This window comes from Nicotiana tomentosiformis, chromosome 6 (assembly GCF_000390325.3).
Source record: "Nicotiana tomentosiformis chromosome 6, ASM39032v3, whole genome shotgun sequence".
In the NCBI taxonomy this organism is placed as follows: Eukaryota; Viridiplantae; Streptophyta; class Magnoliopsida; order Solanales; family Solanaceae; genus Nicotiana; species Nicotiana tomentosiformis.
This window is the reverse complement of record NC_090817.1, coordinates 120,506,277-120,565,315: the sequence shown is the minus strand read 5'-3', so window position 1 is coordinate 120,565,315 and position 59,039 is coordinate 120,506,277. Positions and strand designations below refer to the sequence as shown.

The window sequence follows — 59,039 nt, the reverse complement described above, 5'->3', positions numbered from 1 at the left end:
TATCTGAGTCGGAATCTAGTTCTGAAAATTTTCATAGCTCCGTTATGTCATTTATGACTTGTGTGCAAAATTTGAGGTCAATCAGACTTGATTTGATAGGTTTCGATACCGAATGAAGAAGTTAATTAAGCTTGAATTGGAGGATGATTCATGGTTTTAAGCGTTGATTGATGTGACTTGAGGTTTCAACTAAGTTCATATGATGTTTTAGGACTTATTGGTATAATTGGTTGAGGTCCCGAGGGGCTCGGGTGAGTTTCGGACGACTAATGGATCACTTTTGGCCTTTGAAACACTGTTGATAACTGCTGGTATTTTTCTTTTGGTATCCTTATACGCGATCGCATAAGTTGGTCTGCGATAGCGTAGAGTAAGTTGGGCAGAGGTGGATTTGTTCTACACGATCGCGTGAATGGGGTTGCGATCGCGTAGGCTTATTTTGGCAGCTGAGAATTTGTTCTATGTGATCGCGTGGGCAAGTCCGCGATCGCGTAGGCAAGTCCGCGATTGCGTAGGTTGGATTCAGTTGTGCTATGCGAACGCGTGGCTAAGGTTGCGTTTGCGAAGAGTAAACGAAGATGAAGCTGACCACGCACTTAATGCTTCGCAATCGCGTGAGGAGGCTCGCGATCGCGTAGGCTTGCGAAGACTGTGTTTCGCGATCACGTGGGACTTTTCACGATCGTGTAGGCTTAATGTTTGGGCAGTAAAATTTGTGCTACGCTATCGCGTGAGGAAGTTAGCAATCGCATAGAAGAAATCACTGGGTAGAGAGTTTAAGTTCTGAAAATGGGACTTCGTCCCATTTTTCATTTTAACGATTTGGAGCTCGGATTTAGGCGAATTTTGGGAGATTTTCAGAGAAAACAATGGGGTAAGTGTTCTTAACAAAATATTGGTTAAATTATCCGAATCCATCACTATTTTTATCATTTAATTGGTGAATTGAGTTGGAAAAGTTTGAAAACCCTCTTGGATAGATTTGAGGATTTGAGGGCCGAATTGTTATCGGAATTTAGTGATTTTGGTATGGGTAAACTCGTGGTTGAGTGGGTGTTCATATTTCGTAACTTTCGATTTCAAGATGTGGGTCCCACAGACGAATTTTGAATTAATTTTGGATTTTTTATTAAAAATATAGTATTTTCTTATAGAATTGATTCCTATAATTTTTAGTGATTGTATCGAATTATTTTGGCTAGATTCGAGCCAGTCAGAGTTGGATAATCGTGAAAAAGGCCTTCTAGTGGATTAAATTAGAGTAAGATGAGGTAAGTCTCTTGTCTAATCTCATGAGGGGGAAATTACCTCATAGGTGATTAAAATTAAATAATTGTTGCTAATTGTGAGGGCTACGTACGCACGAGTTGACGAGAGTCCATGCGTAGCTACTATTAATTCTAAAGTCCAAATAGTTTAGGACTCAAAGCATGAATTACTTGTGTAAATTATATTCTTTGTTTAATTAATATTATTTGATATATATGAATATATTGTGAATTGTTAGATAAAGATATTAAAGGATGGAAATCTCATATGCTTGGTTTTCTGTTTAAATTAAATAATTGTTTAAAGAAATTGTTCTTCCTCCCGAATTTATCCTATAATAAATATACTCTCCTTCCGGAGGTACATAAGAAAATGTCCTCCTTTCTTGTGGAGCGGGCCGAACACCTCGGCAGGATAGATGCATCTATGGATCGCGCCGCACGTCCCTCGGCAGTGTACACGACACTCTGGATCGGGCCGTACGTCCTCGGTAGAAATCGTGCTTAATAATAATAATAATAATTACACGATACTTTAATAGCTTATTTCAGCTTGCGAAGCTAATTGATAAATTGAAAAAATCCTTGGAATTTAATGAATTATTATTCTTGCATTTTAAAGAATTAATTGTTATTCCTGTAAATGATATTTAATTGATAAATTGGAAATTATTTGAATTGAATTAATTTGATTATTTTCGCTGATTAAATAAATTATTTTAAATTCTGTAAATCATGCTGATTTAAATATCATAGTTGTATTTTAAATTATTATTATTGACCTATAGTGAGTGTTAAAGTCGGCCATCTCGTCTCTACCACTTCGAGATTAGGCTTGATACTTACTGGGTACACTTTGTTTTCGTACTCATACTACACTTGCTGCATATTTGTTTTGTGTAGGACCTGAGGCAAGTACTAGTGGGGGACCTATCGTCTTACACCAACATTATCCAGGGGCATAGTGGTGAGCTGCACATTCTGAGCCGTTCTGCAGCTACTACTGTCTCTCTTTGTATTTTTATTCTGTCTATTTTTATTTCAGACAGTATTTGAAGTTTTGTATAATCTACTAGATGCTCATACACTTGTGACACTAGATCTTGGCACACACATTGGTAGAATTTGGATTTTATTATTTTCTTGATTTTAAATTTTGTCAGTATATGCTTAATTTATTAAGTTGGCTTGCCTAGCTATAGTGTAGGGCGCCATCACGACCTATAGGTGAAATTGGATCGCGACAACTTTTGCGTAAACACTGTATTTATATTAAGAAATTTATTAAATATGTACAAATATTTAATTGCGAACCTAGTAACTAAGATGATCTATGGGTTCCGAGGTAAATTCAGAACCCATAAACTTTAAATCCTGACTCCGCCTCTGTACCAGAGTCTAACTTTAGGTCCAAAGGTCTGAAATTTGATTTCTATGTGAACTTTGAAACTTCATACCTCTAAGGCTGCAAAATTTTAAATACTTAGTAAATTTTGATTATATTTAAATAGCAATTCTAAAAGTGGCTATTTGTGCACTTTGCCCCTATAAGAGAGGTACTTCATAGTACATTGTATCATCCCGAATGTTTTCCTGGTAAAACATAATGCACCTTACTTGAATATACATTCACTTGAATATAAATTATACATTAGAAAAGTAAATAAATAATTTCTTCTTCTTCTTCCTCCTCTCAACTTTGTGGCATAAAAAAGTAAGAACCTCGCTTGAATATATATTCATTTGAAAATAAATTTACTAATAAATATTTTAATATTTCATTGAAGTTCAATTATTGAAACTTTAGTATTCGTACATACTTTCAATTTTTTTAGCACTCACAGATTTTTTTAATGTAAATATTAAAAACAATAGTGAAGAGTGATCCCACAGCCGCTACAACCTCTGATTTTGGGTAAACCCCTGCTGTGTAATAGCCTGCAAGTCATAAACCGTACTAGGTAAGCCCGTGCGACTGGCTCAGGCCCAGAGGGGAAAGTATTCAAAAAGTTGGGCTTGAGGTAGAAATGGCATCAGGTAGACGATTTTAAGGGCACTGTTTAAAATATGAAGAACCCCAAATAGTCGCTCACCTAACCGTTTAAACTAAAAATAGTCATCAGACGTATAATATATGTATAATTTGTATATAATATGTTTGTAATCTATGTATACTAGCTAGAAAAAGATTCCAATGTATATCTAGTTTCCTTTTAAATTATTTAAAGTTTGGTTAAATAACTCTTCCTCCGCTTTATTCTTCAGACCTTGGGGATCTGAAATTTGAACTATCAGAGTCTAACTTTAGGTCCAAAGGTCTGAAATTTGATTTCTATCTAAACTTTGAAACTTCATACCTCTAAGGCGGCAAAATTTTAAATATTTAGTAAATTTTGATTATATTTAAATAGCAATTCTAAAAGTGGCTATTTGTGCACTTTGCCCCTATAAGAGAGGTACTTCATGGTACATTATATCAGCCTGAATGTTTTCCTAGTAAAACATAATGCACCTTACTTGAATATACATTCGCTTGAATACAAATTATACATTAGAAAAGCATATAAATTTCTTCTTCTTCTTCTTCTTCTTCTTCTTCTTCTTCCTCTCAATATTGTGGTATAAAAAAAGTAAGAACCTCGTTTGAATATACATTCACTTGAAAATAAAATTACTAACAAATATTTTAATATTTCATTGAAGTTCAATTATTGAAACTTTAGTGTTCGTACATACTTCCAAATCTTTTAGCACTCACATATATTTTTAATGTAAATATTAAAAACAATAGTGAAGAGTGATCCCGCAACCGCTACAGCCTCTGATTCTGGGTAAATCCCCACTGTGTAATAGCCTGCAAATCATAAACCGCACTAGCCAAGCCCGTGCGAATGGCTCAGACCCAGAGGGGAGAGTATTTAAAAAGTTGGGCTTGAGGTAGAAATGGCATTAGGTAGCTGATTTTAAGGGCACTGTTTAAAATATGAAGAACCTCAAATAGTCGCTCACCTAACCGCTTAAACTAAAAATAGTCATCAGACGTATAATATATGTATAATTTATATATAATATGTTTATAATCTATGTATACTAGCTAGAAAAATATTCTAATGCATATCTAGTTTCCTTTTAAATTATTTAAAGTTTGGTTAGATCTCGCAAACTTCTGACCGCTTATCCTCCTCCGCTTCATTCTTCAGACCTTGGGGATCTGAAATTTGAACTGCCAGAGTCTAACTTTAGGTCCAAAGGTCTGAAATTTGATTTCTATATGAACTTTGAAACTTCATACCTCTAAGGTGGCAGGATTTTAAATACTTAGTAAATTTTGATTATATTTAAATAGCAATTGTAAAAGTGGCTATTTGTGTACTTTGCCCCTATAAGAGAGGTACTTCATGGTACATTGTATCATCCCGAATGTTTTTCTGGTAAAATATAATGCACCTTACTTGAATATACATTCACTTGAATATAAATTATACATTAGAAAAGTAAATAAATTTCTTCTTCTTCTTCTTCCTCCTCTCAACTTTGTGGCATAAAAAAGTAAGAACTTCGCTTGAATATATATTCATTTGAAAATAAATTTACTAATAAATATTTTAATATTTCATTGAAGTTCAATTATTGAAACTTTAGTGTTCGTACATACTTTCAGTTTTTTTTAGCACTAACAAATATTTTTAATGTAAATATTAAAAATAATAGTGAAGAATGAACTCGCATAGGGGCATTAAAGGTGGATTGGTCCCGCGTCACCACGTCATCCGCCAAACCCAGAGGGGTATTGAAGGTGGATTGATCCCGCGTCGCCCGTGTGACGTCCCCGCCAAACCCAACTGGGCCGTCCCTTCCGGGACCTTCTATAGGTTCTTTGTAAACATAAAAATCAAAATTTCTCTTCTTTTTTGTTTTTTCCGTCAAATCATTTCTTCTCTACTGAATTCTGCCCAATAGTCTCCTATTTTTTCACATGAGTAGCTCTATTTCTTCTGGTTTCCGTTCGAATCTTCTGGAACATAAACTCACAGCACAAGATCCCGTCCGGCCGTCTAATCATCTTCCACTAACGTCAGAACGAAGATCGAAGAAACCCTAGCTTCTTCTTTATTATCTATGGAGAAGCAGGCGTCAAGCTCCCGAGAGTTACAGTGTGTAGGAAGACTCGAAATTGCACGCCCTAAACCTGTCGGCTTTCTCTGTGGTTCCATTCCTGTCCCTACAGATAACGCATTCCATGATTTCAATGCTTCTGCCCTTGTACCCTCCGCTGAAAGGTACGCACGTATCTTCCTTCTGTTTAGCTTCAAATTGTATTTATTTGGTCCATTTCCTTTTTCTTTTGCAATTTAGCATTTAGTTTGTGCTCTTTGATTCCGTTTTATATGATGGTATCTTATTCAACACGATGTAGTCACTTATTATATTAACGATACCGTACGAAAGAATTGAAGTAATAGTTGATAAGTTAGTGGATAGAGTTACGACTACCTATGCCGGTGAGGGTGAGACGTAGCATGTACTCGAGGTACGTGCAAGCTGGCCTAGAGACTAAAGTTATTAAAAAATGAGAGTCTGATAGAGAAAGCCCCTAGGGCTTAGTTCAAGTGGTAAAGGTTGAGGGACTTGTGACTTAGGTCACAGGTTCGGGCCTTGCGTCGTGCAAACTAAGCCTTGTATTTAAGTGGAGAACAGTAGAGGGGCGGGCCCATTATCCGCGAGTTTCGGAGGCTGCCGTTGGTCCTAAGGGTTGGCCCAAGGCCAATTTCTCAGTCATAAAAAAAGTTAGCCTGATAGGGAAAATATCTGAATACTTTAGTGAGTTTGAGAGGTTGAAACTTGTGAAAGTTGTTTAGAAAAGGAAAGGTGTCAAACATTTTGAAACATTCTAAAATAGGAGAAAATGTCAATAAATTGGAACAAAGAGGGTATAGCATTTTCTACTCTTTCAAAACGAGTGTTCTTACCTCAAATTTTGGGGTTGGTATATATTTTTCCTTCTTATTAACTCTGAACTAATATCGTGATTCGTGATATATTTTTACAAAATGGAGGCACTTGTGGTCTGGTCTTACAGAATCTTGAGGAATTTCATTGAAAGTAAGCGGATTTGGTTACATATGGCCTGTTAAATTTGGGGGTTGGTCCATATTTTTTCCTTATATAACAGTAGATATATGTAGATAAGTTTACAAGATAGAGAAACTTTCGGTCCAACATATTATAACTCTAGAAAAATTTCATCAAAAGTTTATATGATGTTAAACTAAAGACTGCTTTGCGTAGACTTATACAAACTATGTAAAAAAGACAAGAAAACAAATACCATAATCAATGTTTTAAAAGAAAAACTTGGGACTTTTTGGTGACTCGTCTTGGGGCAAATGACCTCTAAAAGTCCCGAAGAGGCTACGAGACGTTAAAATCTCATTTGGCTAATGCCTAAATGGGTGGCTTATTTGCTCAATGTACGCTTTACATCCTGTATGCGCCCCAAGAATGCTCCTAGCACGATTTATGCCTTGGATTGTTGGCTATGTATGTGACTGAATATTTTTATTTTAATGTATCGAGGGTAACTTGTGTAATATGTTATTGTAGTTGAGAATTGGTGACTTAGAATATTATTTGCCTCGATAGTTAACTCAATATTTATGCATATTTGCTTTTGATAGGAAATTTTTAAAGAGTCTTCTCGAATCTCGATAAGCTTTATATTTTTGTAGGTTTCAGTTTTTTTTTCTTCAAAAATATTGAATTAAAATTTCACCGAGTACGCCCATTGTGCCTGGGGACTAACATACCTTGTCCTTTGATAGGTACACTTTGCTCCTTTGCCTTGTGAAACACTGACCAGATTAAAGCACACAAAATCTGCAATGTCGAATAATACCAGAGAAAAAGATTGAATTTTACTATGATAAGGAGTTGTTCACCATTGCTCTTGATAATCATCACTTCGAATCCAAGTACCCAGCCTTTCACTTCCTTTTGTTTCCAAGTTTTCATTTCCAGATGACCAAATGTGTCCACATTTTCTTTAATTCGTATGTGGGGAACGAACCCATGTTTAAAAATCTTAGAGGATTACTACTTTTTTGTATACTTCTTGTATGCGGGAGTTTTTTTCTCCCTTTTGATTAATACAATTTACCTTATCAAAAAAAAAATAATCTTAGAGGATTATATTTGTTCAGTGTTATATAAGAAGGATGGAAATGGACTAAACTCCTAACTTAAGGTTAGGTTTCCATTTGGCTAGAGTAACGTGCTCCCATTTTATAAACGTGAAAGACTATTTTCTTTGTGTTGTATAATAATATAAGAAAAATGTCATTGGACCAACATCCAAACTTAAGGGACCATATATGGTCAATCTCATTGACTTTTATTGAATCCGTTAGGGGTCTGTTATACTGGACCAAAAGTGCCCCCTGTTTTATTTTGACTTGAAGGATTGTTTGTTAAACATTACATAAGTAGGATGGAAATAGAGTAACCCTCTAACTTAAGGGAGCATTTGAGTTAAAAACTCTTTAAAATGTGATGTTAACTTTGAGTTGTATTATTTAAAAAGTCTTACGTGTACCCGAGTGCTCCCTGATTTAGTGTGGGCATATAGCCTACACAGCCTTGCCCTTTTATTCAATCTATCTTTCTGCAACGAGGTAGATCTCACATCTTGAACCCATGATTGACAACTTACAATAAGAGCAACTCTACTGTTGCACCAGTGTCTATTTTTTTTTTTTTTTTTTTTTTGGATAAGGCAGTGTCTATGTTATTGTATTGTACTTATTATGTAACTTCAGTTCTGTTTGAGAGATTGGCAATGTCGAAGCAGTTTTCTGATATTGAACTTTTCACGTGTTGCGAATGTTGTGAATGACATTGATGAGATATCTTAAACTTGAAGCCTTTGTGGTAGTAGCCAATTGGTTTTGTGCATGTGATGATTTAGGTGTTATTTGAATTTGGATTCCAAGTGTTCTCTGTGTCGGAGAGGGTGATTACCTTGAATTGCTTTATTCAGTTCTTTTTTTTGCTAAAAACTTTTAGGGTTAGAGCTCCAAGGTATCGGATGATTCCTATCGAGACTGATCTCAACACTTTGCCACTGCTTTCAAGTATTCCAGAGAAGGTACTCCCATTAATGGCCACCCAATCAAGGACCAGTGCAGGTAGTGACTGTTAGTTCTATTATCTCATTTAGAGGTAACTTTTTCTTTTAGTTTGTGTTGTACTGTTTTAACTGTTAATATGTTTCGTACTGTTAATAAATTACAGTCGAAGGACTGATCGGATTACTTAGATCTGAGTTCACATAACTTAGGTGGACTTCATGAACAGAAGATTATGGTATAATTTCTGCAACAAGTTGCAAGTCTAGTGTCACAGTCACTCAAACGTTCTTTTTGAACTGTTTGCTCAGAGGTGATGTTTTAGGGTTAGAAAGCCGTATACTGACATTAAGAAGATTTACATACCCCACCATCAAAAAGAAGATTTGTTTGAAAAGAAAATGAAGAACTCTGGGGAAAGATCAGGAAAATATTCACAGAACTATGGAGTATTTAACCCATCAGAAGCTATTTTCTTTCCAGACTTTGTTCACCCGTTAATCCATGTGTTAAGTTTCAGTGCCAGTCTTTCTCCATTCTTCACCTGCAGCTTGAACTCCTCAGGCTTGGATGCATTGTTGTATTCCTTGAAAATCTATAAAAAGAACTTGCATGACCTTTCCACTTCAGCGATGCTTTGGGTGGAATTAAAATTTGAGCCTCCAAGGTAGGAACGCCAGGTGGTTTAAGTGCATGTTTGCCCGCCTTTATTTTAAATGGGATCTTTTTGACTTTGAAGTACAACTCCGTTTCAGTGGATAGTTAATTGTCCAAAGAAAAGACTATAGGGGGAGCTTAGTTGTTGAACCGTAAGAAAATGGCGGAAAGACTGAAACGTGGGCCCTAGTGTTATAACTTTGGGGTTTGGCAGTAAATGTCTTACCCTAAACAACCTTTAGAAGAGAGGCATTTCACTTGCAATAGACGCTCACTCTGTGAAGAAGATGCTGAGGATGTCATTCATTTGTTCCTCCGCTGTAATATTTCTAGTCAAGTCTGATATTTCTTCTTTAATGCCTTGAGCATCAGATAGGTTTCTCCTTGCACTCTGCTGGACTTTCTGTTACCAAGGGAAAAAGCGGGCATGTCTAAAGAAGTAGAGCGTCCTACTAAATTTGGAAGACTATCCCAGCAAAGAAGAAAATGCTAAAATCTTTGATGACATAAGTGTTAATATTCTTAATCTTAAACACAGATGTGTATGTTTGCTTAATTTTTGGTGCAACATGGCTAAGGTCACCAAGTCTGCTGGCATTATAGATTTTCTTAGCTTTCTACCCTCACTCTACCGTCACTCTTTTGGATGTACTTTCTCCCAGTAATATACTTATTTTGTGGATGCCAAAAGAAAAAGACTTTGGGGTTTGGCTTGCTTTTTGAGCAGGGGAACTAATCATTTCATTGTCTGAAGACTATGAGGAGCTTAGATACAGAACCTTTACAGACTATGATTAATAAACTGAAACCCATGGAGCCCGCAGTGATCTAGTTTGAATGAGATGGCAGCTCCCTTTAAATTGGAACTAGGAAGGGCCTACTATGAGATTGGTGATCCCTTTGGAATCGGACGGTGTTCTTGTGTTCAATGTTCTATTTTTCATTTGTATGCGTAGAGCTGTTCAACAGCCGCACAAAAAAAAGGAAGATTGTTTGTGATCGTGAAAAAGTCACATTTGCTTTTGCACAAATACGAGTGCCCCTCTAACTTTTTGTTATGCTAGTTAGCATCTTTTAATTAGATCATTGGTTTCCTGGTTTTATGGGATGGTGTTCGTCCTTTTGGATAATCTAATGGATATCGAACCCACAACTGTTGTTTTTTTTGCTTTAAAATTTTTGATTATGTGTATAAAAGTTTTAACATGTAATCGTTGTTGTAGTGTGACAGAGGTATTAACTTCTGCTTTACCTTGCAGATTTACTATGGGAGAGTGGCACACACACATCAAATCTAGCGAGGAAAGGTGAAGCTCTTGCTGTATCAGGTGTGGTGGAGTATGGAGATGAGATTGATGTCATTGCCCCAACTGATATTTTGAAGCAAATCTTTAAGATTCCATACTCCAAGGCTCGATTATCAATTGCAGTACATCGTGTTGGCCAGACTCTAGTTTTAAACACGGGGTAATGTGCTCTTCTAACATGCAAAACCTTTTCTGAATTTCAATCCAGTTGTCCCTCTATTAGTTGAAGTTCTGAGTGCTAATTCTTCCTTTATGGCTCTACCCCAGTTGAATTGTACTATTTTGCTTTTTGACAGTCACTTTCTGACCTTTGGGGTGAAATTAGACAAGCATGAATCTGTCTTTTGAAAATGAAATTAGAGATGTAAAAGTTTCATAAGAAGTACTATAAGTTGGATTTTTTCCCTTTTTAAAAGTGGCAATTCTCCTTAGGACAAAGGATGTAATTTTTTATTATTAACAAAAAATTGTTGGGAATCAACCGAATTTCCAGGGCCCAATATTAACATTGTTGATGCATAATCTTTAAACTATTCTGTTGTGAAGTTAATTGTGATAGATGATGTTGTTTAGACAATAGAAATATCTAGTTTTCTCTCATCTGAAACCCTTGTATTCTTGGAACTACATGGAGAGTAAGGAGTATATATTCATACAGTGTTTGGAACTACATGGACAGTAAGTAGTATATATTCATACAGTATAGATGAATCTTAGGGCCAAGCAACTGATTGAGCTGAGGAAGAGGTAACACTGTGGACCAAGCATTCTGCTCATAAAAGCGGATACTGAAGATTAAGGGTGTGATGTTGAAAGTAATCCATTAGTTAATTATTGCATAAATAGTTTTTTCGTTAAGCTTTCAAATGATAGTTATATGTACAAAATTAATTGTTTTTAGAAGTTTGGATTCTAAATGTTGTTGGTATATATTCCTTCCATTTCAAGTTGAGTATTCATTGTTCCTTTTAGTTCTTGCCAAATAATGTGTACTTCCCTTTTTTTTTGATAAGGTAAATTGTATTAATCAAAAGGGAGAGAACTCCTGTGTACACGAAGTATACCCAAGACGTAGAGAATTTACATCAGAACATGATTCTCTACAAAAGACGCCCAATCTTCTATACAAGTAGGGGCTAAATGAGTGCACCAAAAAGCGATCAAAGATAAAAGGCTATTCTTAAGATGTGAAAAAGGAGACTCAATCTCCTCAAAAGCTCTCCTATTTCTCTCCCCCCATACTACCCACATGAGAGCTAACGGGGCGAATTTCCACGCCTTTTGCTTTCTTCTTCTACGAAAACCGCCCCAGCTATATAACATTTCCTTTACAGTGCTTGGCATTACCCATTGAACACCAAAAAGATTCAGGATTGACCTCCACAATGCAGAGGACACAGGGCAATGCAACATAAGGTGATCAACTTCTTCCCCAGAGCTTTTACACATGTAGCACCAGCTAACAAGTGTAATTCCTCTTTCGGAGATTTTCAGCAGTCAAGATCACCCCCCTTGCCGCTAGCCATGCAAAAAAGCACACCTTCGTGGGCGCCCTAGGAATCCAGATCGAGGAGTATAGAAAATTGGTCTCCTCTCTCACCAACATACTCTGGTAAAAGGTCTTTACGGTGAACAAATCATCGCTACGCAAGGCCCATCTCCAAGAGTCACAGGATGGCTGGAGCATGTCTTGCCCGTATAGCAATGCCAACAATACTTGAAGCTCCGCAATCTCCCAATCTTGCATGTTCCTCCTGAATGAGAGGTCCCATACTACCCTCCCTTCATACTCCTTGCGAATCCGTTGGACCATCAGTTCCTTCTGGTTTGAAACTCTGAAGACGTGAGGGGAGGAGACCCTCAAAGTATCCTCTCCACACCACCTATGATTCCAAAAGCTGATTCTCCTTCCATCTCCCACCCTGTAAGTGATGTTGCCACTGAATGCTTCCCAATTCTACATGATACTCCTCCACATGCCACACCCGAAAGGTGTTGTGATCGCCTTGGTCCTCCAACCCCCTCCCGTTGAATCGTACTTTTCTACTATGACCTCCCTCCATAGAGCATGCTCTTCTACTCCGAATCTCCACAGCCACTTTCCCATTAAAGCTCTGTTAAATACCCTAAGATCTTTCACTCCAAGTCCAGCCCCCTTTTTTGGGGAAGTGACTGTCTGCCAATTCACTAGATGAAACTTTCTAGTTCCATCCGACGCATCCCACAGAAAGTTCCTTTGAAGTCGCTCCAGTTTTTCTGTGATGCTCACCGGTGTTTGCAACAGGGATAAGTAATAGGTGGGCATACTCGATAAAGTGCTTTTGATAAGCACTTCCTTACCTCCTTTTGACAAATACTGTTTCTGCCACCCTGCTAATCTTTTTTCAACCCGCTCGATCACTGGATTCCAAACCGTAGTATCCTTATATGAAGCGCCCAAAGGGAGGCCCAGGTAAGTAGTGGGAAGGGAGCCCACCTTGCATCTGAGAACACCAGACAAGGCATCAATATTAGTAACCTCACCTACCGGGAAAATCTCACACTTGCCGATGTTGATTTTGAGTCCTGATACTAACTGAAACCACTGCAGGACCTGCTTCAGGTAGGTCAACTGATCCATATCGGCATCACAGAAAACCAGTGTGTCATCCGCAAAAAGCAAATGTGAGACTCTTCGGGCACTGAGCACCCCAATCGGAGCTGAGAATCCTCTCATGTAACCTCCGCCCGCCGCACGATCCATCATTTTGCTCAGAGCATCCATCACTAGAATGAATAACATGGGGATAGGGGGTCACCTTGCCTGAGACCCCTGGAACTGCCAAAGAAACCACACGGGCTACCATTAACTAGGATAGAAAATCTGACTGAGGAAATGCAGAACTTTATCCATCCCCTCCATCTTTCCCCAAACCCCATCCGCATCATAATGAAGTCCAGGAACTTCCAATTGACATGGTCGAAAGCCTTCTCAAGATCTAACTTGCAAAGTAAGCCGAGTTCTCTATTTTTCCTTCTGGAGTCTACAAGTTCATTTGCCACCAAGGCAGCATCCAGGATCTGCCTACCTTCCATAAGGCTCCTAAGCATATGGGAACAGTCGTTCCTCCTTCCTCTGGCCAGGATGCTTCACACAGTGGCACTCCTTCACCGAGCTCTAGTGACATGTGCCCCTCTACGGTGGCCGCTGCTGCAGGGGCAGAACCGGCTAAGGATGGTACTGTTAATCCACGGCACCCCGCCTTTGATGGACCCGGATCTATGAACCCCTCACCAGCTCCTGGGCTTAGCTGTGCTGAGGCCACACTTAAAGCTTCTTCTTCTTCTAGGGAGATTGTTGAGCATGCCCCAATTGATGTTAGTGTCGGACCAGTATTTTCAGTTAATATGCCGCCAAGGGTTCCGTGCTCTCTTCCGCCATGCTACCCTACTGATGGTTCTGGACATTCCTATAGCAGCGGGGTGTTAATTTCAGAGGTTGCTGACCCCCAAGGAAACGGTGAGACCCTTTCGGAGGTTAAAACTCCTAGTGCTAGCAATGATATGGTCTTGTATTCCTCTGGTAGTAGCAAGGAAAAGGCACATATAGAAGAAGCCTGCCCAATTTCGTCAAGGATCGGAGGAGGGGAAATGTCTTTTTGGATGGAGGATGTGTACTTCCCTAAAATGCTAATTTTGAATTGTGGTATGCTCTAAGAACAATTTTTCTGGAACCCGCAACTGCTCTTTCTAATACAACTATGTAGGCGGTTGGACATGAATTTCAAAAAAAAAAATTCAAATTTGGAATTTCACTAAAATTTGAATTGAAGATGAAGTTGTGCTTGGTTATAATTTTTGCAATATATTTGGATGTCTTTTTTTCAATATATTTTGCAACTAAACACTAGCAACCTTCCCATTTTCAATTGAAAAACTGGTTCTCACCAGTTTTTCAAATTTGAAAATGCATTTTCAAGTGAGATTGGAAAAATTGTAAGATTTTGATAACCAAACATTGTTTTCAAAAATAATTTTGAAAAAAGAAAAATTTTCTTATGTCCAAACGGGCTCTATATCTTTCCTCAAAAATCAAAGTCAATATATGATCTACATGCGCTCTCTACAAGACAAACAGTTCACGCTAACTCTAAAGGCAAAACCAATACACATCCAGTAAAATGGGTTGAAACAAATTGCGAAGAGATGGTGTAAGCTATGTGAAATAAACAATGGATAAAGCCAACAAATAAATATTTTGGTATTCGTAAGAAAAAAAGATATAAAATTGTTCGAGGGTCCTTAGCAAGTCTATTATAGTTTAGGATGGACTAGTAGTTCTGTTTCAAGAACAGTTTAGGTAAACTTCTTATGGAGGGTGAAACTTTTCTTGATGTTGGTGTACAATTTGACAATTATTATTATCTGTACTAGTAGAATCTATTTATGGTTTTATGAGAATATCATTTACAAGAGATTCAACTGCAATGCCAAATGCAGGCCTGACATTGAAGAGGGGGAGAAATTGATCAGAAGAAATAATAACCCACCAAAATGTGCAGATCAGTCTTTGTTTCTAAATTTCGCTATGCACTCAGTTCGCATGGAGGCATGTGATTGTCCACCGACCCATACACCATCGAAGGAGCGGCAATTTGAATCAAGAGAAAGTTCACCTGAGTCTTCTGATCACCCGATTCAGCATAGCACTTCCTATGAGCAAAGTGGAACCTCTACCCAGGAAGAACAATCTAACCCGCGGTGCACATATAACAAGCTCAAAAAGGGTGATTGTTTTTGGGGTAAAAAGAACAGGAAAACTAAGGATCAGGGCTCTGGAAACAAGGTTTCACAAGTAAAAGAAAAGTCGAGGTACTCAGTGCAAGAGTCTGAAAAGTATAGAAGAGCTAGTAATGATGGATTCCGAAGGGTTCTATTTTGGCAGTTTCACCATTTCCGTATGCTTCTAGGAAGTGATTTACTCATCTTCAGCAATGACAAATATGTTGCAGTTAGCTTGCACTTGTGGGATGTTTCACGACAGGTAAACAGTAACTAACTTTCTCCACTCTCATATCCTTGTCAACGTGTCTAACCGCAATCTGTGCATTTTGACAGGTCACTCCTTTAACATGGCTAGATGCATGGCTAGATAATGTCATGGCAAGTGTTCCTGAGTTGGCCATATGTTATCATCAAGATGGTGTTGTTCAGGGTTATGAACTCCTAAAAACAGATGATATATTTCTCCTAAAGGGCATATCTGAGGATGGTACTCCTGCTTTTCATCCAAATGTTGTTCAGCAAAACGGGCTTTCAGTATTGAGATTCTTGCAGGAGAACTGCAAGCAAGATCCTGGTGCATATTGGGTATTGTGCTGCTTATTTGTGATATACTGTATTTTAGCTCTTTATTGTTCATTGTCGCGTTAATTGGCATTACATTTTTTTCTGTAGCTATACAAAAGTGCGGGAGAAGATGCTATCCAACTCTTTGATCTATCTGTCATACCTCAAAACAGACCTGTCGATGACACTGATGATAGTTCTAGCTCTGTGCCATCTCTAATAAATAGAGGGAGAAGTGATCCCTTACTTTCACTGGGGATGATATTGTACCGGATTGCTCACAGGCTTTCACTTTCAATGGTCTGGGATCTTACTGTGTTAATTAGTATAACTGCAATACCCTCTGATTAGCTGTTGCTAATACTGCAATTTTTTAACTGCAGTCTCCTGAAAACAAGTCTAGATGTGCGAGTTTCTTCAGAAAATGTCTTGATTTTTTGGACGAGCCTGATCATCTGGTATGTTGTCTCAATAGTATTAGCAAAATGTGTCTAGTCTATTTTCATTATCTCCTTGCGTAAACAAGAAAATGTTAAAAGCCGGTGTTATTTTTGAGTCTTGAACTTTACTACTTGTCCTTAGCAAAAAGGTGCCTCTCTATAGTTTAATGGACCTTTCCATATTCCATCTTTGCCAAGTACTCTGGAGAAATGACCTGCAATTCTGACTTGATTTTTTACTTGTAATGTGGTTTTAAAGGACAAGAACAACCACCTGTTGTAAAATGTAAACCATGCAGGAAATAACTCATCTCAGTTTCTCTTCTCAAAGTTCATGAAAGTAAAACAGAAGGAAAAACTAACTGGAACCCGTGCATATTGTATCATACATATGATGGGTTTGGCAGCTTTCTTTTTTTCTGCTTTTATAAATATTCAGTGTTGAGAGGACAGTGGAGAGTAAGTTGCTTCCTTGCTTGCTTCACCATAGTACTTTAGCCTTCTAAATTTAAAGAAATTAGCTTCAAATTGCATATCTGAGCTTCCTTGCTGGCAGCAAAGGTGGTGAAAAGCTAGGTTTTTAAGAAACATATTTTGGTTACAACTCTATCTTTTACTACATTGGGTAAAAGGCACTTCACCAAAACATAAGCTCTCTGTTTCTTCTATATTGTAGAATAGACAACTGATAACATGAAATTATGGCAAATAGGTTGTACGTGCATGTGCTCATGAACAATTTGCAAGACTCCTTCTGACGTATGATGAAGAGTTAGATTTGTCATCTGAAGCACTTCATAGGGAGTCTGAAGTCACAGGTGCTGATGCTGAAGAAGAACCAGTTGAATCTTTGATTGCAGTTTCGGTATCAGGTGCCCATGATTCCCTTGTTCCTAAAGTTGAACCAGATAACAGTGTTGAAACATTGCCAGCTATTGAATCTGATGATCCTGTGGGGGTAACATCTGATGTGCTTATATCTTTGCCAAGAGCAATTACAGCGCCAATGGGAAGAAATACAGTCAGTCTTGAAGATGCACCAGATAGCAGAGAGAAAAGCTTTGCAGCAAGTGATTTATCAAAAATGTCACCTAAGGTTCAAACTGTTGCTGATCTAATCTCCACTAAATTGGCTGCTATACATCATGTTTCTCAAGCTATTAAGTCCCTTAGATGGAAACGTCAAATGCAAAGCAACAAAATGGATCTGCAGAACAGTGGCAAAAAGCAGGATGAACCGTCTTCAGCACCGAGTTTCTCTGTTTGTGCATGTGGGGATGCTGACTGTATTGAAGTTTGTGACATTCGGGAATGGCTTCCAACTTCAAAATTAGATGATAAGTTGTGGAAACTAGTTCTATTGCTTGGAGAATCGTACTTGGCTCTTGGACAAGCTTATAAAGAAGATGGACAATTGGGTCAAGCCTTGAAGGTGATAGAGTTGGCATGTCTGGTTTATGGATCAATGCCTCAACATCGGGAAGACTCAAAATTTGTTTCTTCCATGGTCTTGTGTTCATCAACCGAAGTTGAAATTGATGATAAAAGTGAAAAACCTGGGTCCTCACTATGTGATGATTGTTTCACGTATGATCAATTATCTGACGGTTACCTCTTCTGGGCTAAGGCTTGGACACTAGTTGGGGACTTGTATGTTAAATTCCATTTGACAGATGGTGATAAGATGCCAATGCAATCAGAGCAAAAATCTTTATCTAAAGGGTTAAAGATGTCATCTGAAGTTTTGAGGGAGGTTGAAAGGCTCAAGAAGAAGCTTGGACAGTCTATTCAAAACTGCAGCTCATGTTCTTTGTTAAATTGCAGCTGCCAGAGTGATAGGGCCAGCAGTGGCAGCAGTGCTAGCAGTAGTAGTGGAGATTCACGTTCAAAAAGTTATGGCAGAAAGAAGAACAAAAAATCACATACCAAAGCAAACTCCATTGCACATTCTGGATGTTCTGTGAAGATTCATCAAAAGGGCGAAAGCAGCACATCTGAGAGTAAGCTGAGGATGCAAAATACAAATATTACCGGAATGGAAATCTCTGATAAATCGACAGATATTTCACAGGCAAAAAAATCAGGAGCTACCGACTGTTATAACAATGATGGTGCTGTGGGAGTGAAAATTGAAGGTACTTCAGTGCATACATGTTCGGAAACATCAAAAGAAGAAACTGACCGGAAAATTGGGGGTATATTTAAATACATTAGAGGTACTGTAGTTGGAGATGCTGATTTCAATCTCTCTGTTGCCTTGAACTGTTATGAAGAAGCCAGAAATGCAATGGTGGGACATCTTACTAATTCAGCAGACTTACAATCTTTACTTAAAAAGAAAGGATGGGTATGTAACGAGTTAGGCCGTAAGAGGCTGGAAAGAAAAGAGCTAGATAAAGCTGAAGTTGCTTTTGCTGATGCAATCAATGCATTTAAAGAAGTAGCTGACCACACCAACATTATATTGATAAACTGCAATTTAGGTCATGGCAGGAGAGCACTAGCAGAAGAGATGGTAGCAAAGATTGAAAATCTCAAGGGACATGCTATCCTTCATGATGCATACAGGCAAGTACTCCAAGCTGCCAAGCAGGAATACAGGGAATCTTTGAAGTTCTATGGAGCAGCAAAAACGGTCGTAAATAATGTTACTGAAGAATCAGATTTGGATTCAAGCAACTTGAGAAATGAAGTATATACTCAGTTTGCTCATACATATCTAAGGCTTGGGATGCTACTGGCCAGAGAAGATACATTAGCTGAGGTTTACGAGAACTGTGTCCTTGAGGATTCTTTCAGCTCCTGTGTTAGTAAACCTAAGAGAGACCGTAGAAAGCATGAGATTTCAGCTAATGATGCCATTAGAGAGGCTTTATCTGTCTATGAGTCGCTGGGTGAGTTACGGAAACAGGAGGCTGTGTATGCATACTTTCAGCTGGCTTGCTACCAAAGGGATTGCTGCCTGAAATTTTTGGAGCAAGACCAGGAAAACAGTTCTTCCAAGGGCGGAAATAGCTTTCTTCATAGAGTAAAGCAATATGCTTCTTTGGCAGAGAGGAACTGGCAAAAATCCATGGATTTCTACGGACCAAAGACACACCCCGTGATGTACTTGGCTATTTTGATAGAGCGAGCTGCACTACTACTGAATCTGTCGAATTTTCTTCATTCTAACATGGTATGATTGTACATCCTTGTGCTTTTGTAGAATCTTTTCGAAGTTCGTCTCTTTTTTTTTTTTTTAATCTCAAGCTTGATTTTTTTCATTGATCTAGCCATTTGAGGAAAAAAGCTTGATTTTTTTTTTACTATAGATGTTCATTTTTTCCCCAACTATAAGAGTGGTTTTTCTGTGCTTTATAGAATCTTTTCAATCTTCATCTTCTTTTGTTTCCAGTGTTGGTTGATTAATTATTTTCTGAGCTTACACTTGATTTTCTTGACTATATCCGTGCATTCTTTTTCAACAGTGGCTTGTCTAGCTTTCTGTCAATGTGCTTTAAATGATCGTGTTGCATCTTACACACTATTTGCTTTAATATATCCACGAACGACTATTGGCCCGATGAGCTTTTACTATATATGCCACTGAAGTATAAATCTAGTCATACTTTTTCTTTAAAAGGTCTGAGAATGCATTTGCTGTACCCATTTGGTGATTCTGGTGCATGTAGGTTTAGTAACAAAGAATGCAATGTGTAGAAATAAATGTTGAAAATCAGTGTTAAAGTATCCACGTTGGTTGAGGGAATGGGTTGTTGTCTCTTTTATATGGTCTTGGGCAATATTCACCTCATGTGCTAGTCTTTTGGGTTGAGTTAGGTCCAATCTTTTTTTCTTTTTCATATTATTGCTACTAGATCCATTCCTATTGCTGTGTTTCCTAATGTTGGGCACCCAAGATACAATCCCAACTCCGCTTGTCCAGTCCTAATGTGAGCAGAGGAACAGTGGTGTTAACATATTCCACATTGGTTGATGGAATTAGTTGTCTCCTTGATCTTCAACAATCTTCACTTGAGCTAGCTAATATCCATTTTCTTATCAATCACAAAGACTCGTCTTATCCATTTCATACTTTTTGTTTCATTGTTTCTTAAACCTATTGAACCTGACCTAAAGTTGTAATACTTGTATACTTTTTAATAAGGGATAGAAAGGAGGATGATATCCCAATTTAAGTTTAGATAAGAACATGTGCTAGTTAGAATCACTTTTTAAGCTTTTGTTAGGATGGAAAAAAAGCTTTTGTTAGGATGTTATGCCAAAATATTTTCAAGTACATTTAAGCAGATATTTCTGCCATAATTATCTGAACTTTTAAAAACATAATTTTCAAGTTTTATTGCTTTGTTTTACGAAAAAATATATCCTTTAAACGGCAAATGACTGATTAAATACTACTGTAACAGCTTCTGGAGTCTGCTCTGATTTGTATGCTTGAAGCTCGCCATGTATCTGGAAACACATCACTGAGGAATGACAATGTTGAGATTTGTGATAAATATTGGAGCCAGCTGCAGATGCTGTTGAAGAAGATGTTGTCTGTCTCACTCTCTCCAACGACGAATAGATCTTCAGCCAACTCTCAGCACAGCGCCTCAAATAAGTCTGCTGATGCCGGTAAGCTGAGAGAGCTTTACAAGATGTCTCTGAAGTACACAGACTTCAATCAACTGCAAGCCATGCATGGTTTGTGGATATCTTAAAGTACATGTTCTCTAAAGTTTCAGATCGCTTGAGACTGGATTGAATCTTTCACTTTCTTAATATCTGAGCATTAACAAGATATTCAATTTGTGATAACAATATGTTGAAACTATTGAACGCATGTGAGGTTGTAAATGTACTGAGTGGTTTATAATTAATAGTTGAATTTACCTGGGAATGTAGGAATTTACCTCGGAGTGTCAAAAGTGTCATTTTCTTGTATCTTCTTGTTTTATTTGTGTGTTTATTCATAGGTAACTAGGGGTGTCAATGGTTCGGTTCGGACGAGTTTTTTCTAAAATTTGTATCATACTAATTTTTCGGTTATTCTATTATGCATAACTAAAATTAGACTTTTCGGAATGTCGGTTTCTCTTCGGTATCGGTACAGTTCGGTTAATTTTTAGTATTTTTTAAAATGTCATGTAAAAGTCACTAGTAGAAGTAGAATGCAATAACATACATATTTTTATAGGACTTAGCAAACTCTCTAGATATTTTTACTCTTTAAAGAGTGATGAATTAAGAAAACATTAAAGATAGTCAGAGTATATATCCATCAACTATTTTAAAACAACGTAAAAAAAACTAAACAAAGATATTAACCGAGCGAAAATATATTAATCAAGTTGGAACTCAAGAATAAAGTTTATAGAAGATTAAATATTCAAAAAGATAAATCTAAATTATATGAAAGGAAACATATTCAACACATTGTAGTTTGCTACTAATCGCTAGAATAGCTTGTGTCGTGCTAGTGAATATATTAGAAATAATTTAGTTTCAATAGGAGTAGCATTATAGGTTTGTCAATTAAGATTTTGAGTTTAATTACTTGTTTGTTTGTAACATTTTTTACAATTCCAAGGCCCAAGGAAAATTTTAATACATTATTATTCTTAAACTTAATATATAAATATATTTTTCACATGTAAATTTATTCGGTACGGTTTGGTATATTTTCAGTTTATTTTTATAAAATAAAAAATCTACCCTAATTATCGGTACGATTATAGATTTATATAAAAATCTACGATTTTATAAAAAAAAATCTAAAAATCAATTCATTACGATACGATTCGATCGATTTAGTTGATTTTTAAATATCCATTTACATTCCTATAGGTAACGAAAGAAGTACCTTAGTTTATGGATCGTTAACGCGTGACCAATAATGCATCATTTTTCCGTTTAGCCTGAAGAATGATAAATCGGTTTTACATGCCAATATAATAAGTAATAACTGTCATGTAAGACAAATGCCTACTTGCAGAAAAATCATGTACGACAAATGATGAGTATATACAATAAATAAATGCGCAAATTTACTCTAAATCAGAATTGACCTTTTTAACCGAGAGTCAAAAATTGATGTTTGCATCGAAAGTTTGAAAAGCTTGTTTTTTTTTAAAAAAAATATCAACCTTTACTGCAATAATTGTTTTTCAACCAAACAATGAGAATTGTTTTTTCATTTTTACAAGAAACTTAAACCTATTCTTCCTTGGTGTTAGTTTGAAAAATGACTTTTGCTATTAAAAAAAAAAAGGTTTCATGGTAGTACGAGTCTACTGTAGCATGTTTGACCAAGTATTTAAAATTAATTTATTTTAAAAGTACTTTTTGATAGAAGTATTTTTCAAAAAAATACTTTTGAAAATAGCAGTTTGTGTTTTGGAAAAACTATTTGTGAATGGCCAAGGTTTCAAAAGCGCTTTTAGGGAAACACTATTTTTTAGCTTCTGAAAAATAGTTTTTGCTATAGCTCAAAAGCACTTATATAATTTTTTTTTACCTAAAAGTTTCACCAAACACCTAACTCTACGAGATAAGCCCTTAAAAAAACACTTTTGACTTTTCAAAAGTTTGGTCAAACAAATTATAAGATAAAGTGATTGATAACTTAGCAACAATTATCTCTAAAAGTATTGGTCAATTATGAATATCTAATTTTGATTAAAAAAGGACAGCTCAGTGCAATAAACTCCTGCTATGTGTGGGGTCCGAAAAGGGTCGGGCCACAAGGGTCTATTGTACGTAGAGTTGTCTAAGTGGAAGGTATTACCCATATCCGTTCCGCATCGTACTGGTCCAAATTGAGGGTAGGGGCGAGGGATTTGGGTAAAGGTAAGGGTAATGGGAGGGTACCGAAAAAAATACCCTTAGTACCGATCCGATTTGTACCCTTAAGGTACTGGACCGGTACCCTTAAGATTATTTTTTTAAATGTGACCGTTTTTGCACCGTTAGTCAACGGTTTTTTTTTAAAAAAATATTGTCGTTGGCAACAGCCAAAGCCGACTTTTTTTGCCACCCTAACCCTCTAACACTCTCTATCCCCTAATTTATTTTAACCTCTAAGCTTGTTCAAATACACACTTTGGCCCTATTTTAAGACTATAAATACTCCATTTTATTCTTTCAATTTTCACACAAAACTCTCATATCTCTCTAATTCTCTCTCTCTCTCTCTCTATCTCTACTTGCAATTGACATTTTAGCACTCCTATTAATTTTTGCATTTATTTTTGTTATATTTATGTTGTTATTTTAATTATTTATTATTAAAAATAGCTCCTAAACTGGTTTAAAAAAAAGTAATAGATTGGCTAAGGGTAATACTAAAGAGGGGGTCATCATTTTGAAATAAATCCTTAGCAGTTCGGGGTTTACGCGTTACATACAAGAAACATATAATCCTACTTTTCAAGGTTTTCCTAGAACTATTAGAAATAATCTTTGCGATGATGAAGAAAATAAAGACTTGCTGAAATATTGGAAGAGAAGAAACTTTGGCCTTCCAGAAACAATTTAAGAAGGCGATGATACCTATAGTGAAATACTATCTACCGGAGACAGTAGGGACACATAAAAACAAGTGTTATCAATTTCAAGCGAAGATCCAATATAAATTATTGAAAAATTTCGTAAATTATAATTTTATTTTAATAATTATTGAAATCATAGCCTTGAATTTTTTTTTATCCATTAAGTTTGTTTGTATTTAAATATAATTTTAAAAAAAAATTTAATTTAAAATTATCCCTAAATATCGGTACCGCACCGACCGATAGAGGTATTGGTAGGGTACCTATAAAAGTACTCTTACCCCATACCCCTAACCCATACCCCTAAGTTTCTTTAGAAAAGTACCCTTAAGATCCCTTACTCTCTCCCTACTTTTAACCCTTAACTACCCAATACCCTCCCCTTAGACAACCCAAATTGTAAGCAACTTCACCCTAATTAATTCAAAATGTAAATTATCACCTACGTGTCCAAGCAAAAATTAATTTACATTTCTCCCCTCCGTTTTTAAGAAATTAGTAGCAACCCCCAGAATAAATCAACATGCCGTGTATGGACAGAGACAATCTAGTCCGTTAATCCCAAGAAAGAAAAGTATACTCCCATATAAACAAGAAAAGAAATCTAAAATCATTGTATTGTAACTTGCAAGGATTCTGAAACTTAGTCATTAAGGATAAAAAGTCTCAAATTCCCAATTTATCCAAGAATATCCCTAATGCTCTATAAATAGTACTTAGCAATTGAAAGTGATGCAGAAAGATCAAATACTTTCTTCAATTCTATTGCTTTCCTTGTTGATTGCAGCCATCGTAACAATGGCAGATTCACAGCCCTCCATTGAAGCCAAAGTTCATATAGTGTACACTGAGAAACCTGAAGATCTAGAACCTGAGGACTATCATATCAAAACCCTAGCTTCTGTTCTTGGCAGGTTTGAATTATTTTCCAATTCTGTTCATTTTCCTGTTTTGAATTTTAATTTAGAAATATGGGGTTGTGGGTTTGGTTGGATTGATCTTGTTTCTTATAAATTTAGCCATTTTGTTTGTTTTTTAAGTTAACCAATTGAATTTTTCTCACATGTAGTTTGAATTTTGTCCTTGTATTATCTTCAAGATCCAATTTTTTTCTTTGGGTGTGTTTGATGTGTCCTAGTTCCTTTTTTTTTTGGTGAATTCTTTTTCTAGTGTTTTGTTAGAAAATAAGGGACAAAGTTTTACTTATATGCTTGTTTCAACCAACACATGAATAATATTATCCACCTTTAATGCTGAAAAATACCTTAATGCTATTGTCTTACCGCATCCTTCAGCTTGTAGGACTAAGCTAAACACTGAAAGATGGTTAGAGAATTGATTTCATTAGTAAAAGGAAATATTTGCCAAGGATATATTTTCCACCTTAACAACTGCTTATAATGATTGCATACTAGGCATTTTCTTAAGGGAATGGGGACGAGGAGGCAAGTGATTGGCCTATTTCAAAAGTTATAAGAGTAGTCTGATTCTAAAGGATTTTGTTAGATTTTTAAAGTAAAAATTATTATAGCTCTAGAAATGAAAATATTTGATGTAATGTATACTCGAACTTCAAGAACATTTAGTGGTGCGTACCAATTTCGTGTTTGCAAGTTAATTTGGATAATTAGAAACAAGTCAAATTGACTTTTGTGATCTTAATTTGAATAAAGTATGAAACTTCTCGAAATAATATTTCCAATTTTCAACCAATCCCGTATTTGTTGTAATGAAAGAATGATGGGGTTGAAGATCATTTGAGTTTCCTTTGGTGGAGGAAAAAGGGCATTGAAAATGCTAACTATCAATTATCAGTTATATGTAATTATCAGTATTACTGTGTGGTATATGCATAATTTTGGAGTAAAGATCCTGATATTTTGTGTGTGCTTATGGAAATCAAAAAGTGAGGAGGCTGCAAAAGAGGCGTTGATATACAGTTACAAGCATGCAGCAAGTGGATTCTCAGCAAAGCTGACTGCTGAGCAGGTTTCTGAGCTCTCAAGTAAGCTTTTACTCTCTCTCTTTCAACATCATTGATTCCTATTTTGGTATATGGTTGATCTGTATCTCTTTCTTAGATGAGTAATTAGTATGGAGATTTATATATGACAGCCATAATGCTTGTATATTGAAGTATTGGCATTCACGTTGAGGGTTGAATATAATATTTTCGTTCTATTGAAGACTTTCACACATTTTTTAACAATAAACATTTCTATCTTTCTTGCTTAATCTCAAATTTTGAACCATCAAAAGATAGAGTAAGCATCGTTGTCTCGACTTTTGTAGAATGGTTTGGGTCTTTCTTTCTTTTTCGTGCTTAGGGAGAGGGGTAGGGGTTGTTCTAGGATAGGTTTAGTGGTTTTATATGGAGCATAATCTTTAGTTCTTGACCAAGATGGTCCACTATTAACAATGGGACTTTAAACTTTACATGAAAAAGTATGAGACGAATCGTTCACTGTTGATATAGGACTTTCAACTTTACCTGAAAAGGATGAGAGAAATGGTTCACTATTGATATGACTTTCAACTTTACCTTAAAAAGGATGTAAGTAATGAGGGCAGATGTACAATTATTGGAACTCTTTTGGAAGGAAATGCCCAGAGACATAGGATTACTTCTCAAATTTTTTATTAGTTCCATTTATCTATATAAAAAAATTCAAGCTCCTAGACATAGAGCGCCCTTACTCTCGGTGGTCCATACCATCTAGTTCATCACAGGGGCAAGTCCGAGGTTCTGGGCTATATTCTGGTGTCATTCTTTGAAGGCTAAATAAATTGCAGTTCACATGGTTCACTGATGTAGCCGGTGCTTGATATTCAGCAACCATGGCTAAAGCTGTTGAATTTATAGTTTTCTTTCTGTTAGGGCCTAAATGCCAGGTCCTACCTGATCACAGTATGCACTGTGGACGTCTTCTCCTAAGTATCTCTATATCACATCGGGAATTACATCCTTGGGGTCCACCAAAATGTCTTGCAATTGACATATAACTCTTGAGGTTTTGGAATTGTTTTCCTGGATGTCTAAAATGACCTGAGTGCCTCATTTTTATATCTTCTTTACTCTTGTTTTTGAAGTCAAGGATAGTACTAACATCAAGACAAATCGGGATCCCTACTATTTGGTAACTGTGTATATTTTGGTTTCTGTTTACTTAAATCTTAATTTTGTAACCCAACAATGCATCAGTTTTTGTATTTTCTCTCCTGAAAAATATGTTCATATGATTTTCAGCATTGTTCTTTTGGGGGCTTTTATGCTCTCAGACTAGCCTAACTAAGATGTGATCTTTTGCAGAGCAACCTGGAGTGCTACAAATTGTTCCAAGCCAAACAGTTCAGTTACACACCGGCCGTGTGTGAAATGCAACTCTTGTGACCTCTTCTCCAACAAGTTTGCATCATGTGTTTAGACTTCTTATCTATGCTTGTTTCTATGGTGTTTTGAGCTAAAAAGTAAATTACTTTGTACCATGTATGGGAAAGAGTATCCCTAATGTAAATGTGCTACTTAATGTCGTAATACTTGTTTTAATTATATGAAAATAAATGGTGCTGCCGTTTTCCTTATGTCTAAATTTTAGATAGATGGAAGTCACGTCGCATGCTTTCTCTGAGTTGAGGTCTCTCGGAAACAACCTCTCTACCTTCACAACGTGGAAGGTAAGGTCTGCGTACACACTACCTTCCCAGACTTCACTTTTGTAGGATTATACTGGGATTGTTGTTGTTGTTGAAAGTCACGTCGCAAGATTAATTAGTAGTTATGTGCCATAAACCGAGAATAAGTTATATGTTTTCCTTATAACAACAACATACTCAGTATAATCTACATAATATGTGTTTTCCTTGTAGGTAAGCGAAAAACTTTCACCTTCACGCTTCTGTATCTGAGTTAAACCTATAGATGGGGAAATCTTTTACTTTGTTTTTCCCCAATCCTTCACATGATGATAGTTCAAAAATTTCCACAGAGGAAAGTAAACAGAATTTTTACAACCATCAATGTTCCGTTGATGTATACCATTTTGATGCTCTAAACAAAATTACTTTTTATCAACTGTATAGCGCGATTCAGTTGACGTCTTCATTTCTAAATTCTAACCGGTATATAAAATGTTCGAATCAACATATATTGAGAATAAGTGGAAAACTACGAATAAAATTACGGATAAATTTTTATCACCTAAAAGATAATCATGGGTATTCTTCACAATAAGTGAGATTGGTCATCCTAAAACAAGAGTTTAAAATACACATTATATAACAATTGTTTTTCTTGTTAGTGGAAATAAGAGAAATTCAAGAAAAATAGTCTTAAAATAGAAAAGAAAAAATATATATAATTGATTGATGTTGGACGTGTCTCCCTTCCATTTTCCAAATCCCACTCAACTTTGTCATTGCTACATCACCAAGTCAACGTACACCCCATTTCCCGCCAGGAAAACCTGACCATAGATCAAGAAAACTGTTAATCCCCCCAAATAACAATCTAACATATGGAAAAGAAAAATAGAAACTGAGAATTTTCCTCAGTATCTCCAAAATCAAGAAACAACAACCATTTTTTTCAAGGTAAAAAAAAACAAAACAGAGAACAAAATTGTTCTAAGAAAACAATGGCACAAGCTGCAGCAAAGAAGAGACCTCCTATAGCTTCATCAGCAAAGCCATCTCCTAATGTCCTCCCTTACCAAACACCAAGATTAAGAGAACATTACACTCTTGGCAAGAAACTAGGCCAAGGCCAATTTGGTACAACTTATCAATGCACAGAAAAGGCAACTAGCCTTCAATATGCATGCAAATCAATCCCAAAAAGGAAACTTTTATGCAGGGAAGATTATGAAGATGTTTGGAGAGAAATTCAAATAATGCATCATTTATCTGAGCACCCTAATGTGGTGAGGATCAAAGGGACATACGAGGACAATCTTTTTGTCCATATTGTTATGGAATTATGTAAAGGAGGTGAGCTTTTTGATAGGATTGTTCAAAAAGGTCATTATAGTGAAAGAAAAGCTGCACATTTGATGAAGACAATTGTTAAGGTTGTTGAGGCTTGTCATTCTCTTGGTGTTATGCATAGAGATCTTAAGCCTGAGAATTTCCTCTTTGATAGTTCTGATGAAGATGCTACCCTTAAGGCTACCGATTTCGGGTTGTCCATTTTCTATAAGCCTGGTTTGTTTCTTTGGATCACTCTTCTTTTACCTTTATTGTCCTTTCTATTATTCATGGTTTTATTGGTAATTTTAATGGTTTTAGTAGATCCAAATGGATTTTGTGTTGTCTTGAATGAATTTGGTTTCTACTAATTGATGGAATTATTATTTGATTACTATCTTTGCGTCGGTTTTCTTAATATTTTGTGTTCGTTTTATTCTCAGATTGCTATTACTACCTATTGTTTGATTGCTTTCTTTGCCTCAATTTTCTTAATATATTGAGTTGTTACTACTTGTCGCTGCTTCTCCTTCTCTTCAGCCGAGGGTCTATCGGAAACAGCCTCTCTGCCTTTCCAGGGTAGGGGTAAGGCTGCATACATCCCACACTCCCTAAATCTCCAACACACTTGTTGGAATATACTGTCTTTTTTTTTCTTTTCTTTTTTTTGTTGTTGTTGTTGATGGAATTATTAGGAGAATTTTTCCATTTTGATTTTTCAGCTTTCATTATAGTCATATCTTTTAGCTAGAAATGGTTTTGGCATTATAGTCCATTTTGATGTTCTTCAACTTTTCTATCACCTTTCTATAGGATGTAACAGAACTCAATTTCAAGGTACTATTTCTGTTCTACATTATTACATCAAATTACCACAAGCTGCCTGTCCTTTCTCTGCAATTCAAGGATTCATATTGAATTTTATCTTTGTCGTGCTTATTTAGTTATTTATACTTTAGTTCCAATGATTTATGGCTAAGTTCAGTCATTCTGTCTTTTAACATGTTAAAATTTATTCAGTTCAACAGCTTTTCTGGAAACTAATAAGCATGTCACCTTTTGCGAGTTCGAAGAGAGAATACAATTTCCATAGACATCAAAATTAGGCATTACAAATCGACCAAAAACACATTATTTCATTTTTCGTTCTCATAACCGTTCAATCTCTACCATGTAAAGTCACATTAACTACTTGATCTTAAAAGTCACTGACTAGTCATTTGACTCTCTATACATTTACTCATTAAAAAGGGCAGCCCGCTGCCCTAAGCTCTTGCTATGCGCGGGGTGTGGGGAAGGGTCGGACCACAAGGATCTATTGTACACAGCCTTACCCTGCATTTCTGCAAGAGGTTGTTTCCACGGCTCGAACCCGTGACCTCCTGGTCACATGGCAACAACTATACATTTACTCATTAAAGAGATAATATCTAGTAATATTAATATGATATTTGACAAATACTGGAATTAACTCTTATCACTGTAGACTATTTGCCTTCTTTCCTCATCTAATCTTGTTTTGCAGGGCATTATATATCTGATGTTGTTGGAAGTCCTTATTATGTTGCTCCTGAAGTGTTGCATAAATATTATGGACCTGAGATAGATGTATGGAGTGCTGGTGTCATCTTATACATCTTATTATCTGGGGTTCCTCCTTTTTGGGCTGGTAAATTTACGACGTTGATGTTTCATATATCTTCTTTTCTTACTAGGAATGACGATCAAGATTAATTACTTAATCTATTTCTTTTCCTTCACTTTCTGGACTTGCAGAGACAGACAATGGTATCTTCAAGCAGATTTTGAAAGGAAAGATAGACTTTGAATCTGAACCTTGGCCTCATATATCTGATAGTGCAAAAGACTTGGTTAAAAAGATGCTCAACAGAGATCCTAAAGCGCGAATAACTGCACATGAGGTCCTATGTAAGTCACACTTGCTTTATTGGTAATATTAACTGAAGTAGTAGCAGATAGTTTCATTATCAATGCTTGTTTTTCTTTTCCTCAAGGTCATCCGTGGCTTGTGAATGATATGGCTGCTCCAGACAAACCTTTGGGATCTGCAGTTTTGACTCGCCTAAAGCAGTTTTATGACATGAACAAACTCAAGAAAATGGCTTTACGAGTATGTACTTCCTTTATATAATAATCTCTTGTTCTTTTGCCGGTTAACACTGTTCAGATACTTGACATACGTAAATTCTTAACTAGGATCAGAAACACAAGTATAACAGTCTGAAATTGATGTTGGAGATATACTAGATCTCTTCACTATATTATAGCAGTATGATAAACCTTCAAAGCATGAAATTTGCTCATTGCCTGTTGTTCGAGTATCAAGTACATATCACCATTGGGGACTAAAAACATAATATTGGGTTGTTGAAAAGTTCTTGGGATATTATGTTTATGCAATGCATATCACTATTTTGTAATTTATTTAACAGTTTTTCTAGAATTTTCCTTCTACAGTTCAGCTGGAAATTTACTTGAGATGAGCTAAGTCTTGGAGCAGGATCACAGTAGACAACTATCATATTACTACTTTTATATTGCATCCTTAGAGAAGGAACCCTAAGGCTAAGATTTTGTACAAGAAACATATCTAGGACCCTATTCCTTTTCTGGGGTCTTTGAAAAATGAATCCAAGTGATTCAGCGCGAAAAATCTGTTATCCAAGAAAAATGGAGAGGGAAGAACAAGGTAAAAGATTTATCGAAAGCTAAATGTTCACATATCACTTAGGATAGTCTTCCAAGAAGTTTTTGTAGGTGTTAAAAGTAAATTTTGGATTCCAATAGGTATTCCTGAGAAATTGGTCTTTGGCAGACCGTTACAAAGATATTTTAAGAAAAACCTTGAGTACCTTCAAGTAGTCAAATATAACTATTTTTTCTCCAATAGATGAAGTGCAAAAATATTGTTAGCCAGCTATATGCGTTGAACCAAAAGTTTCTTACAGTGAATTTTAGCAACTTGTAAAAACTGAAGTCCAGGTTCTTCTTTGAATACCTCAAAATCATATTATTCAGCATGTCAATTATGATGGTTTCCAATGCATTACTCTATGTTACTGAGATCCTTATTTTGTGTCTCAATTTCCCAAATATGCATCTTAGATAGATTTCTGACAATTGAAACACTGTACAAACAGGTCATAGCAGAAAGGCTTTCTGAGGAAGAAATAGGAGGCTTAAAGCAGTTATTCAAAATGATTGACACAGATAACAGCGGGACAATCACATATGAGGAACTGAAAGACGGCTTGAAAAGAGTAGGATCTGACCTTGTGGAGTCTGAAATCAAGGCCTTGATGAACGCGGTACTTTCCATTTTAATTTGTTTCAGAATCTCCAAAGATTTTGTAAAATGTACTTAATTGAGTTATACCATTCAATACCATTTGGTACTAGATTGTGCATCAGATAAAAGCATACGCATTTGCCATTTTGTTACTGTTTCTTGATCCTACCTGATTGTTGGATTAGTTTCCTGACCTTACTTGATACAGTGATTCTAGAGAGCGAGTAGGAAAATTAATCCCACGATTTTAGTCCCTCCAAATAAGTAGCAAAATGACATAGTGCGATATGTTTTTGCAGGCTGACATTGACAACAGTGGCACAATTGACTACGGTGAATTCATTGCCGCGACACTGCATTTGAATAAGATGGAGAGAGAGGAGAATCTGCTTGCTGCATTCTCCTACTTTGACAAAGACGGCAGTGGTTATATTACCACTGATGAGCTTCAACAGGCTTGCATAGATTTTGGCCTGGGTGATGTTAAATTGGATGACATAATTAAAGAGATTGACATAGATAATGTAAGAAGAAAAACTAACTTGTCCAATATAGCTTTTCAGTATTTTATTTATTTACTTTTTTGATCTGATTTCTGAGAACAACCAAGGTAATGTCAATTTCTGTTTTGCAGGATGGACGTATAGATTATGGAGAATTTGCGACAATGATGAAGAAGGGAAATACAGGATTTGCAGCCAGAACTATGAGAGGCAATTTGAATTTTAACTTGGCAGATGCTTTTGGAGCAAATGACTGTGACAAAAATCAATAGAAGGTTTCTACTACTGTTATCTTTTGTTTAGCTAACAACTTGTTCTATCAAAAACCAATCCAACTTGTCGATAAATTTGAAAAAGGAAAGATATATCTCATTCAAAATTTCAGACTGCACTTCTGATATATGCATCTTTTCCTTTAACTCTTTGCCTTAGATATCATGTTAAACATTAAGTTTAGCCTGTTTAGCACTCACCTCTCTGATCCTAGCGTGATTCTTTACCAGACCAAGCTGATAGAAAAACGTTGGACCAATCGAGGATCTAGGGAGATGGTGAGGCTTTCAATCGAACCAGGGAAGAGTCAACTAGCTAGAGCTGCATTTGCCGAGACAATGTTGGACTGCAACCAAGAGAGATTGGTGCATGGTGTTCTATTGTTTGACATGGTAGATAGGTTTAGTTCTATAGTAGCAAAATTATTGTTGTTGCTGCTTTATCTTACTATATAATTGGACGGCTTCTCCTCTATTTCACAAATTTAGACCACTGTTGTCTGTACTTGAGGAGTGTTGTAAAAACCTTCTTTTGTGTCTATATTAATTTGGTGTTACTAGATATTGAATAACACTTGTTTATCATTTTGCCATATGTTAAAACACTAAAATCAGTGTAAATCTTCTTTCCTTTATGTCTTTAGTTCATTTCCAATTGTACAAGCTTGATTTATCATAACAAATGACATCAATTCTTTTTGGTTCCCGAACAATGAGATTTTTTTCTTAAGGTAGGTTCAATTATTTACTTTTTTCTGTTGAAAGTTTGTTTTTATTAAAACTGCATTTTTCATTTTTCTCAATTCTATCATCGGGACCTTTCCCGTTATTCTTGAAGAGGAGCAAAATTAACTGGAAAAGAAAAAAAAGAAAACGGAATACATCAATACAATTAACAAAGGAGAAATATACTCTTAATTAAGAAGGTTAGTGAATAAAAGGGAAAAGGGCCAAAATTGCCCCTCAAGTATTAGAATTGGTACAAAAATATCATCCGTCCACACTATTTGAATAAAAATGCCCCTACCATTATTTTTTTGGCTCAACATTACCCTTATTACTATTAGAAAATTCTGAAAAAAAAGAAAATTTAATTAATATCCACGTGTCACTGTTCCATTAGCTTAACTTGAACTTCAACCAAAATATAATTAAACTCACCTGTAACCCGTCCGAATATTGACCCGCTCCGACTTTAAAACACAACTCCTCTCTCTCTCTCTCGCTCTATATATATATATATATATATTCTCCTCGTTGCTACTTGAGTGGAATTCACCGGCGAATTCGCCGGAAATAGCAACAAATACAGCAGCCCATCTCACTTACAAATTATGGATAGAAATTTCTTTTTTTAACTAGACTTAGCACAGTAATCTAATCGAAAAAATTGAATCCATGATAAAAAAATGATTTCAAAAGAAGAAAATAAATATTAGTGAAGAATTTGTCGACTATTATTAGTACATCATATGAACCCAGTGTGTATGTAATGTGATAATTGCACAATACATGTTACGTAGAGCATAAAAGCTTACATATTAATAGAACAAATAGCGAAATAAATTTAAAATAGAAATACACATTACATAAATAGTAATAAAATTGAAAAAAATTCTCAGATTTTCATAGAGGAATGACAAAAAATAATGACGCAAACCACCAGAAATTTCAAATAAAAAAATACAATAAATTAAGAATACCCATTACATAAACAAAAAGAATCTAAACTTTTTGCATAAAGAAGAATATGACATTTCCTTCTATCTTCCATAAAAATTACTCTAATAGAGTACTCTATTTTGGGTTTGCTTCATGAATAATTGTAGACATACATTCATAAAAAATGCTCATTAAAACGAAATGGCGAAGAGGTAGAGGAGAGAGAGAGTTAGTATGTTTTAAAATTGGTGCGCATCTATCCGGTCGGGTTACAGGTAGGTTTAATTATAATTTGGCTTAGGGTTTAAGTTAGGCCAATGGGACGGTGACACGTGGGTATTAATTAAATTTTCTTTTCTTTTTAGAATTTTCTGCTAGTAATAAGGATAATGTTGAGCCAAAAAAATAACGGCAGAAATATTTTTATTCAAATAGGTGGACAGAGGGCATTTTGTACACTAATACTTCAGGGACAGTTTTGACCATTTTTCGTAAATAAAAAGATCCAAAAAAAGATAGATGTTAATTTAGGAGTTGAATGCGAATGTAGGGTACATTTCAATCAATTGTCTATGCGCCAAATTTAAACTAGTTACACTAATTATATGATTATTTATAGCCCTTCCATATTGTTTGTTTTTATATTTTGAGAAAACTACCCTCTATAGCGCTTCAAAATTTCAATAACCCATATTTTCCCCCATTGACACGAAATAATCCTCCGGCCCAAACATATTACACATGATAGCAGGAAATGTCTATTTTGTATATTTTTTGTATAGTGACAGTCTATTTTGTATATTTTTTGTAGAGTGATAGTCTATTTTGTATAGTGACAGTCTATTTAGTATATATTTTGTATAGTGACAGTTTATTGCATATAAATTGTATGGTAGCAGTCTATTTAGTATATTTTTGTATAGTGACAGTTTATTTTATATATATATATTGTATAGTGACACTTAAAAAATCCATTGCCACTCTTACAAAATATATATAAAATAGACTGTCACTATACGAAAATTATACAAAATAGACTGTTACTATACAATTTATATACAATAGACTTGTTATTCCAAACTTAATTTAAGTGTGTTACTATTTTTGTTATTCGATTTTCAAAGCAAAATCTGAAATCACTTTGCATAGTTCTGGGATAAATTTGATCATTTTCTCTTGTAAAAAAATCCATGTTGAAAAGCTTTTGTTGGTAGTCAGTGAGATCAAGTTTGTCACCGGACTGGTAGAATCAGCACCTTCTGATGTGAGTATATAACAGATCCATCAAAATTCAAGACAAAAGCAAATAAAAAGGTTATATTTTCATTTTTGAAAAAAATTGTTGAACCAAAAAGCCTAACACAGGATTATTTAAAATATCATAATCACATTAAAGGAACTCGTCATTGCTCCGTAATAAAAAGTTCTCCACAATTTTGTGAACTCCAATTTACGAAAGTGAACAACAAGTAAGTAGCGATAAAAATAAAAATAAGATAGGAGTAGCTTTCAAGTGCCAAGTAGAAAAAAAAAAAACTCATTTTTAAATTAATACTAGCAGCTAACGGAACTTTAAAACAAAAGGGGATGTCTGAAAATGCATAAATAATTTACTTCGAATTTCTTTAAATAGGTAGCAGAGTAAGGGGAAGGTATGGATTAAAGTAGGTTACAAAGTTAAAAAGTTTGAAATTTGAAGGGGGAAGAGTGACGGTGGTTTTGGGCTAGCCCTTTAATTAGTTTTGGGTTGTTAATTGTATGGTTTATTTTGTGGCTATCTATTGTCATTAGTTTTTCGCGGATGATTACAAATGAAATTTGCTCTTATATTTTCAAACAATTTATAAATTCTCTAAAACTTGACATCTTTAAAATCACACACTTGTCCCTACTAATATAAAAGTCTTTACTCAAATTTAAAAAAAATCAAACACCAAATCAAAAGGAATTGCAACAATAGCAATATATCCTTATCTCTCGCTAATTGATATTTCTTATATGTTTTTTTTACTTATATTTTATTTTGTCATTACCTAAGTTCGTATCAATATCCAGTAAATCTATACTATATTAAAAGCACGAAAATCTTTAGTGAAATATTGTATGCCTTTTTTACCCTTAAAAAATAGAGTCCGCACTAGACAAGATAGTAATTTAATTAATTGCCTAATACTAATTATTCAAAATTACTTTATCAGCAAATATAGATGTTAAGAAAATACTAAATATCAAATAATATACTTGCCTAATAAAATATATATATAATTATAACATAAACATGCGTAATATGTCCTAGGACTTAACATCATTACAAAAAATTCAAGAAAACGTATTTATCAGATGATGAGAATTTTGGCTTTTGAAAAAGTTAATTAGTGTAGGTTGAAAGAATTATCTCTGGAAAGTATATTTTTGCTAATTTTTATTCATCACAAATATCTTTTGAATATACTATTTATATTATTTAAAATTTATTTTTATTAACATGGGTATACACACAACACGCGTATCCTAAGACTATATATGTGAGATACGTGTAATTGCAAAAATCAGATGTGACACTCACATAATTAACCTCAGTCAAAATTCAAAGAAGAATTAACCCAAATAGTCGTTCATCTAATCTCTTAAATTTAAAATAGTCAGTCAATGTATAATATATGTATAATTTATGTTTGATATATGTATAAATGTGTATAATCAATGTATAATTTATGTATACTGGCTAAAAAAAGTAAACATTGAATATGACCGATTATTTGTGTAATAATCCTAAATTCAAATATGATGGCTTCAAGTGTGTACATGATCGTACTATGTGATTAAGAATTTCGTAATTTCGAACATTAATATACATACGAAAAAAGAATATTAATATGCACACATTCAAATTTATACCATTTAATAAATCTAAAGGAATTAGAAGAGTTCAAGGATAAAATGGTCATTTGAAAACAACCGCTGCACTGGAGATAGGATAGGCTTTTCATAGATAAAATTGAGACACACTCACAGAATACCGAGAAAACCTCTCTTCCTCTCCAACAATGGCTACCGTTTCACTGTGTTCTTCGCCCTCAACAACAGTACTATCCAAGAACCAAACTTTTCTCAACACCCTTTCTGTTCCCAAAGCAAATTCCAATGTTACATTTCTATCTCATTCACTTTCTGCTCTCAGTCTCCGTTCCTCTAAACCCAATTCTTTTGTGCCCAAATTCTCACAATCTGAAGCTTCAGTTGCTGAAGTTGTAGCTGAATCAGAAGAGCCTGTAATTTCCCCAGTTGTGGAAGCCTCCTCCTCCAGCTTGGAACCTAAACGAGAAGAAGTGTTTGCTGTTGTTATGGTGATTCACTTTCCTTCTTATGCATAGTTTTGTATACATTTCTGTCTGTTTTCAATTCACTTTGGGAGTGTAATTTGGATTTAATTTCAAATTAAATGAGGAACTTTTGTTTCTCAGATGAAAAGTTGAGTGTTTGGTTACCTTGAATTGTTTAAGGTGTTCTAAAAAAGGGATAATGATTTCGTTACTTATGGGCGGCAGTCATTTTTCTATATAAAAATTACTACTTTGATTCAATATTGACATGTTGTCAACCTTTAATACTGAAAAATATCACAAAAAGCAGAATTTCATACCATATGCTACACCTTGTATGTCCAACCAAATACTAGAAAATGTTAACCATAAAAAGAGTTTCCGAGGTAAAATATTTCCGCTCGAGAACATTTTTCATGAAAGAATATTCCTAGACTGAATGTACTTTGTTCAAATTCTATGTTTGCTGAAGTACTATTGAGACGTCGATGCTGCCTTACGGTGTATATTGTGAGAACATGGAGTGTTAAAATGGAATTGTTTCGTTTCTGTTATTGATATGTCTATGTCATTTCAGCCAATCTTAGGTTTATCATTTTCTTTTAGAGTGTCTTAAAAGGAGCAATTTGCATGTCTATGTGTTTGTGTTATGTAGACTTGGCAGTTATGCTGCTATGGGCAATTTTGGCGTAGTCCGTGCTACATAAGCTGAACTAACCTTTTGTATCCTTAGTATTCTCCGGGTTGAGTGGGGTATGTTTGTTAACGGATAGAAAACTGCAGTTACACTGAAGACATGACAGAGATATAGTACGGCATATATCCTTTATGCCGTGTTTTGGACACTATATCCAATTTCATAAATCTCAGTCTACCTTTTTTTTTGGTTTTTAGTATAATTTCTTTTTCAAAGTGGACCATCTATCGTGGGCAGGTATTTCCTGTAGCTTAGTCCTAAAGGGGTTCATATTGCAGATTATAAGGGATACAACTATCACCTGGTACTAACATTAGGTGTTAAACACTTGTCAGAGGGCATACATATCTATTCTAGCATGCAAGTCTATGTGTACCTTTATGTTCAAGTCTCATAATTGTTGAATTAAGTTTGATTTCGAGGTTAACATATTATGCACTTTTATCTTTTTATTGCTTCTGAACTGCTGTAGCTAACTGGAGAAAACATTCAAGCTACTGCTTGGTTGATGGATATTTTCTTCTCCTTGTGGAAAACATTCACTCTTGCAAGGAGATTTATAACTGCTGTTCAAATCTGATGATTGTTCTTGCTGCTCAAGTTTTCAAGTCTTCTAGCTGTCATCCTTCTTCATATTTTATTTTGTTTCCCTTTCTTTTTTAAATGAACTTCATACTATCCTACAATAACTTAATTGGGCTTGTCACTGATACATTAAGCTGCTTGTTAAGTTTTCCTCTCTCATTATTGATAGGTCGGATCTCGACAATATATCGTCTTTCCTGGGCGGTATATCTACACCCAGAGGCTTAAAGGTGCAAATGTCAATGACAAGGTGAGCATATTTTTTGGTCTTATCTTGATTTACAATTTATTTCCTTGTTAGCTACCAAAGTCTAGTTACTCCTCTATGTTAGGTCACTAGTTTGATCCAAGTAGCATGCGAACTAAGCCTTGTATTTAACTAGATAAGGGTAGAGGATGGGCCCATTATCCCCGAGCTACGAAGGCTGTGGTTGGTCCTAACGGTTGGCCCAGACGGATTTCTCGGTCATCAGGAAAATAAATGTGGAGGTGGGTCGTCTAGACTTCTTGACAAGACTCGTCCTATCACTGCATCAAATTCTATAAAAAATACATGTAGCGTATAGAAAGACAGCTCGCTCGAAGTAAAGTTTTTTAAAGCCTGGTACCAGCCAAACGATGGAGGAGAACTCTGTTATTCATGTAGTTAGCACATCTCCAGTAATCCATTATGCAAACCATGCTGTTGAAAGGCATCAATTTCAACGAACATTGACATTTGTATCTCATCGGTCCATTGTCTTTGATACATCTATTTGGCAATTATCTAATGCGGAAGCTAGCATTTGATATAACGGTAATATTAGGAGTTAGGAGGGTGTGCGGATTGTATATATTTACTACCATGGAGTTGAAATTAGAGGAACTATTCGTCAGTATGGTATTTTATGTCAAGATTACTCTTGGCATATTGGTAATATTCTATTTCAAGATTCAATGACTGAGGATATTTGTTTGAAACATCTATACTTGATCATTTCTGCAGATTATCCTAAACAAGGTGTTACTAGTGGGAACGAAAACAAGTACTTGGGTTGGAAAACCAGTAGTGCAAAATGCAGCAGTCCACGCTGTTGTTGAAGAGCAGGTCAGGCATCATTCTTCCACTACTTTAGTTTCCCCTGATACACCTTGTTTACCTGACATCTCTTTTGGCTCAATGTTATATTTCCACACAGTTGAAAGATAAGAAGGTTGTTGTCTTCAAGTATAAGAAGAAAAAGAACTACAGAAGGAACATTGGTCACAGACAGGTATGAAAGAACTGTTTTTATTGATATCCGAATAACTATAGAGTAGATTGATGTTTTTTTTTTTAACCTACTTGGTTGCCAAAACAATTTTCACCATAGTCTATCATATATTATCTATGTTTAATTCCCCAGCAACATGAAAAATTTCTAAATTAATGCGCTTGCGGCCATTGCATGAGACATGCCCTTCTTAAAATGATATTTTTACAGAATACCATATCTTGTCCTTGCTTGTCACTAATTAATTTGGTTTATGTTAATCATGTAGCCGATTACTCGGATAAGAATAATGGGTATTACTGGTTATCAAGACTCACCAGCAGTCACTCTAGCAGACTTGGAAGCTGCCAAGTGATTTTAGGGCTGAAGATTACATTCCAATTTACTGTTTTCTCAACATCTGCTAATAGTGCCTTCCAAGGTGATTGTAGTTTTGTATAGACTGGGGAAGCAATGGCGGAAATTAATTTTCAAAGGTGCATTGAACTTCATCTTTTGTTGTAATTCCCATCCAATTTCCTTCTTTGCATGTATCATTTCGTTGGGCAGTGTATTCGAGTTTGCACATTGAAGAGATATTTTTTCTATTGAGTTCAACCAATTATTCTCTGCACTCACTTCATGTGAATTGACCTCTTTATCTTCTTCTCAAGTACTAAACATGTATGTCATGGCACTTATATGTGAATTGAGGTTAAGAGATTGTTAAACTTAGTGCTTCTCCGTAGGCTGAGGGAAATAATTTTCAGAAAATAAAGGGAGCCTCTTAGAAAACAGCTCAAGCTAACAACAAAAATAATGAAACTATAGAGAAATTTGATCTCCATTGCTGCCAACTTTATAGACAATGGGAGATAAAAAAAAAAAACTAGAGGTTGGAGTTAACGTACTCATTTCTTTGGCGTATCATTACTCCTTAACCATTTACCATGTTTTGCTAGCCGTGCACATTCTAACAACATTTAACCATATCTGCTCAACGAAATTCCACAATGATATCACAATGTTGCATTTCCATAACATGGCAGTTGAGATGACTATAAGAACAATTTTTTAATCAGAATCCATATTAATATCTGCCTGCAACATTTGAATTACATTAAACAATACTACCAATCACTTCGGGTCAGGCAATGAATGACAGAGTAAACATAAGGAATTGGCAAAGAACACAACATTTTCCACTATTCTCCAAAAGGATTGGACAGTGATTTCAGGTGCCATATAGAAATTGCCGGCCTATCACTAAGTCCTGCCTCTCCAATTTGCTCTGACATTAAAAAGAAACTATATCTTCTCTAAGTTACTTTCCAAGAGGATCCCATGGCCTTCCGCGAGGAGCTCTATTCGTATATTTTCTTCCTCTTCAAGATGGTAGGTATTATTGAGATAAAACCAATGAGGAAGAGCACAGACAAGGTCTTGAAATCATACAGATCCTTGACTGACTTCAGATCGCCAAGAGCTAGACCCGCCTGACAAGTTAAAGAAGGAAAATATCACATAAGATTACGATACATAGGAACGATTAAATTGGTATAGCAAGCTACATTCGCATTGCAAGACTCAACCAAAATGCATCAGCTACGCCTCAAACCCTGTCCGGGGCTGAATTGGTAGCAGGTGGTTGAGAAACACATGGCGCATGCGGTAGGATACCCAAAAAATAACCTCTTAAGCTTCATAGAGAATGTCGAAGAGAGATATTGCCACGTTGTTCACTTGGACAATCTTAACAGCTCACATGATTTTAACTAAGTTTCAGATAATAAGCTCTTTTTTCTTAACTTATACATCTAGTACAGCTTTACCTGTCTTTTTACTGAAAGTAACAAACTGGTGAGCTTGACAAATGACAATTGCAACATAAATATTAGTGCCAAGGAAGGCATCCTAGCACTGCTTTACCATCCACATATAGCGAACAAGGTTCAGATTCTTGTTTCTATATACAAATATTTGGACCGAGGTTAACAGAAAGTTAGTAGTTTGATATTAGCAGACGAACAAAGCTAGTAATTTTAAGAATAACAAAAGAGCAGGTTTTTTAGATGCATCACTAGTCATTGCTTCCAGAAAATAAATTAGAACAGTTTAAAACAGTAAATACAGACAAGCATAACAGAAAGAAGCCACCACCAGCTGAAGAATGATTTACCTTGACTGTAATATATGAGGCTGGAATGAGACCAACCAATGTGGCCGTGAAGAATATATGGAATGGTATATCCACAATAGGAGATGCCAAATTGATGAAAAGGTTTGGCAATGTTGGAGTTATTCTCAAAAACAGCATATAGTTGAGCAACTTATCCCGACGCTTGGCTATCTGAAACCACAAGTTTCACATTTGTAAGTACAAGAAACAATGGTACCATGAAAGTTTTTAGATCAGCAACACCAGTAATCAGTTTCAGAAGAGCACAGACCTCTGCCTGGAAAAATCTCAATTTTTCAGGCCACAACCAGTTAACTATAGGCCTGCCAATTAATTTAGACAGAAAATAGCAGGATGATGCACCGGCTGTAGCGTTAAAGACAACCAAGAAAAGCCCTCTGAGAACACCAAAAAGTGCTCCAGCAAGTAAGGACATGAAAATCGTCCCTGGAATCATAAATGTCTGCATGAATATGTATGTTGAGCAGTAACCCAAAATGAATTTTGCTGGATAAACTTGGGCATACATTCCAATATTATCCCTAAAGGAAACAAGCAAGATAATGAGTCATGACAGAACAATACCAAATAATGATAGAAAGAGAAACAAAGACACATTAAAAAAGAAAAGCTCAAATATCATTAAGAAGAATATCAAGTCAAACGAAATCCATAAATAACACTTGTAACGGAAGCCATGGATGAAAATTTATTTTTGTTGATAGGGTAATAAATTTCATTAAAGAAAGGGCAAAAACATGCCCGTATAGACTATAGAAGAAGCATACAAAAAAATAGAAAACCTACAAAAAGACATGATATTCTACAAAAGACAATCATCTATACAAATAGAAACCTCATAGGTGCACCAGAAAGAAATAAGGGAAACAAGGCTATTCCTTAAGTGCACAAAGTCTTTCTCTACTCCCTCAAAAGCTCTCCATATTTTCTCCATATGGATGAAAATATAGTAATTAAAAAGCCATACTACAGCCAGACATCCGTGAATGCTGAACACTAGTAAAAACACTGCTACTGCTGTGATGTTTGCAAGCACTAAGCAAAAGATCTCTAGATTCTTGCAAACACACTTTGGAAATAGATATTACTAGAGCTCTTCAGAAACCAGCTTGTTCCTTTTTCGTAACTTAACCTCTTTTTGCTTTCTTAGAAATTTTCTGTGAAAGTGTAAATGATCTCATATTTATTTTCCTTAAAACCATTTTCTAATTTCTCTAAAAAGAAAGACTGTAGCTTTTTCTTGTTATGAATACCAACTAACAAAAAGAAAGCATTACTGATTAATGAGATGACTGTAAATGTCATCAAAAGAAACTAGGAAACTTCCTCGCCTCCGCTCACTTTCTCCTCAAATTGCAATTCTCACCATTTTCCAATTATTCAATATCAACAGACTCTTCCCTCGTATATACCAATTCCACATCATTCCTTATGTCCAAAGCTTTAATCACATTTTTAAACAGACATGAACCCTCACCACTACTTAAAGGTTGAATTGGCAAAGTAAAAGTAAAACTATGTCATTAGTTAATTGCATCAGATTTCGGCATTCAAAGAACATCATTTTTTTATGAGGGCATTCAAAGAACATAACTTTTGTCAAGGCTATTACCCCATTTTACAGGTAATTTGCCTTTAGTCATTCCTGTAAACCCATAATGGTTTTTTAATACATAAATGTTCATGATTCTGCTGCTTAACTAGAACTTGGAGCATTATTCTTGCACAATCTTGCAAAAGTAGTCCATCAAGGTATATATAACAAAATCACACCTAAACCCCATCATACACAATTGTGCTTTTACTCTCGTAACTTTGTGTATTAGCTTAGTCGGTCCTTAACTAATTGAGGTATCACATGATATAGGCTCAATTTAACCTTATACATTGCTTAGGAGAGATAGCCATTTAATTAATAATAGTACTAGTGTAAGGAGTTCTTGGAAGTCTGGGAATTGGTCGCTGATATGACCCATTTATTTGTGTGACAGGAACTTCCTACACACAATTGCTCCATACCGTCTTTCATCTACCTTCAACTTCAAGATGAAAAGTAATAACAACACCTAATCCGTTCCATGCTCTAGATTCTAAGCTCCCGTTTGGCCATAGCATTTGGGATCTTCTTTTCAAATTTTGATTTCAAATATCTGTTTGTTTATAGATTTTAACCATTTTTTGGCAGAATTTGAAAACAAAATATTCAAATCCCAAAAACAGCTCTAGAGTAGTTTTTGAAGTTTTCTACTCACAAACTTCAAATTAAATTCTTTTCAAGTAAAATGTATGTCCAAACACAATTTCAACTATCAAAACTTATTTTTTATCTCATCTTCAAAAACTCATTTTTTCAAGTTTCAAATAAATCTATGTCCAAACGCTAGCTAAGTCTTCTATCCTGGCACCCACCCATTAACTGATCTGAGGAAAATGTAACTATGAAGTAGGTATAGGAGAGATAGCCATTTAATTGATAATAGTACTTGTGTAAGGAGTTCTTGGAAGTCTGGGAATTGGTCGGTGACATGACCTATTTATTTGTGTGACAGGAACTTCCTACACACAATTGCTCCATACCGTCTTACATCTACCTTCAACTTCAAGATGAAAAGTAATAACAACACCTAATCCGTTCCATGCTCTAGATTCTTAGCTCCCGTTTGGCCATAGCATTTGGGATCTTTTTTTCAAATTTTGTTTTCAAATATCTGTTTGTTTATAGATTTTAACCATTTTTTGACAAATTTTGAAAACAAAAACTTCAAATCCCAAAAACAACTCTAGAGTAATTTTGGAAGTTTTCTACTCACAAACTTCAAATTAAATTCTGTTCAAGTAAAATACATGTCCAAACACAATTTCAACTTTCAAAAATTATTTTTTATCTCATCTTCAAAAACTTATTTTTTCAAGTTTCAAACAAATCTATGTCCAAACGCTAGCGAAGTCTTCTATCCTGGCACCCACCCATTAACTGATCTGAGGAAAATGTAACTATGAAGGAGGTCAAAGCTTCAAGGATTTACTTGTTAGTAGTTAGAGACTAAAAGAAGAAATGTACCTTGAATCTGGCATACAGATAAGAAACACTCAAAAGGGGGAAATATCTAAAGTGGAAGGCAAATATAGAGCTGCTTCAGGTTGACATCTACAATTTTCGTCTTTCCACAACCAAATTTCAGGCTCCCATTTCAGAAACTAAGCTGGAAATAGTATCAATCAATGAGACAGTCCCCAGTTACCCCCCCCCCCCCCGGACCAAACAAAATAGAAAAGGAAGCATTGACGAGGGTGTGCTGCTATGAGATTAAGAGGAAAAAGAAATATTTCTTCTGCTACAGGCAGTTCAAAACTAATTGGACTCGATGCCCCAAAATCTAGAATGAGTATAGAAAGTACATTAGGGTTCAACTGCACATTTTATTGCACATACTTAGTGCTCTCTCAAAATGCAATATAATAGTTGGAACCCTGAATACCCTAAGTAACCAATGCTTTGTTTTGTACCTCCAATGAACAGCGTTCCTTGCAAACTTATAGAATTGATTACAAGAACCACTAATTGGCAGGCATACAGACTTGCACACCCTGCAGGATTCGCAGTCCGCAAATGAAAGCACCTGAAGTACTTGAAGTACTGAACGCAAATACCCAAACACACAAAAAGAAAACCAGGTGGGAAGTAGATGTGCTTATGTACGACGGATATGCATAGCAACTTAACTCCCAGTCTCTTTACATTTGACACTGATCTGAGTAGAAAGTCATTCAAACTTGAACTAAAAACTAGTGTTAATTGAAGAAGCTATAGAGTTGATTACTAATAATACTAGTCTGAAAGACTCATTGTAATCGTAACCATTATACACGACATAAGCAGTTGAATTCTAAACGGCTACGTATTTGGTAATGCTTGGAGCAACAAGCTCAGATTCCGCAAGAATCTCACACTAAAATATTTATGAACAGTTCCAACAAAAACCATTTGACAGGTAAAGTTAAACAGTAGCAAACTTATCAAGTTTTAACCTCAACCTTGCAACAAAAAATAAGGTAATTAAGGGATGCAAATTCTATACAGATAGCAACTATACAAAAAAATGCAGGAGGGGAACATAAAAGCAAATAAAAAAGGCCATACTTGAGCATCCGGAGATCAGAAAGTGAACGAGGCAACTTGAGTTTACCATACTCAGCAGCTGGCATTGTCAAGTATATGCTAAACAACCCAATTGAGAACACCACAAATACAGCTATAGCTGCTGCAAACTCCCACCTTGACAATGGAAATTTCCCTTCCTTATACCTTTTACCCGTGGGCGACTCCGACAACAAACCTAAGTTCATTTCCTCATCCCTTGTTGTGTCCACTACCAAACCCCTTGGTGCAGCCATTGATGACAACAACAATGATGCCGGCAATGATGATGAACGTGAGTGGGTACGTGTCACCCTATTCCTCATTCATTTGAATTTATAAAACCAGGCTTTTTAATCAAACCCCCACCAAAAAAAAAAAGGTTCTTGAATTGTCACTAAATCAAATCCCACAAAGAAAATCCAAAAAAATCAATAAGTTCAATGGAAAACACATCAAGTTTTTTCCTCTAGGAATATAAATCAAAATCAATCAAACCCCACCAAAAAATACAGCAAAAAATTCGAGATTTGAAATGAAATATTCGAATATGGATCAAAATCACTGAAACCCCACCAAGAAAATCCACCAAAAAATACAGAAAAATTCAAGGATTAAGATAAAATTAGACACCCAAGTTTCTATATGGAATATTGATAAAACAAATCAAAATGGACCAGCAACAGAGACTGTTTGGTAGCTGAGCGCCTGAGATTTGAACTGATTTGGACTTTATTTTTCGGTTTAAATTAAATGGAAAGATATATCATATACTACATGGAGTATATGATTTTATTGGTTATTGCGAAGAAATCGAAAGATCGGAGAAGCATGAAAAGAGAAGTCAAATTATGGGGAAGTAAGAAAAGGACTACTAGGATTGTTTGGACCCGCTTTTCAAGGGACTTAATATTGGAAGGACAATCTCTTTTTCCTCTTTAAATGGTGAAAGTTCTAAAATTTTCTTTTTGTGTTTTACAAGATTATCAAAAAGAAAAAGTTTGATTGGATTTTTTATAACAGAGTTTGAACCCTTAACTCCAGTGTGCAAACTATTTTTTTTTAATAGGGAAAACTACTTAAACTGTAAGTTCATAAACAATTTTAATTAAAACTAGCCCAAAATAAAATATTTACCAAAAATAGTCCAAACGTCATTTTGTAACACATTTATTTTGCTAAAGCACAAAAGATAGTTCAAACTTTTGGAGACTTCAACAATATTGCAACAACAATAACTATCCAATAAAATCCCACAAATACAGTCTTCGGAGTATAATGCGTACGCAGATCTTACCCCTACCCTGAGAGGTAGAGAAGTTATTTTCGAAAGACACTTAGCTCGAGAGGAAGAATAAAAATAAAAAAATATCAACAAGAATACAGAAAAATTATACCAACAACAAGTAAACAATATTGCAATATTCTAATTCCTTTAAGTTAGAAATTCAGATAATCGAACGCCTTAAGAGAAATTACTATTAAATATTAGTTTGTTGGATTGGGTCGAAGGATTAAACTTAAAACGTCATCGACAACAATTGAAGCTTGTTTAAGATTGAATTTAAAAATTTGGGTTTTCAAAATTATAATTATTTTTGAGTGAGTGTTGTTGAAATAGATTGGGTATATCTTAAGAAGTTTGAGTCAATTTTGGGACGATTTGGTGGAGATTTTAAGCTAGCGTTTGGACATAGATTTGATTGAAACTTGAAAAAAATAGTTTTTGAAGTTGTTTTGAAAATTAATTTTTGATAGTTGAAGTTTAGTTTGGACATGTATTTTATTTTGAAGAAAAGTTAAAGTTTTGTGAGTGGAAGAAAAGAATTCACCCAAAAAACTGCCCTAAACCAGTTTTTAGAAATTGAAAAAAATATTTTTTTTTTCAAAACATGATTATATTTCATAAATAAACAATGTTTTCAATTATTTTTTTTTAAAATGAAGACAAAATCTATGGCCAAACGGGAGCAAAATTCGAAGTACCCCAGATGAACATGGAAGAAAATTATATGTGTATCACATAATGTACCATTTATATATATGTGTGTATCAAATGTGTATCACATGTATACATGTGTGTGAGATACATGCGTGATATATATGAATAATTTTTTTAACTCGATTTTAACTACGGATTTTGATTCCAAACCAGTTCAAATCACCTCCAATCTTATTCAAATTTTGTATATTGCCTCGTCTATATGTTTTCAACGAATTCCAACCTTACCCATTGAAAAAAATCCTTTTTGCAAATTTTTTTAATATTGTGTATCATTGGTAATGAATTTTGACTCCAAACTAGTCTAATTCACCTTCAAACTTCATCAAATTAATTTTGAAAAATGCCCCATCTATATGTTTTCAACGACTCGTAATAATACCATCGAAAAAAGATATTTTTTTGCCTATATTTTTTGAATGTTGTAGATCATTAGTAATTATTTTGGGTCATTTTTGGTAACATGACTTAAATGACTAGTTGTTGGTAATTAGTATTATTTTTTTTTGGGTACATTCCTGTAAGATTCCCTTTTTTTAATGACCGATAATGTTCGGGATAGCTTGTTCTTTTTGCTCACTATAATTTGAACCAGAGATTTCACTATTTTCACTTTATTGATCATTGTATACGGTCGAAATCGAACTCGTGGTGCATCCTAGCCTCCGACATGGTGAGCCAGGCTCGAGACATGACAATAAAGGACTGAAGATCGACCTAGAACCCGGGGACAGAACGACTGCCTTCGAGAATATCAAGATCGTGATTCCGAAATCGATCCTAGCCTCGAACGAGCTCGAAGAAACACTGTTAGAATAACCAACAGAAGACCAAAATATTCATGACCGGTTGGATATTACTGAGGGAATCTCGGCATGTATCAATAAGGAACCAACAATCAGTAAATCAAGAGATTATTTTTACCTTTTATACAATTATTTTATCCTTGCTGAAGCTTTCCATTATTACCTTGTAGACAAAGTGAATTAGAGAAGTATTAAATCCTTAGGTGTGGACCCCACTTTGATAAGATGACTAAGCCAAGACCTCCTCCAAAATGTGCCACCTTGTCTTGTGAGTTAAAGACTCATTATTGTGGCCTCTTTGGCCAGCCACGTTTGGGGGGGGGGGGGTGTGTTTAAATTTATCATGTTTATCCAAAATAATTCACCCATTTTCTTAATTAGTTTATTAATTCTCCATTAATTTAATAATTAACCAATTGTCCATATAATTAAGAATTGTCTCAAATTGCTTAAAATATTACTTATTTTTAGCACACCTTATACACCTCACTATCATGGTCATGTGGTACCTTGTATGACACTAGTCCGTAATTACCTGGTATTATAGTTTAGACCGTATTTTGTCCTAAAATATCAAATTTTGACGAAATTCATTTTCTTTGATTTGTTTTCCCTCTCACCTTCACGAATTTACTCATCATTTGTTTGAAATAGCGTAACACTTATAATCCCAAAATAATCTCATTCCCGAACTTACGTCGATTAACTTACGACGAAACTTTAACGTACGAAAATGCGGGATGTAACATCTCATTTTCGAGCTTCCATCAATTTATTTATGGCGTACTTTCACGTACGAAAATATAGCGTGTAACATCATTCCCCCATTTGGAACATTCGTCCTCGAATGTTGACTGATGCACTTATCATTTTCATAACTTATGTCTTCTGAATACTTTAATATTCTCCTTGCCATTTAGGCAACTGTTCTTTGAATAAATCCAAAGGCCAAGGCATTCCCCCATTTAAGCCTCTTTCTCACACCACGATATGTAGTCGCAATCCTTCTAATCTCGTAACTGTTGCTACCTTCTATCATGCAGCCTGTATGATTCTAACTTTGTATGTGTGCCTATGCGACTCTTCTCTTCTCTTTCCTCCAGCTTTTAGCCAATATTTAGGCTTCACTTTGTGTTCATATATAAAATTATGCCAAGTTGTCCCTCTGGGCGTCATTAGCTTTACTTCATCTATGTAGCCCATACTATACCATAATTCTTACTTCGATTTATCATTACTGAGGTCTGCTACCAAACTCCAGGTTACTCTCGTTGCTTATCCTATATATATAAGGCTAAGTCTTTTAATGCTTCTTCATTACTGTTCATCTTAAGAGTGATGACCTAATCTCATCTTGTACTTTACAGTTTTTATCCATCCATTGTTGATTCACTTTAATACCGATAACTTGACCTCTTTCGTAACACTGCCGCTAGGGCTCACGTCTCATCGGGGAACATCTGAAGTGATTTTCGTGACCCACCTGGGGGCGATACTATACTTTCATAACCATATTTTATAGTATCCCAATGTGGTTTTCCTCACGTGAGTATTTTAATCCTGTACAATACATGGAATCATTACTCAATCGAAGGCCCAAATGTCATCCTTCATTTATCACAATTACACCTTCATTCTACTACCATGGAAACATTCCATCTCTTCTAAATGCTACTAGTCTTAGACTCCTTTGAGTTCACTCAAGCTATACTGAGCTTTCTATAACTTAGAGATACCATTATCTTTTTTGTTTTCATGGGCTTAATCCTAAGGACTTATCCATTCTCATCACCTTCTCACTCGCTCTTTCTTATCCTTACTAATGTCTTCCTAAAACCTTGTCGCTTTACCATACTTTAACTTGCGACCTACATATATCTAGTTATACTACCCCGCAACCTTCCTTCAACTTGCTTGCATCATAGATTTTCTTATGTCATTCTGGAACATCATGCGAGACATCACATTGTCTCTAACTCTTCTTTACTCTCTTGACAAGATCTCTAGGTACCCAGAAACCATAGGCTGGAAGATATGCCTATGACGCCGCCGCTATCATTCCTGGATACTGAATCCCAACTCTTCTAGCCCTTCATCTTGAAGTTATAGATTATTCATAATCTTCTGCACCTGAGTATCTCGTAAGTTGTTCACCTTTACCTTACCTGCCTTAAAATCTCACATCACATCTTTTATTTCCTTTATGACCTCCCTTCCATATAGGTATGATTCACATCCACAACTTGAAGATCTATTATAATACTTGCACCTCTAGTGCATACACAATCTGGTGGGAGCTTCATACAGATTTCTTATGAGGCTGGTACTCTTCTAACTGGCTTTCTCATAGAGCCATTATATAATATAGTTGTTGTACTATCTCTCTTGTACTTCTGACATTAAGGGTAATCCTATAATGTTCTCAATCACAATTTCTATAACTTTCTGGGTCCAATAGTCAGACTCCTGATTTACTTGATTGATGTAACTCTTTAGTTTCCTCTTCCTTTTGATCAGCTTTTATGTAGGCTTAAGCTATCTTCCGATATGCGGCTCATGGAATTTAGTTATTGCTTTAGCCCTTCATGGATGCTATGGAGTATCTATGATACAATCTTCTAACAATTCAATGCCTTATCTATGCCCTAAGCTAAATTCTTTCTTTTAACTTATACAGGAGTCTTCTACGGCTGTATGAATGTTTATGTATATGCTGCATGGATAATACTCCGAAATTTTAAGTGCGTTCATAACGTAACTAACTCTGGATTATTGATCGAATAATTCCCTTCGTTCCATCTCAACTTTCTTTACACGTAAGCAATTACTTTTCCTGGTCTTTCTGCCCCCTTGTTGCATATATACTTAACTTATCTTAGTTCCCATGTGCAACTCATATGATCTCGAGTATTACTGTTGCTTTTACTTCCCGTTCATTAGCCACGGTAGGTTCTACTTTCTCATGGAGTGCATACAATGTTGTAGTGAGACTGTTGTTACAAGACCATTTCCTATTTAGGTCACTGTGCTTAAGTTAAAGCCGTCTTCCTTATTTCCTCAGTTAGTCTTTCGTTGTAGTACTTAGGGAGACCTTCTGGCTCTTGTAAAGTTACAAGCTTATCACATCGTATATTTGACGGAATTTTTTATATCTTCCCTGCCTATAATTATTCGTAGTTACTTATTTCCACACCCTTGTGCTTGTAGGGTTGCTTATGAACTAATATTTTGACTATCTTCCCAGTGGGACTCTCTTTTATTTCCGTAACACTCACACGATACCTTTACTATCCCAACTCTTATCTGAATATTTCTCAAGGATCACAATGCCATATCTGCAAGATTGAATTCCCCATATTAGGGTTCACTATGTTTATCTTACACGATTTGTTGATTTACATGTATCCTCTTGTCTAGCCATAACTAGGCTCTTCCTGAATCAACTGCTAACTATTCGTTGGCCCATTCTCATATCAACATTCCGCGTAATCTTTCTTGGGTTATTTCCTTTGTCCTAACTTACGTCTCGCACTAGCTCCTTCTCTATCAATAACATCTCGGGCAGGAACCCTTACTTTCTCTACTTGACATCGTGCTTGCATAATGTTCTGGAATCGTAGCATATCTGTACGATTTGGGTTAGTGCACGCTCATTCCTTTTTCATTTTTTTTCCGCATTCTTCCTTTACCATTCCATAATTACTAGAACCATTTAGTTCTGACTTCACGCCACATTACTCCATATTCCCCCTTTAGGGGAGTACCAAGATTTAGTGCTACGACGAACTACCTATAGATGTTTTAACTCTTCATCTTTGGCATCTTTTCACATAATCAATGATCCTTATAACAAATTTTCTTATTCGCGAGGGTGACACTTAATATAACTGGCACATACAGTCCCTTAAGCTTAACTTTGCTCGACTTGCTTGCTTTAGGAAAACGTCTTTTTAAATGACCTTTAAAGGGTATTCTTCTGTCGTCCATTCTATTATCGCCGGGACGCAATCTTTGAAATTCTAATGATACCGAATATTACTCAGTCCCTAGTTCATGTTTATTTATCTTGTTCATCAGTCCATGCTGATTTTTTATCACTCTGGGGTCTAACTTTTCCTTTTGGTAGTCGCGTTAGAGTCACAAACTTATTTCTCGAAATGAAGATATGACTTTATGGCCTATACTCTTTTGTTGTCTCCAAGCCTGTCACCTCTCGTCCTTTCCTCCACTTGACTATAGACTCTGTAATACTTTCATCTTGTTGATCTACCGTTGTCATACATGTATCACATCTTACTCATAATGTTTCATTAACTCTTTTCTTATTTCCCACTAACATTTATGTCTATCACTAAATTCTAAAAACTCAAACAAGACATTCTTTTGCTTTTAGCTCCCCTTGCTCCATTCACTGGCTCTTCGGGTTGCCTAACATTCTTTCTCTACTAGGGACGGGAGCCACACTAAGGTAATATTTATCCCTTCAAGGCTTCCAGTGCATGTCTTTGCTGTACTCATATCTAACTGTACTATTTTAGAGTGTACCATCTGGGTGTCTCATAAGAAGATCTATTAGCACATTCATAATATCCTTCTGAATATAAGCTAACGCTAACAATCCATCAAACATTTTGGGTTACTTTAACCCCAGTTTGATCCTGATATCCCGTTCTTCTCTTAAACTATATCTATTGGCTCCCATAGAGCATAAATGAGATGGGTGTGACTAATTGTACATACTTCTGTTACTATTGAAGGTAACTCAAAAATGCTTATATTTCTCTTCTTGAATTGTAAATACTGTTAATCTTCATTAACTGGGTACCACGTACCTTTCTTCACCTTGCTTCTTTTACTTGCTCAAACTTGTGTCTACCTTCCGATTCTCTTATTCTCTTTTACTATAAGAGTGGATAGACATTATTCCCTTAGGGATCCTTATCAAGAAGCTTACATGTCTTAGTACATACATGATCTGTTGAATACCTCAAATTTATCCATCATAAGCATGATGCAAAAATTGAGTTCCTCTGTATCAGCTCTTCTACATCTATATCTCTTACCAGCCGTTTTTCTGGATATAGGCATCGTCGTATTATGAATAAGATAGAGTTTAAGGAAATTGAGTTCTTACAACTGAGCTCTACCACACGATCTAGAGTAAGAAGAAAGAGTGACAGTATTAAATGCCTCGTAGCCTCCTGCTTATAAGTGTGGTGCACAACATACCCATAAACAAGAATCTACTAGACACGACTTGTAGACTCCATAGGGCAGAACTGCTCCGATAACACTTTTATCACAACCCAAACCGATGGGCCGCGACGGGCACCCGGTACCTTACTCAACCGAGTACCAACATAACGTATCTTTTCGTAACATACTATCATAGATAACTGAGTCTGAGATAAGTAGAATACAACATGTAATACGATAAGACCTAAATAACCACACGTATAATGAACATAGGCCGACAAGGCCATACAATATTTTACGTACATGACATTTGTCTACAAGCCTCTAAAAATACATAATTATCATAAAGGTCGGGATAGAGCCCCGCCATACCAAACAATACACGTCTAAATCATACCAACCAAACAAGCAACTCCAGAGCAAATGGAGCGCACCGATACCTTCCGTTGAGATGATAGTCTACTTGGAGGACTCTCAACTTGTCTAACGGGACCTGCGGACATGAAACACAGCGAACCCAGGGAAAAGGGACGTTAGTACAAATAATGTACTGAGTATGTAAGGAATAAAAATCAGTAAACAATAGACATGCGAAAAACATGGAGTAAAAGACTCGACATGTATGTCTGAATAACTCTAAGAATCATTAATATTTACAATGTCATGCATATGCATATAAATATCATACCATGTTTAGGTATATGCGTTCATAACATCATCAAGCCTTTGAGGGCATCCCATCATATCATCTCGGCCACTGTGGACAAATCATCAACGTATACCAGCTCATCAGGTGATGGTGCGTATATAATGCCATAACCTTTTTCCATAACCCATATACATATAATATACACGTATATAATGCGATCTGGTCATGGGTCAATGTACATGTATAAATGCATGAAATGCATAAGAAATACGTTAATAAGATTTCTCGGAATATCATAAAATCAATATGCCTTACGGATAAACTTTATCAAATACGTATTTTTCTGAGATCCATGAACAGAGGATATAATAAAAATTCACATGGGGAATCAATAATATAGACACCCCTAGTATTTTTATGAATAGAGTCATTTATGAAAGTTACGTATTTTGCTCGTTTCGTTTGTATCATTTGAATCATGCCAAAAAGAAAGAAGGGACAACCTTAACATACCTGGAGTAGCGAAAATTCATATTATATTCTCGAGAGAGAGATTGCACCGTACTCCCTTAGAGTCGCAAAATCCCGTTGTTATTATAATATGTAGTCTCGTATGAATTTGGTGAAGAAAATCAGGTTACCAGAATGATACCTCTCTTTGTATGATACATCTCTTTACTAGATTGTTGAAATGTTGAAGCAAATCATTAAGTAGTCACGTTTATATGAATTGCAAATAAGTAGATACCTCTCTTTAATGAAGTAAAGAGATCTTTAAATGTTGTGAGCTCCATACGTTTGCCTTCAATCCATACAGAATTGCAAATCTCTTCAAAATGGAAATGTATCATATGTATTTTAATGAATTATGTTGAAATCTTTATTAAAGAGAGTGGGCCCTACTCTTTGTATGACTAAGCCACATAGTCATCTTAATTATGCCACCTTTCTTTGTGAGTTAAGACTCACTATCATAGCCTCTTTGGGCTGCCACATATTAGCCCATCCAATATTACCTTGTAGACAAAGTGAATTAGAGAAGTATTAAATCCTTAGGTGTGGACCCCACTTTGATTTTGCTTGAAGCTTTTTCTTAAGAGATGAACAATTGATAACGTTGCTATTGCAAAGTTTATCCTTGCTGAAGCTTTCCATTATTACCTTGTAGACAAAGTGAATTAGAGAAGTATTAAATCCTTAGGTGTGGACCCCACTTTGATAAGATGACTAAGCCAAGACCTCCTCCAAAATGTGCCACCTTGTATTGTGAGTTAAAGACTCATTATCATGGCCTCTTTGGCCAGCCACGTTTGGAGGAGGAGGGGGTGTTTAAATTTATCATGTTTATCCAAAATAATTCACCCCTTTCCTTAATTAGTTTATTAATCCCCCCACTAATTTAATAATTAACCAATTGTCCACATAATTAAGAATTATCTCAAATTGCTTAAAATATTGCTTATTTTTAGCACACCTTATATTTCTCACTATCATGGTCATGTGGTACCTTGTATGACACTAGTCCATAATTATCTGGTATTATAGTTTAGACCGTATTTTGTCCTAAAATGTCAAATTTTGACGAAATTCATTTTCTTTGATTTGCTTTCCCTTTCACCTTCACGAATTTACTCATCACTTGTTTGAAATGGCATAATACTTATAATTCCAAAATAATCTCATTCCCGAACTTACATCGATTAACTTACGATGAAACTTTAACATACGAAAAGACGGCATATAACATCTCATTTCCGAGCTTCCATCAATTTATTTATGGCGTACTTTCACGTACGAAAATATGGGGTGTAACACCTAGACCCGAAGTTCCACCCGGTCAAGCAGAAGAGGAGACCCCAGTCCGAAGTCAAACATGCTTTCATCAAGGACGAGGTATCTAAACTCCTTAAAATAGGGTCCATTCGGGAGGTTAAATACCTGGATTGGTTAGCGAACGTAGTGATAGTCCCTAAAAAAGGCAATAAATTAAGAATGTGTGTGGACTATAAGGATTTGAATAAGGCATGTCCCAAGGACTTCTTCCCTTTTCCTAACATCGATCGCATGATCGATTCCACGACTGGCCATGAGATCCTTAGTATTCTCAACGCCTACTCCGGGTACAACCAAATAAGGATGAACCCGGGTGATCAGGAAAAAACCTCCTTCATCACTAAGTACGACACTTGCTGCTATAACGTGATGCTATTTGGACTAAAAAATATCGGTGCCACTTACCAACGTCTAGTAAACCGAATGTTCGAGGAATAAATAGGAAAATCAATAGAGGTTTACATTGACGATATGTTGGTTAAGTACCTGCGAGCAGAGGACCATTTCAAACATTTGTAGGAAACCTTCAGCATATTGCAGAAGTACAATATGAAGTTGAACCCGGAGAAATGTGCATTTGGAGTTGGATCTGGTAAATTCATCGGATTCATGGTATCCAACCGGGGAATCGAGATCAATCCCGACAAGATCAAAGCCATCGAAGATATCACTGTTATGAACAACGTGAAGGCCGTGCAAAGATTAACCATACGCATACCCGCCCTGGGGCGATTCATCTCGAGGTCCTCTAACAAGATCCACCGATTCTTCTCACTATTGAAGAAGAAGAAGAAGAAGAAGAATAAGAAGAATAACTTCTCATGGAAACCGGAGTGTCAACGGGCCTTGGTGGTACTCAAGCGGTATCTAATGATCCCACCTCTGCTCCACACGCCAAAGACACACGAACAACTATACCTGTACTTGGCAGTATCGAAGATAGCAGTAAGTGGAATCCTGGTCCGAGAAGAGAAAGGTACGCAATTTCCAATTTACTATGTCAGTAGGACCCTTGGTGAGGCCGAAACTAGGTAACCTCACCTAGAAAAGCTGGCACTTGCTTTGCTAAGCACCTCTAGGAAGCTAAAACCATATTTTTAATGTCATCCCATATATGCTGTGACTACTTACCCATTGTGAAATATAATGCATAAACCCGAGCTCTCGGGGCGATTGGCCATATGGGCCGTGGAGATCAGCGAGTACGATATTGAATATCGACCCCGGACCGCCATTAAATATCAAATTTTGGCATACTTTGTAGCCGACTTTACGCCGGCCCTAATACCTGAGGTCGAAAGAGAGTTGTTGGTGAACTCGGGGACGTCTTCGGGGATCTGGACCCTCTTTACGGATGGCGCCTCGAACGCAAACGAGTCCGGACTTGGAATCATGTTGAAGCCACCAACATGAAATATAGTTAGACAATCTATTAGGACTGTAAAATTGACTAACAACGAGGCCGAATATGAGGCCATGATTGCAGGTCTCGAACTAGCCAAAAGCTTGGGGGCGGAGGTGATCGAAGCTAAGTGCGACTCCCTCCTTGTGGCAAACCAAGTTAATGTGACGTTCGAGGTCAGAGAGGAACGAATGCAAAGGTACCTGGATAAGTTGCAGGTAATATTACATCAATTCAAGGAGTGGACTCTACAACACGTACCTCAGGATCAAACAGTGAGGCCGATGCCCTTGCTAACCTGAGGTCGTCGGTCGAGGACGATGAATTCAACTCGGGGAGTTCATACAACTCATGAGATCAGTGGTGGAAGAAGGCCACGCTGAGATAAACTCAATGAGCCTGACTTGGGCTTGAAAAAACAAATATATAGAATATCTGAATACCAGAAAACTGCCCTCGAATCCAAAAGAATCGAGGGCCCTGCATACGAAGGCTGCCCGATTTAGCTTGTCCGAAGACGGAACCCTATTCAGAAGAACATTCGATGACCCACTCGCGACATGTCTAGGACCAGGAGATACCGAGTACGTTCTGAGGGAAATTCA

At 35.9% G+C, this 59,039-nt stretch overlaps 5 protein-coding genes across 9 annotated transcripts; 4 read left to right on the top strand and 1 right to left on the bottom strand.

Annotated features, from left to right (window-relative positions):
- Positions 1-5,041: 5,041 nt before the first annotated feature.
- LOC104112280 (uncharacterized) lies at positions 5,042-21,197 on the top strand. Of its 5 annotated transcripts, none has more exons than XM_018776352.3 (10): positions 5,410-5,548; positions 7,091-7,240; positions 8,331-8,452; positions 10,309-10,516; positions 14,836-15,379; positions 15,454-15,705; positions 15,793-15,984; positions 16,068-16,142; positions 16,837-19,302; positions 20,537-21,197. In XM_018776352.3, exons 3-10 carry the CDS (start codon positions 8,353-8,355, stop codon positions 20,831-20,833), a joined length of 4,134 nt encoding a protein of 1,377 aa, XP_018631868.1. In that variant the 5' UTR covers positions 5,410-5,548; positions 7,091-7,240; positions 8,331-8,352; the 3' UTR covers positions 20,834-21,197. The 5 variants fall into 5 exon arrangements, with proteins under 5 accessions (XP_009620447.1, XP_009620451.1, XP_009620449.1 ...); XM_009622155.4 differs by having other exon boundaries at positions 8,331-8,461; XM_009622152.4 differs by lacking the exon at positions 7,091-7,240 and having other exon boundaries at positions 5,042-5,548; positions 8,331-8,461.
- Positions 21,198-23,982: 2,785 nt separating this feature from the next.
- LOC104112279 (subtilisin-like protease SBT3.9) lies at positions 23,983-27,244 on the top strand. The gene is made up of 3 exons (XM_009622151.4): positions 23,983-24,576; positions 25,570-25,667; positions 26,973-27,244. The coding sequence occupies exons 1-3, from the start codon at positions 24,395-24,397 to the stop codon at positions 27,035-27,037; spliced, it is 345 nt and encodes a 114-aa protein (XP_009620446.1). The 5' UTR covers positions 23,983-24,394; the 3' UTR covers positions 27,038-27,244.
- Positions 27,245-28,060: 816 nt separating this feature from the next.
- LOC104112278 (calcium-dependent protein kinase 11) lies at positions 28,061-33,294 on the top strand. The gene is made up of 8 exons (XM_009622150.4): positions 28,061-28,861; positions 30,150-30,293; positions 30,401-30,553; positions 30,640-30,755; positions 31,786-31,953; positions 32,234-32,458; positions 32,569-32,712; positions 32,941-33,294. The coding sequence occupies exons 1-7, from the start codon at positions 28,297-28,299 to the stop codon at positions 32,707-32,709; spliced, it is 1,512 nt and encodes a 503-aa protein (XP_009620445.1). The 5' UTR covers positions 28,061-28,296; the 3' UTR covers positions 32,710-32,712; positions 32,941-33,294.
- A 4,024-nt stretch (positions 33,295-37,318) lies between these two features.
- On the top strand, positions 37,319-40,846 carry LOC104112277 (large ribosomal subunit protein bL21c). The gene is made up of 5 exons (XM_009622149.4): positions 37,319-37,718; positions 39,146-39,226; positions 39,962-40,063; positions 40,155-40,229; positions 40,498-40,846. Exons 1-5 carry the CDS (start codon positions 37,419-37,421, stop codon positions 40,582-40,584), a joined length of 645 nt encoding a protein of 214 aa, XP_009620444.1. The 5' UTR covers positions 37,319-37,418; the 3' UTR covers positions 40,585-40,846.
- A 368-nt stretch (positions 40,847-41,214) lies between these two features.
- Positions 41,215-47,468, bottom strand: LOC104112276 (uncharacterized membrane protein At4g09580-like). Its single transcript, XM_009622148.4, has 4 exons — positions 46,550-47,468; positions 42,659-42,929; positions 42,388-42,558; positions 41,215-41,704 (listed from the first exon to the last, which is right to left on the bottom strand). Exons 1-4 carry the CDS (start codon positions 46,870-46,872, stop codon positions 41,573-41,575), a joined length of 897 nt encoding a protein of 298 aa, XP_009620443.1. The 5' UTR covers positions 46,873-47,468; the 3' UTR covers positions 41,215-41,572.
- Positions 47,469-59,039: the final 11,571 nt, after the last annotated feature.

Bases quoted from the DNA above. Each gene is read 5' to 3' on its own strand.
- LOC104112280 (XM_009622152.4), top strand. From the start codon at position 5,388: ATGGAGAAGCAGGCGTCAAGCTCCCGAGAGTTACAGTGTGTAGGAAGA. The intron at 10,517-14,835 runs GTAATGTGCTCT...TGCCAAATGCAG, and splicing joins ACTCTAGTTTTAAACACGGG to GCCTGACATTGAAGAGGGGG. The intron at 15,380-15,453 runs GTAAACAGTAAC...GCATTTTGACAG, and splicing joins TGTGGGATGTTTCACGACAG to GTCACTCCTTTAACATGGCT.
- LOC104112279 (XM_009622151.4), top strand. From the start codon at position 24,395: ATGCAGAAAGATCAAATACTTTCTTCAATTCTATTGCTTTCCTTGTTG. The intron at 24,577-25,569 runs GTTTGAATTATT...GAAATCAAAAAG, and splicing joins CTAGCTTCTGTTCTTGGCAG to TGAGGAGGCTGCAAAAGAGG. The intron at 25,668-26,972 runs GTAAGCTTTTAC...GATCTTTTGCAG, and splicing joins GCAGGTTTCTGAGCTCTCAA to AGCAACCTGGAGTGCTACAA.
- LOC104112278 (XM_009622150.4), top strand. From the start codon at position 28,297: ATGGCACAAGCTGCAGCAAAGAAGAGACCTCCTATAGCTTCATCAGCA. The intron at 31,954-32,233 runs GTACTTTCCATT...ATGTTTTTGCAG, and splicing joins TCAAGGCCTTGATGAACGCG to GCTGACATTGACAACAGTGG. The intron at 32,459-32,568 runs GTAAGAAGAAAA...TCTGTTTTGCAG, and splicing joins AAGAGATTGACATAGATAAT to GATGGACGTATAGATTATGG.
- LOC104112277 (XM_009622149.4), top strand. From the start codon at position 37,419: ATGGCTACCGTTTCACTGTGTTCTTCGCCCTCAACAACAGTACTATCC. The intron at 40,064-40,154 runs GTCAGGCATCAT...ATTTCCACACAG, and splicing joins ACGCTGTTGTTGAAGAGCAG to TTGAAAGATAAGAAGGTTGT. The intron at 40,230-40,497 runs GTATGAAAGAAC...TTAATCATGTAG, and splicing joins GGAACATTGGTCACAGACAG to CCGATTACTCGGATAAGAAT.
- LOC104112276 (XM_009622148.4), bottom strand. From the start codon at position 46,872: ATGAGGAATAGGGTGACACGTACCCACTCACGTTCATCATCATTGCCG. The intron at 42,930-46,549 runs GTATGGCCTTTT...TGTTTCCTTTAG, and splicing joins TCTGATCTCCGGATGCTCAA to GGATAATATTGGAATGTATG. The intron at 41,705-42,387 runs GTAAATCATTCT...TTAACTTGTCAG, and splicing joins CCTCATATATTACAGTCAAG to GCGGGTCTAGCTCTTGGCGA.